This window comes from Primulina tabacum, chromosome 13 (assembly GCF_025594145.1).
Source record: "Primulina tabacum isolate GXHZ01 chromosome 13, ASM2559414v2, whole genome shotgun sequence".
NCBI classification, from domain to species: domain Eukaryota; kingdom Viridiplantae; phylum Streptophyta; class Magnoliopsida; order Lamiales; family Gesneriaceae; genus Primulina; species Primulina tabacum.
The window spans coordinates 38,000,195-38,054,287 of record NC_134562.1 but is presented as its reverse complement, the minus strand read 5'-3'; the positions used below and the strand labels follow the sequence as shown (position 1 = coordinate 38,054,287).

Below are 54,093 nucleotides of genomic sequence, written 5' to 3'. Positions count from 1 at the left end.
ATTATGACCAAATGCTCAAAAGTCACGCCAAACAAATCACATGCATAAAAGCGTGGTTTTATTAAAATGTTATTATAATTAATTATTGTCGAACAATATCAACCACGTTTTCCAAAACCGAAGAACGCGACATGTCCCTCGTAACAACGCACGTGCTTTTTATTGTTAGAAACCAAGCCTTTCACTAATGGTTTGCGGCCAGGAATTTACACCCACTCACTCCAAAAACCTTCCTATATATATATACCGAGTTTCACAATATCACAGTAACGTGTAGTTTCAGCTCTGTATTTTCAATCTCAATCTTTTCCTCCAAAGCTATAGATTCAAGCTTGAGTATATATATATAAACAATTTGAAATACTCCTACTATCTTTCGTTTTCTGAAGAATGGATTGGATTCGAGGTGAGAACGTGGGACATGGTAGCTTTGCTACTGTAAATTTAGCGGTTCCCAGAAGCAAGAGTGGTGGAGTTTTCCCATTAATGGCTGTGAAGTCTTGTGATTTTTCGCAATCTTCTTCTCTTATGAAGGAGAAATTGATTCTGGACGAGCTTAAGGACTGCCCGGAGGTGATTCGTTGCTTTGGTGAAAGCTTTTCATATGAAAATGGCGAAAAGTTGTATAATGTACTGCTGGAGTACGCCCCGGGAGGCACCTTGGCCGACAAAATCAAGAATTATAGTGATCGGAGGCTTCCGGAATCCGAAGTCCGGCGGTGCACGAAGGCTTTGCTTAGAGGGATTCACTATATTCACAAGCTTGGGTACGTTCACTGTGATATTAAGCTTCAAAATATTCTCTTGGGCTCTAACGGTGGGGTGAAGATTGCGGATTTCGGGTTGGCGAAGAAAGCAGAAGGAGGTGTTTCGGCGTGTGAATTAAGGGGCACGCCGCTATACATGTCGCCGGAGATGGTCTATAGCGGCGAACAGGGCCCTCCTGCGGATATCTGGGCCGTTGGATGCGTGGTAGCGGAGATGGCAACGGGATCTCCGGCGTGGCGGTGCTCCGACGTTGCGGGACTTTTATTTAGGATTGGTATTGGCGAGGAGGTACCTGAAATTCCCGGGAATTTGTCGGCGGAGGGGAAAGATTTTGTTAGGAGATGCTTTGTTAAGAATCCAAGCAATAGATGGACGGCTGAGATGCTTCTAAATCATCCCTTCATTGCTGATGATCAAGATTTTGATGATGACGTAACAACCAAAGAGGAACAAAGTGCCTCAATTTCTCCGAGATGCCCATTGGATTTCCCAGATTGGGCTTCGTCAACATGTTCAATTACATCTCTGCCATTGCCGGTATATTCCCCGGAATCCGGTTCTAGTTTCTCCAGCGATTTGTGGTCCATTTCTCCGAGTGTCCATCTGCGAGACTTGGTGAACAATCAAATCCTCCTTGATTGGTCTGTTTCGGATGATTGGCTAACAGTTAGGTGACGGAGCTGGTTAGAGCCATTCAGATAGCAGGAAAATAGAATAGATTTTTATTTCTAATTCTTCACTTTCTTTTGTTAGTTTTCACTTTTCTGATAGGCAAATGACAGGTTTAATTTGTTTTTATCTTTGTACGTATATATCATAAATTTAAAGAATGTCAAAGTTGTTCTACATCTTGATTCTTGATTGTGTATATATATATATCATGTCGGATCGAATCAATATTGAATTTAGAGAAAAATTTGTGCATGGAAACTAATATTGAAAGCCAGATGTATATACTAGATGAAATAAATTAAAGAAATTGATATTTAAACTGATTCAATTCCTATAATTAATCAGACAATATCATCTTTTATTAAATTTTCTGGGGAAAATGAGACTGTTGCAACGTTGCTTGGATGTGTTAGGCAAAAGATTTGTTATTTCTCTGATTTTCTGGTATTTTTAATTTTTTGCAGCAACTTGCTAGCAGCAGGCAGCAATAGCCATCGAATTCTAGATACATATCCTCGACTGCGTACACACCACCTAAAAATAATAGAATCCGCCTTGACTTTTGTGCACGGCAGTTTTTTTATTAAAAAAAAAACACAGCATTTCCCTATCCAAATATAGTCTTTTTTTTATTAAGCGCAAATATAAAACAATTTGGCCCCTCCCAGACTTGATATTATTTTAGAATTTAATTAGAGGTCAGCACTTGCAAGTCGTGGATCGAGCAGCAATGCTTGTATAGGCATTACATCCCAAAATCCCAATTCCAAACTAATAAAATGCATGTGCATACGTATTTTATTCGTTGTTTTCCAAGCTATAACTAGACTTTTATCTTATAAGTTCAATTGAAATACACACTTCTTTCGATCGAGATTGTTGCATGTAAACAATGAACGATAATAATTAATAGCAAACTACCGTAGGTTAGGCTTTCATGTATCATCACGATACCTCACACCTAGCAAATTTTGGTAAAACAATTTTCTGAAACATCGTGTAGTTGTTAGGATTCAAGGAAGATATCGTTCTCTTACTAATTTCTCTGCTCCTTGCGGGTGGTCGGTTCACAGTTAAAACTATTTTCCCTTCCATTTATCACATCATATCTCGCATTTACTGCAGCTCTCCAACTGGTGCTTCATTGAGCCACAAGAAATGAATGAAATCATATAATTTTGCACTTACACTAACCTGCCCAGAAGATGAAGTAGCAAATCTGTAGGATTGTGCAACGAGAAAACATAAAATTGGAAGAAATACAATTGTTTTTAACTGGTGGAATGGAAAAGATAAAAAGGTATCGGTAACTGTAAATTACTGGATGTACCTTGTAAGGTGTTGGATTCAACCTTCTCATGTGGTCGGGTCGCATCTGATTTAGTTGTTTAATACATCGTTCTCTTATCAATTTTATGGGTGGTAACTCTGCTCTATCTTTTCCTACAAATATCTAAAAGCAAAACGAACATTATTAACATGATGACTAATAAGAATGGCCTCTAAAAAAATTGCATAATTCTAACAAGGCAACGACCGAGACACACAAAAATAGATTAGATGCAGGGTATCTGTATTACATGAGATTTTGTACCATTGACACAAAACATGAAGGTTCACATACGAAATAGCATAGCTTGCAGAAAGTGATGTTCGTCCGATAATTAAGATGAAGTGTCACGCCAAATATGATCCTAGAGCACGGAAGTTCAATCTTTGGGGGAATACGGAACATGAAAGCATTTGTTATCTTTAAGGTACATATTGGACAAAAATAGGCCATGCATTTAATAGAGGTTTAGGAAAATATCATGGAACCACGCCAGAAACCAAATACCACACCTGATTTACCGGGCCAAAACCATTTCATAAGCTCCTCAACACGCTGTGGCATCACATATGCTCTTTTGGATTCATTGAACGGAGAGGCGAGATCATTTATTACACAAGTAAGCAGTGCAAATGCAATGAATACTAGTAATTATGCAATTGTTTCATCGTAATAATTAAATGCTGCTAAAAAATCTAACTTCCATTAGCACGATAATTTTTTTGGCTGACTGAATACTTCATATGGATGTTGCCCAAGATTCTTACTTCCAACTTAGTTCTACAAGAATGTGTAAACAATCTCAAAGAAAAGAAAGTTTCCATGGAAATCTACGAAGTACTGAGGTAGTAGAGAAATTTAATAAGTACCTTGGGAGGAGGTTCATTTTCCCCAGTCATAACATCCACAAGAGGGTACCCTTCCTTCCCATAGAATCTGTAACACCTTTTTTTGCACGGAATGGAGACCTGAAGCAAAAGTTTTATGAATGAATTTCTATTCTAGGATATAGTTTGATGTGATATCATGAGGATCAAACCTTCGAGACATCTTCCGAAAGTATTATACGTGGCTGGTTGTTTATTTCGACCAGTTTGAAAACGACACCTAAGGCAGGCTGAGCATAACATGTAACCAAATGTGTTCCAATTCCGAATGCATCAGCTCTTCATGACCCTGGTGAAAACATAAAAAGGAAAAAAAAATGCAAACCAAAGGGATAATAAAGTCTAAATTTTTTTTCATAAATAACAAAAGGTTGATGATGCAAAATATATAATCATTTGCATTGACAAGAATTTCCATCAATAAACAAGAAATAAAAGCCTCCAAAACGTGAACAAACTTTACCCACTGACCTCATCCTCGTTCATATATTAAGGTTACATTTTCTTTCCCATCTTTCCCAAAGGACAAACTTTATAGATTAGAAATGCACGAGGCAGAGAATTCAAAAAGAATATTCCCCAGAAAAATTTACAAATTCATTTTTGAGATCATTAGAATGTATAAGCAGCTTACAGATTGGAAAACGAGGGAAAATATTTTATTATATCTGTCGTTTAGTGACTCATAATAGTTGAGCACCAAATATAACATCGCTCACTCAATTCCTTTCCAAAACTTGATCACAAAGTCTCTTTAGAAGCGGAAATCAATATAGAAGGGAAACCCAGGAGATTTGCTTTTGTAGCCAAATCATTTAGGCAAATACATGAAAGATGTTGGCAGCTCCTAAAGATTACTGCTAGAGTAAATGCAGTTGAAAGAAACATCACATCACAGCTAAACAGGTTAAATTCTCTATGTGGTGTATCAATGACTTGGGCCAACGGTGAATAAAACAATCACCTAACAATAATTTTATAGAATTGCAAATTAGTATGGCCATGCTGACATGATGACATTAGTATATAGCAATAACATGTGTGTAAGTAAACATAGAAGAGAAAAACGTTTTCTTTATTTGATTAATATGCCCATTCTCAGTACAATGTACACCAATATAAAGTGGAGAAAATATAACTGAAAAAGAAAGATAACAAAATATAATAATCATGGAAATATTATCATATCTCAATCAATCCCTAAAATACGAGATTTTAGCCGTGATTTCCTCGTGACTTATCAACATTTTCCCTCAAGATGTTGAGAACATGTCTATCATGTTCAACTTCCTGATTTGAATCTTGAACGATTAACTTGGCAAAACTTTCGTACTAATGTACTAAACCAGCTTCAGTACACTGAAACGATCATGTTTTCACAAATCGTCATTCTAAAGAACATATTATATTATTATTAAATAGGTTTTTCAAAAGAGCAAAAGGCCTCTATTTATTTTTTATTAAAGAAAAACAAACAATTCAATTTTTTCTTTAAAAATAAAATAAGAAGGATATTTTGGTAAATTTATATCATATTTACTTTTCGAAATTGGGAGATATTTTGCAAAATAATAAATTATTTCCGCCAACCGGAGGCCCGCTCTTTCTTGGACCAACCTGCCCCGGAAACCCGGCTTAAATATTCCTAACCCTAACTTTTGAACAAAACATTTTCACTAGATTTCGCCAACGGCTAGATGTGGACGAAAAATGGCTAAAACGAAGCATCAAAAAGTAAAGCCCAAGCCTCATAAACAAGCGAAACAATCCCATGTAACAACCTGAATCATCAATTTTCATTTTCTCATGTTCAAAATACTCACGGTTATTGGCATTTGGGTGGTTTTGTTTTTGATTTTGTGCAAGTTGTGAACAGAATAAGAAGGGAGGAAAGCAAGCTGATACTTCTGGATTCCGAGCTCAGCTTGATGCTTTGGGATTGAAAATCATTCAAATCACCGCGGATGGTAATTGCTTTTTCAGGTTTGTTCTAAACTTTTATGGAATTGTACTGCTCGTGAGTAATTGATTTGATCAGGCTAGTGTTGTTCGCGGCAGGGCATTAGCTGATCAATTGGAAAACAACGAGGATGAGCATGAAAAGTATAGGAGTATGGTGGCTCGATTTATCGAGGTACGTATAACTTCTGCTGGATACAGCTTGGAATCAAAATTGGTGTTTTGAATCTTAGTTAGGGAGATATATACGATTACCATTTTAATCGTATCATCATGTTGGTAATTTGGGATGTTAAGGTTTTGAACTGAGTAGGTAATTCTTCGTATTTATTGGTGAAACTTGGAAGGTCTTTGGTTGTATGTACCAGAACCTGTTATCATCTCCTTTTATTTGAAACAAATTTGTTACGAATCTAGAAAGACTGAAAAAATACATAAATTTCATGGTATCATGTTTAATTATTTTATATTTGACAGATTTCTTTTGTCAGAAGTAGCATTAAGACCAATAAATTTAGTTCTGTTGCTAAAATCCAGGATTTGGATGACACTGCAATACGTTACAATTTGGTTGCGATTAACTGTGAGTGTTTTGTTAGACAATGTTGTGGTGTGGTGTGGTCTGGTGTTTAATATTTTCTTTGAAAGTTGAAGGATACTGCTTTCAAGTTTGAGTGATAGATGAGCTACATTTAGCAGAACAATCGTGAAAAGTTTGAGCCCTTTGTTGAAGATGAAGTCCCATTTGATGAATACTGTCGGGCTATTCGAGAGGATGGCGCTTGGGCCGGAAATGTGGAATTGCAAGCAGCTTCTCTTGTGATGCGCATTAACATATGCATTCACAGAGTACGATATGTTTACTTTGTAAATATAAAGAATTCTTTAACAGTTTCAACTGATTAATTGATGATAAACTTTCCTGAAAGTGCTCAATTTTTTAATAGCAGCAATGTGTTTGTGATGCCAAGTTATGCTGTATATCGATTAGACTTTGTAGATTTGTCAGGAATTCACATTTCATTGTGCAGCACATGTCACCTCGCTGGTACATACAGAATTTTGATATGCATGCCGTTCGGATGATTCATCTGTAAGTACTCTCCATTTCAGGTTATCTTCTTGATTATCTTCAATATAACACCCTTCAATGAACAATTTTTCTTTGTTTTTAATAACTGCTCAATTATATGGTTTAGCTACGTGATAAATGTGGATTTCTTTTTAATTGTTATCTCCCTTCATTTGGCTCATTAAATGTTTTGACTGACTTGTTTGATCGGTGTAATCAAAATGCAGTTTCTTAGAACAGAGATAAACCCATTATCCTTATCAACCATAAAAACACGACTTGAAAAATCTGAGAATAAACAAATGAAGATACTTTGGTTTTGGTCATGTGACTTTAGGGTGTTGACGTTCCATAGTTCTGACACATTTACGTGAACATTTTTTAGTTGTGGATAAACTTGAATATGAGTAAGTCGTGTTCGTTAATTTTCACTCAATGCCGCAATTAACTAAGCATCCACATGCCTTGTTTTTCTTTCTGCAATTTCGACCATCTGTCTTCTTCAGCAAACTTTGCAATCAAGTTTCCAAGCCTTATTATACCGTGCTTTTGTTTTTCTCTCTCATAGAGGGATAAGAAAAAGATAGTAACTGAACATGCATTGCTTTTTGAGGATGATCTTATTTCTTCCCCTCAACTTAATCATCATTTCGCAGTTCATATCATGATGGAGAGCATTACAATAGTTTGCGCTCAGAGGATGATGATTGCTCTGGGCCAGCTAAGCCAATTGTTATCAAGGTTTCTCACATTTTAGTATTGAAAGCGCTTACATAATTTTTAGCAAATTTATATCTGTAGTGTATACTTCTGTATCTAGAATTCTAATAACTCCTACCTATATAAAAAGGGTGATGCTGATCTTTCAGCAAAATCCAAGCAACCAAAAGTAGCTGCCACGAAGTCTAAACATGATGGTGTGGGGAAAGTTATGCGTGTGGAATCCATTGCCTTGGTAAAGTATGGAAGTGGATGCGGAGATACAAGCAAACTAGAACAGGTAATTCCTGGGAATATATGAATCACCCTTGTCATTACATGACAACTGGAAGTGAAGCCAATAAGAACTTCCCCATATTTTTTCTAGAATGGGCATATGACACACATGATTGGTGATCTTGTAACAAGTTTCTTTTGATTCATTCTAGGCCCTGAAAGAAGCGCGTGGTGATGTTGATGCTGCTATAGAAAATCTTACAGCAGAACAAGAATCTGTAGATCAGCAAATTTCTCATGATGAACTCAGCCATTCAGTGAAAAATTCATGTGGTAATATCCGGGCAATCTTTTCCATGCCTCTGCTGATATCCAGTTTCTTGATTTTTGTTGTGCACCTTGAATATTGTATCCCATCTGAAGGGATAACTGAGGATTATATGTTTGTTTATTCACATTAGGGTTTTTGTGAAGACTTTGGATTTCAAAAGTGCTTCCAATCTATGGCTACCATATCTTTTGGAGCAGTTGGGTTTTAGTTTCTTCTTTTTCTTTAAGCAACATTTTGCATGAGTGCTTGACTCCCCCTTCCCATGAAGTTAACAATATATCTTGTCTGCAAATGCTGTCTTGAAATCTGACTCCTGGTGTCAGTATTCAAAGAAAGCAAAAAATTTCACTGGGATAGATTTAATAATTTGTTCCTGATTAATATCTGAGCACGTCAAATTTCAGATTGTCTTTTTTTGTGCTCATCTAAGTGGATAATGCTGTCTCTCTTCCTGTTTCTGTATTTGAAGTCTTTTCCTTTATAATCTGTATCTGTAGATTGTTATGCTGATAATGATCTGTAGGTGTCTTTAACCTGACATGATCATTGTTTTTACTGATTTTTCATTTGTTCCAATGTAGTTTCAGTTTTATGGATCCAAACACACCAATAGTTTTCTTCGGATCGTAGGTTTCTTTTATGGAATTTTGTTAATCGTTCTGCTTTCATGGCATTACATTGACTTGGTTTCATGTGGTACTATAGTTTCTCCTTATGGAAATCAAGATAAGGATTCTGAGCAGCACAAGTTAAAAGTTCAAGAAAGTACATGCCATCCGAATCTAACTGACAAGTTAAATGAAAAGATTCACAAGAAGAACCCTCAACCAGATGAAAAGGTTGTATGATCGACAAAACAATTGAAATTTAAACTACTTTTAGTATCTTATCATTTGTCAACTTATCTAAGTTGTAGTTTATCCATCTCTTTCATTGCAGCAGAAAATATCAAGAAACAAAGCATGCCCGTGTGGTTCAAAAAAGAAATACAAGTCTTGTTGTGGTTCAGTTGCAGGGAATTCTTTTGGCAGATTTCCAGTGTATGCTTCTTAAACAAAATCCTCATATACAATCTATCCATAACTAATTATGACATGGTGACACTCGTGAAGGTGATGTGCAAGTTAATTGATGAATTTCATAAACCCATCTCTAGGAAGCATCTGCTTTGATAAGCCTATATAACATTTTGCATGATTTTTTCTTGTAATAATCACACACAATTACAATAGTTGTGATATCTGAATCCTGGTGTTGTGATGCACGTTAATAACCACAAATCTTGTATAAAGCTTTTCTGTCAAATAAGAATCAATATAATGTACAACAGGAGGGGGAACAACCACAGCAAGACATGTCTCCAGCTAGTTTAGTTAACAAAGTAGTGCTTGCTTCTAAAACAAAAACCAATTTGTGAAGTTGACATTTCAAAGTCATTATTTCTATTTTCTGTGGAAAATCTTTACTCGAGTAAATTCTGCTGTCAATTGTGGCTTCTGGATGTGGAAAGGCTGTTCTGACATTCTGTTGTATGTGAAGGCACAGTGAACTAATCCTAATCCTTTGTTGCACTTGCATGCACGTCAAATTTTCGTAAAAAGGATTTCGCCTTCATTAAATTCAGCTAAACATGGTTGATCTTATTGTTGGTTGTAATCGAGTTAGTGAAGAGTTTTGCTCATAAATTTTGTTTTGATGTGATTTGGATATCATTTGATTTCATTGGTTTTTTGGCGTTCTCCTTTCATGTCCATGCAATGGCTTCCATTTTACGTTGGTTATTTCGGATTCAGCCTATTTTGCATGAACATACGTGCATTATAAGTATCGCATACATCTGTGCCTATTTATATCTATTAATTCACGTTATGCTATTACATTGACAGTGACCAAATAGTCGAATACAGGAATAGTGGGAAAGACAGAAAGCAAGGCAGGAGAAGCGGATCAAACGATGAAGGACAACCTGACCTGGGTGCACTCTGCATCTGATCATTCTGGTATGACTTCCAGTGGAGGGACAAAGATGACTTTTTAAAGATAAAATCTGCAGCATTCTGTATTTACACGTAACGATTTTGATCATGCACATTTCTGCCTTCGCACGAAAAGCCGTTATAGCGGAAGTTATTTTATGAAATAAAAAGAGATAAAAGTTAGATAAATCAAGAAAATACACAATAATATAATGATGGTTTATATATATATATGGCATGTTTGATAGGTTGGAGTTGAATTTGGTGGATCATGTAATGAAGTGGCTTATCAAAGTTTTCAACGTGAATCTGAAGTCCAAGTTGGATACAGGAAGTAAACAAGAAATTGACTATTGAGGGATTAATTATTCGGTTAGATATTTTTATAGTCTATGCTGTTTTCTTTTCCCTTTGTATCCCATAATTTGGTCGGTGGTTGAATTCTATATAGGAAATTCATTATTGGCAATAAGTGTGTAACATAGAATTCACCACGATTTTGGACTGCGTATAATATTTCATAAGTGCGTGATTATACTTTTCTCATTAAAGGATGAGTTTTCCCCCTACAGAATTTATTAAGATATATACTACTAATACAAATGCATTGGCATCTATCTTATGTTGCCTTCTTTGAGACTGAGTACAAAAAAAATTCCAATTTAAAATACCACCCATTTCCCAAAATATGCAATAAGGAAGCATCATTTTTGTAGTTATGTGAACTGTATGAAACTTTCTTTCTAGAATAAGTTTGTCAAGAATAAAAGATGGTGCCCCCAAAAAATCTTGCTCTGTAATCCATATAAATAGAAATTACTACTTCTCAAATCCGCCTACCATATAGTTTACACCCAACACGGAATTTCTTTCTCTTTTTTTTTTTTGAGAATTATAATTTCATGTATGGTATTATAAAAAAACGAAAAACTTCTATTTCTTTAGTTGAATGTGATTTTTTTTCACTTTCTATCTCATTTCTAGCCATGTCTGATAGGGATGACAATGAGTTAGGTTTGAGTAGGATTATATCCTCCGTCCCCATCTAATTTATTATATGCATCCACATCGGATATTCAACTCCCTTCACATCCTCGTACTCATCGTATGCTTGAATGTTCATACCCTATGCAAATATCTTATTATCACATATAATTACATTTTTTCACATTTGAATTATTTCAAATAAATTATGGATATTTACTAAATTCATGAGAATAATAACGGAAAAAGATAATTATAAGCAAGATTAATAACACCCGAATATGTCGGAGATTAATCAGTGGGAATTAATGTCGTCCTCCTGAATTAGTCGAACAAAAGCCCAGATACCTACCTGACTCGGGAAAAAAAATAAGCAAATGGGAATTAAGAATTGCGCTCCTGAGTAGGAAAATGTTATCTTAAATAAAATCATCACGTCGAACCTTTTTTCTTCATTTTTCTTGGCATATGACACAAAAATGTAACAGTGGCATGAGTAGGATATCTTAAATAAAATCATCACGTCGAACCTACTGTAGGATAATCTCATCTCAGATTAAAATTTCAATTTTGACTCGTTAAATGTATAGGCAACTTCATCACATTTCCAATTTTATTTTTCATACAATTTTACAAACCAACATTGAAAAATATAATTTTAATCTTAAAAATTTATTTCAATCTATCCCATCCCACCTAGATAAAAACATTAATTAGTTCCACCAGAAAGAGCCAAGATCGGGTCAGGGTAAAATCGAACACATGATTTTAATTATTATTTTTTCGAATGACGGGAAAAAAAAATAAGAAGAAAGAAAGAAAAGCAATCCGCCTCTAGTCGATCCAGCCTGCTCACCACCACCATTCTACAATCATCATTATCATCTTGCTCTGCATTTGACATCACATGCAAAAAAATGAATCCAAATATGATATTGCGGTTGAATTTTTCAGTCTAATTGTATAGCATTCACCAATTCTTGAGTCTATTTAACGGTGGAAACAACTAACAGAAGTGTTCTATATTCAAAGGGAAAAAAGGAATATTTTTATAAAAACAAAACTACACCAAGGAAAGAGTTGAGAGGAAAAAAGAACTAGGATGGTCTAGTTTCTTAATTGCTGCAAAGCTACGAGATGCATGCTAATTACCAGAAAGATAGGAAGAAGAAGAAGAAGCAGAAGAAGAAGAAGAAGAAGAAGAGGAAGAGGAGAGGCAAGGATGTATAATTTGGTTTTGATTTAGTTTGCAGATCTTTAACAAAATTCAGCAGGCGGGCCATCTTCGGGCTCGGGTTCAGGCTTCTTGTTCAAATCAATCTCGTCTTGTAACCAATACGGCTTCAGCGATTGATGATTGATTGCATGTACCCCCGCACCGCCGCCCTGGAGCGCGTCAACTCTAGCACCGACCTCCGCCGCCATCTTCCTTATAGAGGCGGCGGATAGATCCTTCACCCCGCCGGCAGATATTTCATCTGGGAAATTGAGCTTCGCGGTCGGTCCACGGAGGTAGAACACAGCTGTGTCGTAGGCTCGCGCCGCCGCCACGGGTGACGAGTAAGAGCCGAGCCAAATCCTGGATCGCTTGTTTGGCTCACGAATCTCCGCCACCCACTTTCCCCACTTGCGCATCCTTATGCCTTTGTATGGCTTGTCACTCCTCCTCCGGCCCAGCGATCTGGGTGCGCCACCTCCTTCAGAAACGCCGGCGCCGCCGTCCATAACAATTCCGGATAAATCGAAGGTGAATCGTTGTACAGGTCCCTCATAAATAGGTGGGTTGGACAATAAGCAGGGGTATTTGATTTGATATGGCTAAGGGATTAATGTCGTTGTCATGCGGTACATAGGCAGCGCTGATAGTTGTTGTAAATTTTATCAACTCAAAAATATGCACCGACACACCCACATAACAGAATCTCTCTCTCGCGTGAGGGAAATTTACATTTTTTTTAAAATTTATTATTAGAATAGTTTCTCTTTCAATTCAGTTAATATTGAATTTATAAATAACAAGAGTTTTGATTTTACTATATTTTTATATAAAAATTACTTGACATCGAAATATTTCTAGGATACATATAGTTAATATATTAAAATAACACAAAAGTTCATCTACGATCGTTGTAACTATAAATTTTGTGAGACGTGTTTCCGATCCGATCCTACTCAATCCATAAAAATATTATTTTTATGTTAAAAATATCATCTTTCATTATAGATATGAATCAAATCGACTCATGTCACGGAAAAGTTACTCTTAAAACAATTCACGCTGTTAAAAACTGCTATTCTTAATTAAGTTGTTATTATTATTATTATTATTTAACAATGGAATTGAAGGATATCCGGGTCATGTGATAAATTTAATAAACTGTCGGTTTAATGCACAAATGGTAGTGTATTGGATAATAAATTAATAAAGATAATGAAAGAGATTATTACTGTCTATATTTAATTAATTATCATTATTATTATATATTGAATTTGTAATGGGGGAGGTTAGGTCGGTGTTCGGCGGGTTGAAAGATCCTTCCGTGGCTTCATTTCCTACCCCGTGTGTGTTTATATATATACACACACACACACACACTTGACTGTATTAATTTTTTGAAAATATAATATATATTTTTATGAAGAAAATATTAAATTTCAAAAAAAGCGAGAGAGTTTCCCAGTAACTACTCAACTTTGACTCCGATAAATGAAAATTCATCCCTTTAATGATGATACGTAGTTTATTTGATTTCGAAGTTTCAAATTTGGAACGAGTATACTCTTCTCGAACCCAAAACCAAACATGAAAATATTCATGGAAAATAAATTTTAATCTCGGACTGATAAAGAGAACAAGTTCCACTTCATCTCAAAATCCATACAGTGATCTGGCCTTGGCATGCTACATATTGATGTACATGGTAATAAGAACAAAGTTGCTTTCTAGTTGACAATAAAATTGTTCGAACGTGTCGAATTTAAGTTGCACTAATCGTCCTGTCCTGACGCGACTTTTTATCGAATATTAATTCTTTCAAGTGACCCAATGGTAGGTAACCACTGTCTGAAAATTTCATTTTAAAACATAGAAAATTTGTGTGATCGTGATCGTTTATTTTCGAGTTTAATGAATAAAAAAAATTCGATGAAAGTTATTACTCATGAGAATTTCCAGTCTACTTATTAATTAATTTAAAAGCACCAATTGTCTCCCACTAAAGCTTGGTCAAAATCATCATCGACATTATTGATCTTATAATAAAGTTTAAAATAAAAGCATGTTTGTTATTATACATAATGCATGGATCTGTAATCCACGATATTATTGTCTTCCAAGCTTAAATTTTATACTCAATAATTTATATTTAAAATTTTCTTATTCTATTAAACCTTTTTCTTGTGGATTTAGAACACTTTTAAATAACTAAAATTTAAATTTCATAAAAAAAAAAAAAAAAAAAAAACAGTTTCAAAATAATTTTATCTGATAAATACGACAACACATATGATGACAGGGATTCAATTATTTAGTCCGGCTTCGCAACGTCCTATGTTTTGACATCAAGTTTCCCAAGTCAAAAGGCTGATGAAACAACCGGACAGCGTCATTTTTTTCAATAAAAAAATAAGTGCTAATTTGAAATATGGGTTTACAAGGTTGTACATCTGATCTAAATGATGTTAATAAAAACCGATGCTTGGATGTTTGATTTTTTTTCTTATCAACATTTTTTCAGTTATTTTTAAGGTTTTTTCTAATATGATTTATCTAAATAACTTGATTTGATTTGTAAGTTATTATGTTCATTCGAAGTTTATCTAGAATGTACCGAAAACAGTGATCACGGGTTTCATTGTAATAAAAAAATAAAAATCGATTCTTGTATTTAAAAAATCCCTAAAAATATTTACATAATATACATCTACAGATTTCACGATGTCATAAAAATAACCAGAGAAGATATGCAATCTCAAGGAGATTTTACATTTTTAAAAATAGATAAATTGAACATTTGATAATGATTGTTTTTTTAGGTTGAAGAGAGTAGTGATAAAATGAGATCTCGAATTCAAGATTTTTTTCTCAAATTCGGGAATTTTAGTGTCATATATATGAATTATAGGTCATCTACAATATTGAATGTTACTTTGATAATTTAACGCCAATTTTTCCACTGTTATCTATTTCTTTTTTTATATATAGATATAGATGTATATGTGTCATTATATACTTTAAATATGTTTTTGAAAAAGGCATAAGCAAAGGGTAGAAATCGCCGCCCACGTAAGAAGTCCAGATGGTGGAAAAAAAGTCAGAAGTGGGTGGAGAAAACTATGAGCAAACAATAAATATCACCAATTGACCCCTCTTGTTCTTTCTCTATGCGTTTGCAATTTCGATGCATTGTAACATAGACTTCTTTTTCAAGACAGCAAACACACGGAGAAATTCACGGAGTTGGTCAAAACAGTTGTACTGAATCTATAAGAAAATATGGCATCATCAATCACTGTAAAAGAAACCATGCAATATCATAAATTATACTTTTTAAAGTAATATATTCTCATCGAACATCATTTATTCATTCTGTAATTTATACTAAAATTATCGTCTAGTAATCTAACGAAATTCAATTTAAACAATAACAAAGAAACAGTAAAGTTGTTATTGTAATTTTTAAAACTATCGATGTATATTTGTCTCTTTGATATGAATATATAAAGAATTACACATACCATTCAGATATTCTTGGACTTAAAAGAGCGTCCTGTGTTACATAGCCTTTAAGAAACATTAGTTCTAAGAAATACTAATATGCAAACATGCATGTACTGAGTCGAACCAAAGAGCATTGTAGTTGAAATTATTTGATCTAACTATTTTTTACACGGATTCTCTAGACCCTTGAAAACCGCCAAGCTCTTTGCTGCCAGGTATTGTTCCGCTTCACCTTGATTTTTTACTTCGCATTCCCATTCGCGACTTTGCAAATCTAGATTTTCGGTTAAGAGAAATCGGTCACTGTCACACAAACAACAGATAAGGAACCGGAGAAGTAATTCTGATAAATAATCAAGAAATAACAAGTGGCGGATGAACAGATGAGGAACAAGTTTAAAGGATACTCCAGCCGCATCCCTTCACCAGATGTTGAGGAATAAAGAACAGTGCCTTGTAAACGATTTAAAGCCTCTGTTGAGCAGGCAGTGTCCTGAGTTTAGGAGCATTCATTCAGTTTCTTTCCTCGAAATAGGGTACAAAAGAAAATTAGGTAGACTCGATGACTATCTGCATTATAATTTACCAGAGTTCATCTTATTGAAATGTACCTGAAAGTCTACAAATGACACTGGAGCTCCATACGTGCTCTGCATCTTCAATTTTAAGAATCCGTGACATCTATATCAGACCAAATAAAGATATATTTTTTTTTATAAAATGCTATTATCATCAAATCGACAACTCTTTAAAAGATATTCTACAAACCTCGAAAACACATGCGTCAGCTCTTCCTCTGAGCAGCTTGGACCCAAATTAGCCACAAAGTTGGTTGGACACGGAGTATTGCTCTGCAAATAATTTGGAAAAATTATAATAAAGTTGCACAAGCAACCCTGAAAATTCTATACTTTATACTATCTGGCATGTAATTATTGCATAGGAGAGATTAGTTCGTTTTCAAGGAACTTGAAAAAAAAAACTTTGGAAGCAACACTCACGGATTTTGCAGCCGCATTCACCGATCCACCATCAACACTTCCAAAACTGGAACATGACAAAGAATAAAGTTAGTAGAGCCACTCTGTTATCAGCATGCTAGACTATCAAAGAACTCTCAACTCAAGGAAATAGGGCACAATGCAAGTACTTCTGCTTTGCCCTAGACCTTTCAGCCAGAAGTAATCATTAAGGTAGGTACAACACGCAAATTGAAGCAATCACTTCCAAGTAAAATTGTGCATAAGTAGTGCAGATGACCTTTGTGTGGAAGGATAACCAATCGTGTTGTAAGCAGAATTACCGATTCCAGGCATGTGAATGCTGTCTACACCTGCTAGTGCCCAAGCGTGCAAACATGTGTAGAGTGAGATCTTAGAACAGTGTCCTCCATGTGACTAACTAACTACGCCTTAAAAGAGAACAGGTAAGGACCTTTCAACCAGTAATATTTTCTTTTTCTTTTTTTTTTTTAAAAAAGTACAATTTTAAAAAATACAGGAAATAATCCTTACAAGCACCTGCAATTCACATTATACACCTTCAACAGGAGACTGTTAATATGTACTACACAAACCTACGACACATTCTTACCAGGATCATAGCTCCTCTCAAAAGTAGAAGATCCTTTTAGTCTCTTTTCTGAACTTTGTCCCTCGTCATCTGATTTTTCAGGGTCGTGATTTCACAATATCAGCTACTAGCCAACAATCATGGGGACCAAGGAAAAAAGCACAAAAGGAGACCGCACTCAACTAGAAATCTACCTGATCTGTAGCGCTTTGACCTAGAATTAGATTTTGCGAGGTCAATATACAGAGTAGAACCTTTTTCAAGATAAAAAACAATCCCCCTGAAAAAACGATTTCAAGGAAAAATCCAATAGATCATGGTCCTTAAGTAGAACATTAAATATATAATTATTCAGCTAACTACAAACAATTAATTTTAATGAAGTGGTTCTCTTTTCAAGTTGAGTGAAGTCTGAAGTGGCTCTTTAACTTCTTATTTGAGAATTGGCCCATCATCTTTCCTTTACACACCTCATTTCACTTAACAAATGAATCGTGGTGTTGGAAATAGAAGGAAGACTACAGGAGCCAAGCAAAGGATCTTATACAATATGAAGTTCTTGAATGTAGAGAAAATTTCAATGACGGTCGGCGGCTCGCGTACCAAGCGTAGGCTCGTCATACTCAAACTAAAATTCATGGCCAAACAGATGACTTTTTAACTTAGCGCTGTCCATTTGGCTCACCAAAGATTTGTCAACTTAAGCTTTTAACAAAATCTTTCAACGGGATCAAAGATCTTTTCACTATTCAATTACAGCATGTAAGAGTCAACATAAAAATTATCCTTGTATATAAAGTTTACACCACGAATCTTGACAAAACAAGTTAAAGAGTTCATTACGTGCATATCATAAGTTTAAAATTGACAGAATTTGCAACTGCTGTGACTGAAAATTCACGAGAAGTCTTACACTCAGTGCCTGCAACGCCATAACTGCTGACTGCTGGTCCACAAATGTTGCAAAAGCAAATGGCTGGAAACACATAAATCAGGTAGCATTAGGCATTTTCAGAAAAAGAGAAGAAATTACTGTTTGATATAACACAAGTCGAGGTTCAAAAAATCAAAATGCTGAAACAATTCCAGCTAATTCAAATTAACGAGAAATAAATCAGTTTGAAAGAAAATAATTCCTAGAAAAATAGTAATCAACAGATAAGTAAATAAAAAGCTCTAATATTACAGCTAGGGAACCCAACAGACACCTGACACCATACAAAATCAAAATTAGCCAAGCAACGTTTCTACGGACTTCTCGCATGCCTAAATAAAATAAGATATAAGCCAGATAAAACAAGATCCCAAAAAGGAAGTCCAAAAGATAAAACTGGTGAAAGACTCTAATTCAAGCAATAAGCTACCAATCTCAGGTACCCGACACAGTTAATATATACATAATAAAAACAAAAAAATATCGCAAAGTTATTAAATGAATCACAAACTGGCTCGCTCTTCCCAAATTTTAACGACCATAATTTAAGCTCATTCGGCTCCTAATCCCCTTGCTTTATTCGTTTAGCATACGTAGGTAGTGGAATCCACAAAACTTCTCCAACCAGCAAGCCACTAAAACAAAATCCTAGATGCCATTTAAAAAGTTGGACACAGTAGGTGGAATCGATACATTAATTTTTTTAATAAAATAAAAATATTCAAGTTAAGCATAAAAAAAGCGAATGCTGAACTACTTCTACGAAGCATAAATCCATACAGGTCATGCATACCTGACTATTATGTTAGGTGAGTGGGGCCAATGTATTTATTACTAAACGGATCAAATTTGAAAACTCTATTGGTGGCAAGCAGAAAAGGAAAAACTTTTCTTTTGTTCGTACGGAGAATTGCACCTATAAATAAGTGCGTCCTCCGTATTGTTTAATCATCCCATTCATAAGCTTTTAAGCTTTAGAAAACAAAGACTTGTGAGTATCTCTTGTGTGAGTTAGAGAAAATATTTTTTCTCGGTTATACTCGGGTTGGGAGTGTGAGATATTTAGTGTATTGTTGTATACACTTGTTGTAATATTTTTCCTGTTATAAAAGATCTGCAGTAGCTCCGTGGATGTAGCCTATTTTGGGTGAACCACATAAATCGTTGTGTTCTTGTTGATTGATTATTTTATTCCGCAATTTGGGTACTGTATTATCTTCGTGGTCGGCATCGCTTCGGGGTAATTTCCCAACAACTGGTATCAGAACCTTGTTGTGAAAATTCTTAAAAATTCTGAGTATACTCTGTGGTTGCAGCTTTGTCTGATCTTCCACATCAGAAAAGATTTTTTTAGATTTTTTTGCTAAGGCTAGAGAAGTGATGGCCGGAGATGATGGATCGGGACATGGTATCAACAAGTTCGATGGAACAGATTTTTCGTTCTGGCGGTTACAGATAAGAGATTATTTGTACAGTAAGAAGCTGCATCAACCTCTATCAGGAAAGAAACCGGAAAAGATGGGGGATGAAGACTGGGAGCTCCTTGACCGACAGGTTTTAGGTGTCATACGATTGACCCTAACAAAGAACGTGGCGCATAACGTGGCGGAGGCCAAAACCACGGAGGAGATGATGTCCATTTTGTCGGACATGTACGAAAAGCCATCGACAAATAATAAAGTACATCTCATGAAAAAGTTATTCAACTTGAAGATGGGAGAAGGTGCTTCGGTGGCAAAACACATAAATGAATTCAACACGATTGTCTCCCAGCTGACATCAGTGGACATCAAATTTGATGATGAGATTCGGGCACTTATTCTTCTGGCGTCTTTACCAGACAATTGGGAACCGATGCGGGCAGCGGTTAGCAACTCTGTTGGAAAAGGGAAACTACAACTCAATGATGTTAGAGATCAAATCCTTGCTGAAGAAGTTCGCAGGAAAGACTCGGGTGAAGCAACATCATCGAGATCTGCTCTAAATCTTGATAACAGAGGAAGAGGCAGGAGTGGTGAAAGGAGTTCCAACCGATGGCGCGGGTAGATCCAAATCAAGAAATGGAAAAGACAAAAACATCTTTGAAAAGAATATGAAGTGTTGGAGCTGTGGTGAGACTGGTCACCTGAAAAAGAACTGCAGATCAACGAAGAATAATGCAAATGCTGTCACTGAGGAAGTACATGATGCTCTTCTATTATCAATGGAAAGCCCTGTTGATTCTTGGGTTATGGACTCGGGAGCTTCGTTTCATACCACTGGTGATCGCGATGTATTTGATAATTACATCGCTGGAGATTACAGAAAAGTTTTCCTGGCTGATGGAAAACCCTTGGAAATTGTTGGTATGGGTGATGTACGAATGAAGATGTCAAATGGATCTGTCTGGAAAATCAACAAAGTCAGACATGTACCAAAATTGACACGCAATCTGATCTCGGTGGGACAGCTCGATGATGAAGGCCACAATGTGACTTTCGGTGATGGTTCCTGGAAAGTGAACAAAGGAGCCATGATTGTTGCTCGAGGAAAGAAAACTGGAACATTGTATATGACTTCCAGTTGCAGAGACACACTAGCAGCTGTGGATGCTGGAGCCAATTCAAGTCTATGGCATTATAGACTTGGACATATGAGTGAGAAGGGAATGAAAATGTTGGTGTCAAAAGAAAAGCTACCAGAATTAAAGACTGTTGAACACCAACTATGTGAAAGTTGTATCCTTGGAAAGCAAAAGAAAGTGAGCTTTTCAAAAGGCGGTAGAGAACCAAAAGCAACAAAGTTGGAGCTGGTTCATACTGATGTATGGGGATCATCTCCTGTGACATCCCTTGGAGGCTCGAGATACTATGTCACATTCATTGACGATTCGAGTAGAAAAGTTTGGGTTTATTTTCTGAAAAATAAATCTGATGTTTACGAGACCTTTAAAAGGTGGAAAGCCATGGTGGAAAATGAGACCAACTTGAAGGTGAAGTGCTTACGGTCTGACAATGGTGGAGAATATGAAGATGATGAGTTTAAAAAATATTGTGCACAGAACGGGATCAAGATGGGGAAAATCATTCCTGGTACACCTCAACAGAATGGTGTAGCTGAAAGGATGAACAGGACCCTGAATGAACGAGCACGGAGCATGAGATTGCATTCTGGATTGCCAAAATCATTCTGGGTTGATGCTGTTAACACTGCAGCATATCTGATCAACAGAGGACCTTCGATACCGCTTGACTGCAGAATACCCAAAGAGGTATGGAGCGGCAAAGAAGTAAACCTTTCTTTCTTGAAAGTGTTTGGATGTCTATCATATGTTCATATTGATTCAGCAAGCAGAACAAAACTTGATCCGAAATCAAAGAAGTGCTTCTTTATTGGTTATGGAGATAATGAGTTTGGTTATCGTTTCTGGGATGACCAAAATCGGAAGATCATTCGGAGCAGGGATGTAATATTTAATGAGCAACTTCTGTACAAAGACAAGTCAAACATTGGAGCTGGAGATGAATGTCCTGAAATCAAGAAGACTGATGAAGTGCCATTGACATATATTCCTGTGAATGAATTGAAAACCAGTAACCAGGAAGATGAAGAAGAAACTGCACAAGACGATGACCCACAAACTCCGGTGATTGAACTCAGGAGATCTTTGAGAACCATCAAACCACCTAAGAGATACTCCCCTGCACTTCACTATATTTTGCTGACAGACAAAGGTGAACCGGAGACCTATGAAGAGGCAATGCAAAATGATGATTCAACCAAGTGGGAGTTGGCCATGGAGGATGAGATGGATTCACTGTCATCCAATCAGACGTGGGAGTTGACAGAACTTCCACAAGGCAAAAAGGCGTTACATAACAAGTGGGTGTACCGGTTAAAAGAAGAGCATGATGGTAGCAAGCGGTACAAGGCAAGACTTGTTGTAAAAGGCTTCCAACAACGGGAAGGAATTGATTACACCGAAATTTTCTCTCCAGTGGTTAAATTAACCACTATCAGGACAGTACTTGGACTAGTGGCGAAGGAAGACTTACATTTGGAGCAGTTGGATGTAAAGACTGCGTTTCTTCACGGTGACCTAGATGAAGAAATTTATATGAAGCAGCCACAGGGCTTTGAAGTACGGGGAAAAGAGAGAATGGTGTGCAAACTTCAGAAGAGCTTGTACGGTCTCAAACAAGCTCCAAGACAGTGGTACAAGAAGTTTGATGGATTCATGAGTGAAAATGGTTTCCTAAGGTGTCAAGCTGATCACTGCTGTTATGTGAAAAAGTTTGACGGTTCTTATATCATACTACTTCTATATGTAGATGATATGCTGAATAACTCTCTCTGATTGAACATCTGTCTGAGGGTTAAAAGCTGTGCTACACAACAACTTCGTACCCATAGCTGAATGCAGACTCTTCCAAAATGAGGAAGTGAATCTCGGATCTCTGTCAGAAACAATAGAGACTGGGATACCGTGCAATCGGACTATCTCACGGATATATAACTCGGCATACTGAATCATCGAGAAAGTTGTCTTAATAGGCAAGAAATGCGCTGACTTGGTAAGACGATCAACAATCACCCATATAGCATTCGAACCTCTAGCCGACTTCGGTAAACCAACCACGAAATCCATGTTAATGTTCTCCCACTTCCACTCGGGAATGGGAAGTGGCTTGAGTAAGCCGGCTTATCTCTGATGTTCGGCTTTCACAAGTTGACAAGTCAAACACTCGGATACAAATCTCCGGATCTCTCTCTTCATACCGGGCCACCAATATAACATCTGCAGATCCTTGTACATCTTCGTACTCCCATGATGAATAGAGTACGGGGACATATAGGCCTCAACTAATATGTCTGTTACGAATCTAGAAAGACTGAAAATATACATAAATTTCATGGTATCATGTTTAATTATTTTATATTTGACAGATTTCTTTTGTCAGAAGTAGCATTAAGACCAATAAATTTAGTTCTGTTGCTAAAATCCAGGATTTGGATGACACTGCAATACGTTACAATTTGGTTGCGATTAACTGTGAGTGTTTTGTTAGACAATGTTGTGGTGTGGTGTGGTCTGGTGTTTAATATTTTCTTTGAAAGTTGAAGGATACTGCTTTCAAGTTTGAGTGATAGATGAGCTACATTTAGCAGAACAATCGTGAAAAGTTTGAGCCCTTTGTTGAAGATGAAGTCCCATTTGATGAATACTGTCGGGCTATTCGAGAGGATGGCGCTTGGGCCGGAAATGTGGAATTGCAAGCAGCTTCTCTTGTGATGCGCATTAACATATGCATTCACAGAGTACGATATGTTTACTTTGTAAATATAAAGAATTCTTTAACAGTTTCAACTGATTAATTGATGATAAACTTTCCTGAAAGTGCTCAATTTTTTAATAGCAGCAATGTGTTTGTGATGCCAAGTTATGCTGTATATCGATTAGACTTTGTAGATTTGTCAGGAATTCACATTTCATTGTGCAGCACATGTCACCTCGCTGGTACATACAGAATTTTGATATGCATGCCGTTCGGATGATTCATCTGTAAGTACTCTCCATTTCAGGTTATCTTCTTGATTATCTTCAATATAATACCCTTCAATGAACAATTTTCTGCTCAATTATATGGTTTAGCTACGTGATAAATGTGGATTTCTTTTTAATTGTTATCTCCCTTCATTTGGCTCATTAAATGTTTTGACTGACTTGTTTGATCGGTGTAATCAAAATGCAGTTTCTTAGAACAGAGATAAACCCGTTATCCTTATCAACCATAAAAACACGACCTGAAAAATCTGAGAATAAACAAATGAAGATACTTTGGTTTTGGTCATGTGACTTTAGGGTGTTGACGTTCCATAGTTCTGACACATTTACGTGAACATTTTTTAGTTGTGGATAAACTTGAATATGAGTAAGTCGTGTTCGTTAATTTTCACTCAATGCCGCAATTAACTAAGCATCCACATGCCTTGTTTTTCTTTCTGCAATTTCGACCATCTGTCTTCTTCAGCAAACTTTGCAATCAAGTTTCCAAGCCTTATTATACCGTGCTTTTGTTTTTCTCTCTCATAGAGGGATAAGAAAAAGATAGTAACTGAACATGCATTGCTTTTTGAGGATGATCTTATTTCTTCCCCTCAACTTAATCATCATTTCGCAGTTCATATCATGATGGAGAGCATTACAATAGTTTGCGCTCAGAGGATGATGATTGCTCTGGGCCAGCTAAGCCAATTGTTATCAAGGTTTCTCACATTTTAGTATTGAAAGCGCTTACATAATTTTTAGCAAATTTATATCTGTAGTGTATACTTCTGTATCTAGAATTCTAATAACTCCTACCTATATAAAAAGGGTGATGCTGATCTTTCAGCAAAATCCAAGCAACCAAAAGTAGCTGCCACGAAGTCTAAACATGATGGTGTGGGGAAAGTTATGCGTGTGGAATCCATTGCCTTGGTAAAGTATGGAAGTGGATGCGGAGATACAAGCAAACTAGAACAGGTAATTCCTGGGAATATATGAATCACCCTTGTCATTACATGACAACTGGAAGTGAAGCCAATAAGAACTTCCCCATATTTTTTCTAGAATGGGCATATGACACACATGATTGGTGATCTTGTAACAAGTTTCTTTTGATTCATTCTAGGCCCTGAAAGAAGCGCGTGGTGATGTTGATGCTGCTATAGAAAATCTTACAGCAGAACAAGAATCTGTAGATCAGCAAATTTCTCATGATGAACTCAGCCATTCAGTGAAAAATTCATGTGGTAATATCCGGGCAATCTTTTCCATGCCTCTGCTGATATCCAGTTTCTTGATTTTTGTTGTGCACCTTGAATATTGTATCCCATCTGAAGGGATAACTGAGGATTATATGTTTGTTTATTCACATTAGGGTTTTTGTGAAGACTTTGGATTTCAAAAGTGCTTCCAATCTATGGCTACCATATCTTTTGGAGCAGTTGGGTTTTAGTTTCTTCTTTTTCTTTAAGCAACATTTTGCATGAGTGCTTGACTCCCCCTTCCCATGAAGTTAACAATATATCTTGTCTGCAAATGCTGTCTTGAAATCTGACTCCTGGTGTCAGTATTCAAAGAAAGCCATGGTGGAAAATGAGACCAACTTGAAGGTGAAGTGCTTACGGTCTGACAATGGTGGAGAATATGAAGATGATGAGTTTAAAAAATATTGTGCACAGAACGAGATCAAGATGAAGAAAACCATTCCTGGTACACCTCAACAGAATGGTGTAGCTGAAAGGATGAACAGGACCCTGAATGAACGAGCACGGAGCATGAGATTGCATTCTGGATTGCCAAAATCATTCTGGGTTGATGCTGTTAACACTGCAGCATATCTGATCAACAGAGGACCTTCGATACCGCTTGACTGCAGAATACCCAAAGAGGTATGGAGCGGCAAAGAAGTAAACCTTTCTTTCTTGAAAGTGTTTGGATGTCTATCATATGTTCATATTGATTCAGCAAGCAGAACAAAACTTGATCCGAAATCAAAGAAGTGCTTCTTTATTGGTTATGGAGATAATGAGTTTGGTTATCGTTTCTGGGATGACCAAAATCGGAAGATCATTCGGAGCAGGGATGTAATATTTAATGAGCAACTTCTGTACAAAGACAAGTCAGACATTGGAGCTGGAGATGAATGTCCTGAAATCAAGAAGACTGATGAAGTGCCATTGACATATATTCCTGTGAATGAATTGAAAACCAGTAACCAGGAAGATGAAGAAGAAACTGCACAAGACGATGACCCACAAACTCCGGTGATTGAACTCAGGAGATCTTTGAGAACCATCAAACCACCTAAGAGATACTCCCCTGCACTTCACTATATTTTGCTGACAGACAAAGGTGAACCGGAGACCTATGAAGAGGCAATGCAAAATGATGATTCAACCAAGTGGGAGTTGGCCATGGAGGATGAGATGGATTCACTGTCATCCAATCAGACGTGGGAGTTGACAGAACTTCCACAAGGCAAAAAGGCGTTACATAACAAGTGGGTGTACCGGTTAAAAGAAGAGCATGATGGTAGCAAGCGGTACAAGGCAAGACTTGTTGTAAAAGGCTTCCAACAACGGGAAGGAATTGATTACACCGAAATTTTCTCTCCAGTGGTTAAATTAACCACTATCAGGACAGTACTTGGACTAGTGGCGAAGGAAGACTTACATTTGGAGCAGTTGGATGTAAAGACTACGTTTCTTCACGGTGACCTAGATGAAGAAATTTATATGAAGCAGCCACAGGGCTTTGAAGCACGGGGAAAAGAGAGAATGGTGTGCAAACTTCAGAAGAGCTTGTACGGTCTCAAACAAGCTCCAAGACAGTGGTACAAGAAGTTTGATGGATTCATGAGTGAAAATGGTTTCCTAAGGTGTCAAGCTGATCACTGCTGTTATGTGAAAAAGTTTGATGGTTCTTATATCATATTACTTTTATATGTAGATGATATGCTGATAGCTGGAGCTTGTCTGGAAGAAATTCATAAACTGAAAAAAGATTTATCAAAGGAATTTGCCATGAAAGATTTGGGTGCTGCAAAGCAAATCCTTGGAATGAGGATCTTAAGAGACCGGGTGAATGGATTCTTGAAGTTGTCTCAAGAAGAGTACGTGAAAAAGATGGTTAGCAGATTTAACATGGATGAAGCTAAACATGTGAGTACTCCTTGGGCTAGTCATTTCAAACTAACCAAAGCACAATCACCATCGACGGAGCAGGAGCAGGCTTATATGAATAAGGTTCCTTATGCTTCTGCTGTCGGAAGCCTCATGTATGCAATGGTATGTACAAGACCAGACATAGCACATGCAGTGGGAGTCGTGAGTAGGTTTATGAGTAATCCAGGAAAGCAACACTGGGAAGCAGTTAAGTGGATTCTCAGGTATTTGAAAGGTACTGCTAGTTGTTCTTTATGCTTCAGGAGGTCAAAATTGGGCTTACAGGGTTTTGTCGATGCCGATATGGGTGGTGACCTGGATGGCAGGAAAAGTACTACTGGATATGTGTTCACATTAGGTGGTACAGTTGTAAGCTGGGTGTCTAAGCTGCAAAAGATTGTTGCACTTTCGACTACTGAGGCTGAGTATGTTGCAGTTACAGAAGCGAGCAAGGAGATGATATGGTTGAGATCCTTTCTGGAAGAATTGGGTCAGAAGCTTGAAAATAGCACGTTACACTGTGATAGTCAGAGTGCTATTCATTTAGCAAAAAATCCTGTTTATCATGCTAGGACAAAGCATATACAGGTTAGGTACCATTTCATCAGATCAGTGCTGGAAGATGGAGTCTTGATGCTGGAGAAGATTACTGGAAGTAAAAATCCAGCTGATATGCTTACAAAGACGGTAACCATTGACAAACTGAAGTTGTGTTCAACTTCAGTCGGACTGCAAGTATGAAAAAGAAGATATGAGCTGCTGCACTCGTGATCTGAAGACATGATTGAAATCAAGTCTTCAAGTGGGAGAAATGTTAGGTGAGTGGGGCCAATGTATTTATTACTAAACGTGTCAAATTTGAAAACTCTATTGGTGGCCAGCAGAAAAGGAAAAAATTTTCTTTTGTTCATACGGAGAATTGCACCTATAAATAAGTGCGTCCTCCGTATTGTTTAATCATCTCATTCATAAGCTTTTAAGCTTTAGAAAACAAAGAGTTGTGAGTATCTCTTGTGTGAGTTAGAGAAAATATTTTTTCTCGGTTATACTCGGGTTGGGAGTGTGAGATATTTAGTGTATTGTTGTATACACTTGTTGTAATATTTCTCCTGTTATAAAAGATCTGCAGTAGCTCCGTGGACGTAGCCTATTTTGGGTGAACCACGTAAATCGTTGTGTTCTTGTTGATTGATTATTTTATTCCGCAATTTGGGTACTATATTATCTTCGTGGTCAGCATTGCTTCGGGGTAATTTCCCAACATATTAGATGAGGTAGGCGAGCGAAGGTTGGAGGACTGGTATACAGGGAATTCACGAAAAAGATTGTAAATTTCTCTAGGTTTTACATCTTCTGGAAAACCTGCGACGAAGAGTGTTCGCAGCTGATCGTTAGAGGACTGCGGATAGAGCGGGGAGGCGTAGGTGACAAATTGAGGTTGTACGTGAATTGGATGAGAAACAGCAGATGGAGGTTGATGATAGATCCCCGGAGGCGGAGGCGGAGGCGGGGTTGGCTGGTAATATGGGTGGTGGATTGGTGCCGCGTAGTAAGACGTCAGGTCGTCCATGGAAGTTCGAGTTCATCAAAGATCACCGGTCCCTAGCTTCAACCAACTTTTTAAATGGATCGATCTCCACTGGCCGGCCGGTCTGGGCCCTTTTCAAATCTATTAAATGCAGCGTTGAACATAAAAGCCCATTTATAAGGCCTAAAGCCCATAAATTAGGGAATTAGGAAAATGCTCACTATAAACTTGTGATTTAAGATCACTAAGCTTTTTTATCACACTCGGGAACACACACACACACACACACACACACACACACATGAGTAACAAATGAGATCACACATATCATTGTAGATATGCAACAGCTAAGTTTACTTCATTTGATGCTTAGCGTCCAGCACAAAGTTCTGTCGGAGTAGCCATACCCATTCATCGCCATCTTCGTCAGCTGAAGATTATTCATCATCTTCTTGATTAATTAATTTTCAGAACTAAATAATTTTAATGATGGCTTGTTACTGCCTTGAGGATCTTGCTGAGATTTACATATTTAATTGTTTTAATTAATTAATTAATATGATGAACCCTTTTTCCTGGGCGAATTATGTAAAAATAATAGTTCTTGGGATTCTAGCAAGCAATTTCTTTTATTTTTTGATAAGGATGTAATTTATATTCGTTTGCAATCATTTATCAGTACTTAATTATATTCAAGTCAATAAATAATTCATGTTGTTCAATATTCTTCTCCTATTTGTATCACTCACTTTTGGTCTTAGGGTGAACAATTGCAAATGTTGCTCAAGTCAGGAAGATTTTAGGCAAGTAATTAACTAAGTTGAGAATAACCCAAATAAAATTTTTTTACGAAATTGAGCAGATTTAGAGATGAAATTTAAATTAATATTCATTTTTAGTATAATTTTCGCTAGATATGAATTATATTCCGACCAGTACTTTAACTAGATAATGTAAGGAAATCGGATTTCAAACCTTCGTTGTGGATTGGTAACGTTAGGCCCCGAGTAAGTATTCTTGGTCTCGTAAATTGGCCCGATCCATGTTGCATTGAAAAAAAAAAAAAACCCTCGTTAATATCGGATCATTGATGGTTTGAAAGTATAATAACACCAACTTTTAAATTTAAGTACACTTGAAAAAAAAAAAAAAACTATTTTTTATTTGAAATTCATTGTCAAGTAAATTGGTCCAAACAAATCAATTAGGTTATATTTCGAAAATTTGAATTCCCTAGTTTCAAAATCCAAATATAACCTAATGTTAATTGCATTTATTCACACTCTATAGGGAGAAAAAGAAAAAAAAAAAAATTGTCAGCTAATTGATAAATGAACCGGAGAGATCCTGTTATTTTATATTTCATAGAAAGTAAATCCATTATTTTGTTGTAAGAATTAATTAATCTTATTTAACTTTTAATTACTACATATTATAATTTTCACTGCATTTAATAATCTCTATCATCGATCGATCTGAATCGGATCCAAGATAGAGTAAGTGAGGCGAGTCAAATGAATAATTTCTAAATTTTATGGGATAAAAATTTTATTATACTTCATCTGAAATTATAAATTAGATTCATTCATACGATCTTATTAAATTTCTCAATCGTCTCACTTGTCAAATTTACAAATACTCCCCCGATTATTTTTAATAGATTGGTCACCTTTAAAAAAAAAAGAAAAGAAAAAAAAAAGAGACAGCATTTGTTGACTAAAGGTAAAGGCGACGATTTCGAAAAATAGAACACACAAATAAATGAAAAGAAAAGTTGAAAAGCAAAAGTTGAAGTAGTGATAATTGGAGAGACATCCAAATCATAGGGGCATTTTGTCAACTTCGAACATTTTAAAGAAATAATGGGACTTTTCCCTAACAAATGAGACCCAAATAATTTTTAAAATGAAGAAAACACTTTTTTTGTCAGATAAAAATCCATATTATAAAGCAATATAATAAAAAAAAAAGTTATTATTCTGATCAGTCCAATTTAGGAGAGGGACGTAAGTTCAATCAGAGATTATTTGTTGTTCATTATTTTCAAAAACTTTTACAAAAATATATTACTTGGAAACTGGAATCGAGTCGAGCCGAGTCGAACTCCTGAATGTTTGAGCTTGGTTCATTTATAATCGACCCGAGCTCGAACTTTATTTAACGAATATATGCATGGCTCACGAGTTTATTCAAGCTTTTATCGAGCCTAAACAAGCTTAATAAATATGAATTATACATTTAAATTTTCATTAAATTAATTAAAAAATAAATTATATATGTACAGAAAAATATATTATTCTTATTAAAATTTGTAAATTTATTATAATAAATAAATTTAATAGATTTTTTTATATAATTCATAAATAATATGCAAAATCAATAAATCAAATATCAAAACTTTTATTTTTTCATCTAAAAAATTACTCATGAACTTACCAACGAAATGTTCACGAGCTAACGAGCCAAATACTGTAAAGCTTGAGTTTGGTTTGTTTATCTTAACAAACCTCATTAAACGAGCTCAAACGAGCTTTTATCGAATCGAGCTTCGAATATCTCACGAACGATTTGATTCGTTTACATCCCTTGTCTCAGACAACCTTAACAGAAAAAAGTGCGCACAAAGTGTGACGACTATTGAAGTTGGAAACGCATAATGAAGATTGCTTGGGGAATTGTGCTATTTTGTTGGGCCGAGCGTCCAATGATCAGCAGTGTAAGCCCTATGGGCTCGGGTGAATTATTAAGTCCTGTTCTTTTTTATAAAATTTGTTGGAAAATAAAATATAATGTCTAAATAGTTTGGAGATGGAACTTAGCCAAAATATTTATTTTTAGAGTCTGAACAACAACATATCATAAAATTTTCAAACAAAATTGAGTGACTCATATCAGTATTAGTAAATCTTATCTAATCATTTATATATGCTATCATATTCTAATAAAAGAATATATTTTTTTACAAAAAATTATCAAACAAAAAAAATTAACATGAGACATATCACATACTGCTAAACAATAATATATATAATAAGGCAAAAATTTGTGTAAGACGGTCTCACGGGTCGTATTTTGTGAAACAGATTTCTTATTTGGGTCATCCATGAAAAAATATTACTTTTTAGAGTAGGTCTCTTGTGAGACGGTCTCACGAATCTTTATCTATGAGACTGATCAACCATATCAATATTCACAATAAAAAATAATACTCTTAGCATAAAAAGTAATATTTTTTCATAGATGACCCAAATAAGATATTTGTCTCACAAAATACAACTCGTGAGACCGTCACACACAAGTTTTGCCTACTTTTTATTGTGAATATCGATAGGGTTGACCCGTTTCACAGATAAAGATTCGTGAGATCGTCTTACAAGATAATTATTCATATAACATATCATCTATGCATGTTGTCGTTGGCAGAGCCAGCATAGGCCCGGTGTGGGCTGATGCCTACACTGGGCCAATTTTTTTTATATGTTTATATATATTTGTGTCTCCCGACACCCTAGATATATTTATTTCTAAATTTTTAATTTGTGTGTGCTATTATTATATGCTTAGCTGATCCAGTTTTCCTTTAATAATTTGTAGACCCAAATTTTAGACTCAATTTTTTACATGTTATTAGTATACAAGTATACACTCTATAGCCTTCTAAATGTGTTTTCTCTTCTCGAGTCACGAACGTCACATACTTTGATTAAGAATCATTCCAATTTTTTTTAATTACTGCTTCATCTTTCACAATCTCTAAAAAAATCCAAAATATTACCAAATTTTAGGTTCGTTTTTTTGTTCGATGTTTGTCGATCATTCAATTGTTTTATAATTTTATGCTTTTTTCAATCGATAATGAATTCATGCTTATTTTTCGAACGTATATTTTATATCATTTTTTGTTTTGATTTCGGATTTTGTACACGCTGTTGTTCTTCGTTTTTCTGACGTTTCTCATCAATTATCAATGCTACTGGCTGTGCGTAACTTGTGTTCAAACTTTATGACACATTATTTTTAGCTGTCGATTAATCATTTTTTTTTCTTTATTAATTATAATATATTGTTGCCTACACTGAACCAAGATCCTAGCTCCGTCCCTGAATTGTTATGCAACTCAAGACTACAAAATAAGATTCATAAGCACAAAAACTCGATGCCATTTCAAACCAAACTTCATCTTAATTTTCTTGCCCCCAACCCAACCAAATTACCGGATCTTCAATATATATCCACACGAGCATTGTCCCTTGTAATTCTACCGAATAAAATTTTCATAAATAATATATTCGTCTCAAATCTACTGGCTTGTTTATTTTTTCACACAGATTTAAAAAAATCTTTCGAAAAAGTCAAGTTTATAAGCAAATTTCATATTTTATCTTTAATTCATTCATTCAAAAAAAAATATAACTTGCATGTTTTTCCAGACTTGTCTCATACTAAATATAGATATTGAATTACATAATTGAGACAAGTAAAAAATAAATTATATTTAATTATAAGGGATTGAGAAAACATATATAATGCATGCATTCACTACTCTACAATGCGCAGCATCTAACTTTGGACGTTCCAACTCCCAACGTCTTCGGCTTTTAATTTTCTTGGTCAACCGTCCAACGCACAAGCTGTGGGGAGGGGGTTCCCACCACTACATGCATGCTTCGTCATTATTACTCTAAGCCAGTACACTTTTGCCTAATCTTTTCTTGCAATTTTTTGTTCATTTTTCAATCATAATAATTATTATTTAAAACTAAGATTTCTCTAAGTTTAATAATTTATAAGAAACAGAATCAAAGATAAAAAAAAATTCGAATGCTACGATAAGTCAAAATGAAGTTGTTAGCTGTGATTCGTAGACTTTTTACATGGCAGTCTCTAATATTGGTACCACCAGCAATTATGCTTCATTAAATAACTGTCAGATATCTATAATTAGTTCAAGCATTATTGATATACAGACATATTTTTTAAATATATGGGAAAACCAGATGCAAAGTTATGTTTGAGTATATGCTATAACTTATTAATTCAATTATAAATATTATGTGTATAAAAGCGTATCAGTGATATATATATATATATATATATATATATCGAGATTCGATTCACAAAGGAGGATTAGTTAAAAATCAAACGGACAAAAAGCAAAAGCACACGACAAATTAATTAAAGAAAGATAAATAACCCCATCTCCTCCTTTTCAATTTTTTTTTTTAAAAAAATTACCAATCAACAAGGATGGAAATTATTTGTCGAGTCCCACCAGTGGCAGGCACAGTTTTTTTAAAAAAATTATTATATATTAATAATTTTCTGAATGACTCCATTTAAAAAATTTCAAAGTTTAAAATCAAAGTTCGAATAAATTAATAATCTTGGTTCCATGTTTGTGTCCCACATTGCATATAAACTATATCAAATCCACTAAAAAAAAAAAAAAAAAAAAACTATATCAAATCCACCATTGACTATACTTTTTTTCTTTTAAAGGAAATAAAACACTAAAATATAATACCAGTTGATAATTCCCGAAATTCGCAACCATCGTACAAAGAAATAAAAGAACTCAACTGATCATAACCTCGGCAAAACAGATACCATTTTGACAAATAATTAATCCATAAACCCCAAATAAATGTCGATTGTTAAACCACACATATATTTAGGCAACCCTTGGTTAATTAGAGTACAATTGGTACGATGCATGCATGATTTTAAATATTTAATTATATATAGGACAAATTATGTTTTTGATCCTGTAATTTGTACTTTTTCTAATTTTAGCTATGTTATGAGACAATTTATGTTTTTAGTCCAGTAATTTATAATATTTTTCAATTTCAGTTCTTTTCCCCCAAAATTGAAATATTCTTCCGGAAAATGCATAGCTGACGGCTGGAATGCTGAGCTGTAATTTGAATTGAGGTTTTTTTATTTTTGGTGGCCTTTTCAAAGTCCACGTAAGTAAATAATATAATAGAAAAAATAAAACTAAATCCACGTCACTTTGAAAAATAAATCCACAAACATATTTCAAATTTTTTTAACAAAAAGAGTACAACAATTATTTAAACATAAAAAATCAAACCCTGTCATTCTCCAAATCACGATACATTTCTCATCCATTAACCAAATTCCCCCAAACTTCTAAATCTAGTGTTCTCGCAGAAGTTGGAAGATCACGCCGGTCATGAATTAATTTGAAATAGGAAGATGTCTTCAGCATATGAAACTGGTTCCATGTTCTGTAAGAGTGCGAAACGAGTTGCGAACTTCTTGGACAAATGATAACCCTGGTAGGAGGTTTCATGGCTGCATAGATTGGAAGGTGGTGGTGGTTTTGTTTCCTTTCACGTGTTTCTAAATTTTGACAGAAAGGTACTATAAATGTTCATTTCAATTTTGGTCTCTTTTTCTTTTACAGAAGGGTGGCTGTGACTTTTTTGCTTGGGAGGATCCACCAATGTGTTATAGAGCTATGGACATAATTCCAAGATTAAAACGGAAGATAAATGTGTTAGAAGAAGAAAATCGAAAAATGGCGAGGGAGAACACAACTTTGAAGTTGATTCTTGTGCTACCGTGGTTGATTTGGTTTGTTTTGTGGGTGTTTTGATGGGTGATTTTGTTCACGCAGAAGATGAAGATTTTGAAGATTTTTATGTTTTGAAGATGCAAAGCTTCTACAATGTTTAGAAAATCTGCTTCTACCGTCACTTTGCTAACTTTCATGTGCTAATATGAAGCTTTTTAGATTTTATAGCAGTGTTGTAATCTATTTTGTTATTGTCAAGGTGAACATGTGATTAACATATTAAACTATGAATCAATGTATTATTGTTCTATGTATCAGTGCAAACATTTTCCTCATTGACAACCATTCAAAACCATGGTTTGATAATGTATCACCAATGAAATGGCTTTCTTTTAGATTGAGCCACTTTTCCAATTTCGTTTTTGCCTTCTCATCAGTTTTGTTACTCTTCCAAAAGGAATCATATAAAAAATAATCCATGAAAATAAAAAACTTTCATATGAATTAATCATAACTGAAACTTGTTCATTCAATGCCAATGTTTCATTTTAATATCCATGAAATATACAAAACATGAAATGTACAAAATATTTGCCAAAAAGCAAACACTAACCAAAAGAACCTCCAAATAAATGACACACAAAATGAGTTCAAATATCCAAAAACCATATAATATTCTTCATGGGCCTGCAATATAAAAAGTAACCAAAAAGTTAACACTTCATTCGCTTTCACTTATGAGGAGCCTTTCCTTTCTTCTTTTTTGTTGCCACGCCACTATCATTTTCAGATACCGAATTATTTAGGCTGGACACTGTCATGAATTTCTGCTCTCCTTCAAATGTGGTTGACTTTGAAAGCATGTGTGAACGATTGGTGCATGGTTTGACACTTTGTCTGTAGGTTCCTCCAACAAATGGTGCAGGTGCCCTTATATTGGCCATATTCGTGGGAATTTGACATTGTTTAAACTGCTCATACACAGATGGAGGAGCCAGAGACCTCGATGGATAAATTGATGTAGTTTTTTGAGCAATTGATTGAGACTTATTGTTGTATTTTCCCTGTGAAAAGTAGGTTTTTTAAATAAAATACAAATTGACTATTTTTTATTAAATACAATATTTGAAATACTAAACACAAAATAAAACATTAGCTTACACTATTATTGCCATGATAGATATTTGATTTCTTTGCCACATTTTCTCTGACAGTATTGTCATCAAACGTCACATTGCTCCTCATCTGAAACCACGTTAATGAGAAAAATTATTATAGAAAAATAATAAATGACACACATACCAGTAACTTGGATGATGGTTGACTTATAAGTTCTTCAGTTAGTTGGCTTAAAGGATGTTCTTGTGATTGTTTGATTTGTTCGGATTCCACTGGCCTTACTGGTTCAGTTCGAGTACAACCTTTTTTATTGTGACCCTCAATACCACAAATGCTACATGTCACTGTTCGTTGCTGCCTCCTCATTTCATGATCATTTCTTACTGTCTTTGCTTTGCTTTTTCGTTTTTTCTTCATTGTTTCAGTAGCTTCGTCTCTTTCCATTCTTCTTGCTCGTTTGGGCCTTCCAACAGGTCTCCCAAAATTTGGTGGAAGTGGTGGAATAATTTCTGTTGTTTGCCATTCGCTCCTACCATTTAGTGGCATCACTGTACGAGCATATACTTGTTTGGATGTGGCTAAACTATAACATTATGCACGTAATCTAAATAATTCAATCGTTGAGATAAAATAGCAGATAAAGCATGGTTGCATGAAATTCCACTCAAATCCCATTTCCTACAACCACATGTCTATTCTTTTAAGTCTACACTGTACTTACTCCCATCATAGCATGAAACTTGGTAATGAAAGTTATCTGCTTTAATTGGCATGCAATCCCCAGTCTTTGCCAAATTATTCTCGATTAGTTTTTTAATTTGAGGGCAAAACAATCCTTCCCACTTTTCTTCAGCCCTATCCCTGTTAACTTGCATTTTTGTCATGAAGTATTCAACAAGCCATTCAAGCATTGACAATATGACCTTATCCCTCGCATCCAAAATATTGTTGTTAAAGGATTCACAACAATTATTCAATAAAAAGTCACATACAGAGTTGGTTGCGAAGTGTGACCTACTCCAATACATTGGTGGCTTGTCATTAAACCAATCAGCAGCGCTTGAATCAATATCTCTTATTTCTCCCATTTTTCTGCTGAAATCATTCACCGTTGTAGATGTGGCACATTTCCATAATGCATTTTTAAATGCTTCACCTCTAAAACCAGTCGTTTTAAAATTCTCATGCAAGTGCCTAAGACAAAACCTATGGTTAGCCCCTGGGAATACTTCACTAAATGCTTGGATCAACCCTTTTTGCTTGTCAGACATGAATGTCCATTCATAATCCTTTTCAATATTCAAATCTAATTTCAACAAACTCAAAAACCAGCCCCATGTCTCACATGACTCATTGTTCATAATGGCAAGAGCAATTGGGAAATTACTATTATTTGGATCAATTCCTACAGCTGATAGCAGCACCCCGCCATGCGGTCCTTTCAAATGACACACATCGACCCCAATAAAACGCCTACATCCTGACAAAAATACAACTTTCAATGCATACAAACACATATAAAGCCTGTCAAACCTATTTTCGTCAGTCTCATTATTAGTGCCAATCACAACAGTGGACCCAGGGTTCGATCTCTTCACCTCATTTGCAAAATCCCAAATCAGTGCATACTGCTCACAGGCTTGTCCTTCAACAAGATGAGTTGCTTTTGCTTTTGCTCTATAAATTTGAGACTTTGATACGATGCATCTAATGTCTTCCATAACATCAGTTCTAAAGCCTTTCATATTTCTTTTCGGGTCTGATCTGATTTTGCTCATGTACTTTGTAGACAACCAAGTTGATTTCAGATTTTTCACATACAAATTCAACACACATGTGTGTTTAGCCACGTACTTCCTGATTTAAAAAGTGCATTCCCCACTAATCTTCAATGCATGAAACTTCCACTCACACTCCTCAGCTGCACACTTAGCATATACTCTGATCTTGTCATTTTTTGTAATGTTAATGCTTCTTCTATTTTTTATAGCATGTGAGATTATTGCATCTCTCAATTCTTTCTTGTTGCTAAACATCATTCCCAACTCAAAATTTGGATCATACTGTTGTAAAAAATTAAAAGAAGAAACTCATTTGCATCATTTTCTGTATCTGATCCATCTCCACTTTTACTAAATTCTTCTTCAATGTCAATTAAATTCTCCTCAGTTGAATCCTCGTCCATATATATTTTCAGAGCAACTTCTGAGCCATTATTTTTCCTGCACCACTCACTGTCAAAATCCACATTAGCAGTGAATAAATTATCATCACATTCGTCATCCGTCTCAATAAAAAAATCGTTGTACTCATCATTATCATCATCTATGATCTCATCACTTCCATCTTCATTACCTAAACTAATGTTATCCTCCACTGCATTTTCATTTTCTTCACTTGAGTCCTCGTGCCTTCCAGCTTTATTAGGTGAATATAGACAAAAATTTAGTATATATATTATTGTACCCTACTTAGCAAACATGAAGAATATAAATACACAAAAATTAAAAAAATTGTTTCACTATCGAAGGACAAACTTAGCATTTAAAATGCACAGACCCACAAAGATTATAATTATTAAAGAAGATGCAACACATATGGACCACAAAAAAAGTGCATATTCAAAATAGAACAAGAAATCAAACCATATTCTGGTGGAGGAAATTTCGCTCCATTTGAGTGGTGAATCTTCATTTCAAAGAAATGACTTCTGGATTCACAAAGGTCGAAGACTGAAATTCTCTGTAATTTCTTCGAGCAAGAGGACTTCTGAGTTGCATCGATTTCTTTGGATTCAGAAATGCATCGCGATTTGGAGACAAAAATTGAAAATTGTTTTGGGTTTAATCTTTTATGTTGTCGTGGCTTTTTGTGGAGAATATGCTTGTTTTTTTAAAAAAAGATTTTTAATTTTTTGGAATATATTTGTGGATTTATTTTTAAAAGTGAGGTAGATTTAGTTTTATTTTTTCTATTATATTATTTACTTATGTGGACTTTGAAAAAGGCACCAAAAATCAAAACCCCCAATTCAAATTACAGCTCACCATTTCGGCCGCCAGCTATGCATTTTCTTGTGGAAGATTTCAATTTTGGGGAAAAACGACTGAAATTGGAAAATATTATAAATTACTGGACTAAGAACGTAAATTGTCTCATAAGATTAAAATTAGAAAAAGTGCAATTTGTCCTTATATATATCGTAACTAAGATTAAGAAGACTCTAAGATCATGGTACTATTGGTTTCAGCAATGGAGAGAGAATGATTGTGCTGGCCTTCGTAGGTGACGACTAGCATCGTTGGATCGTCCAAAGCCCTCTCCACATGTTTACGCGCCGGACAACCTCGAACACTGCTGCACTTGTAGTATCCTCTGCAATTATTTTCTATTTTTATGTTGGAAATCATCATAAAAATTTTAATATAATTGAACTCATGTGAGATATATTAATTAGCGCGTTTTTTAAGAAAAAATATATTGGACGAGAGCATATATATCAAATTCATGTTTAACATACACAAAAATCTAAAATAGTAATAATCTTATTTTTTTACCAAGCTTAAAAAAGAAGATTATTGTCATGTTTTGGTTTGGGATTCGGGGGAATTAAGGCAACATTTGACAAAGGAGATGCCTTAATTAAGAAGCTAGGTTTAGTGGCAGCTACCTAGATTTGGCGAATGAAACCCCGTCTCACGGTAAAGGAACAATGACACTTAATTAACTCGTGCTGTGTGAAATGTACTCAATTAGTCAAACAGAACTTGGATTTTTTGTTGTGTGTTCCCTCGAGTTGCCGAAAAAAAAAAAAAAAAACCATTTGTTTTTCCAGTTATAATATATATATATATATATATATATATATAATGAAATAACTCAATCTTAACAGTGATCCCATGCGTCCAAAATTAGGGTACCGAAGAGCTATTGAAAATTTATGATTTATTAAAGGAAAGATTACAAAAAATTAATGTTGAAAAAAATGATAATTTAAAAATTAGAAAATACTAAATATTTGAGTATTAATGAGGATCAAAAGATTTATCTGAAAATTTAGAGATTTAATACTCGTTTGATCAAAATTGATTTATAATTTTTGACTAATTTTTATAAAATTATATAAAAAGTACTACTGAAATGCTGATGCCTTGGTACCTTGGATGTGGAGAACCTTTGATGGGTTTCTGACCGTATTTTCTCCAGGAATAATCATCCGATGGAATATCAGACATCTTCATGCTGATCGCCGGAATCCTGATCACCCTCTTTAGTTTCAATTTCCTGCCATTAAAACGGAAATCAAAGCTTAATCTTATGTTGAATCGTGGAACAGGTGCTGAATAGTTTAGGTCTTGAAAGCAAATGCTCACTTTCTTTTTGAACAGTGGCAGCGGCCGGAGGAGCCACTGCACTTTCCGGAGACGGCATTTTCCGACGAAATGCATTTTCTTTTAAAAGAAGAACAAGATGACAGAGGAGGCTTCCCGGCAGAATTCGAAACCTGAGAAAGACTGCTAATCATATGAAGAACCGAGGAAGATGATGTATGCTGCTGCTTAGTTTCAGAAAGACCGCCCGCGGCCAATGACGATAAAAACGAATTCCCTCGAGAAAGCATCGGCGAGTGAGAGAAACTAATCGTCTTAGACCCCGATTCTTTTCCATTTTCCACGACATTTTTCTTCAGAACATGATGATATTCTGGAGGTGAGACTTGTTGAATTGGTGTAGGACAGTAGACTTTGGCATAACTTTGAGCTTCTGCTCGAGGGTTTTCCGTAACCATGTGTGGAATCAGCACAGAATTAGGAGACGAGTCCGGATCATAAGCAGCAGTAGAAGAAGAAGTTAGCGGCGCTCTTCTGAACCGAGCATGACCGGTTCGCGTCCGGCCAAGAATAGAAATAACTCTTTTAAACTTGCTCACCGCGACATCCGCCACCGCCGCGTAATCCATCTCCATTTCATTTGGGTTTCGATCTTGCTCTGACGTGAACAGGTTCAAGAGCTTTTCAACACTTTGTAGCCCAGAAGCAGCTTCTTTCTCAGCGTATTCTTCAGACTGTGAAATAAAACCGCTGTTCCTGTAATTCATCATGAGCTCCACAGCCATGACTGTCGCCACCGATTAAAATCTGTCTTTCTTTTTCCAGTCTCTACGTTTGCATCCTACAGTATTAATGTAGAGAACAAAAGAAAAAAAATGGAACGAAGAACTATTAAATGGGAATAGAATTTGTTTTGAAAACGTAACCGGAGATTAGGGAGTTAAAAAGAAATAGAGAGGTGGTGGATGGTAAAGTAAACAGTAGGTCACTGACCTGTCACTTTATCTGCAACGTCAAATTTAGGTGCGAATAAAGATCACATCTGCACCCTTGGATCATATTATTATATCGAATCTTGTGCGACGACAGTACTGGCTGACAAACACAAATCCAATACTTTTTATTATTATTATTATTAAAGTAAATCACATTAACTTTAAATTTATCCAATTTTTGTTTCGAAATTATTTCTTACATCTGTAGTTAAAGTTATGTAAGAAATGAGACTAGGTAAGTTGGTCACATGAACTTATGTTTTATGATCAAGAAAAGGAAAAGGAAGAAACGATTCGTCCAAGACCTTGACCTCTTTTGTATGGGGTCCAGTTGAAACATTACGAATCAGTCGTACTTATTATTTCAATTCAACTGAGATATGATTCAATTTATAAAATCCAATCAAATTTATTTAAGTTTATTAATTCAATCTTATTTACATTATTTTATAAATTGTTGTGGGATATATATATCAAATTAAAATTATTTTTATAACAATTGATATCTGATTTAAAATAAAACGTTGAGAAAGAGAGCGACAAGGTCAAACATGTGATCCCGGATGCCGTCTCTATCTTATAGAAAGACGTGTGGCAATGGACGATTGGTTGTTTGTGTTCTGTGTATGTTGACTTTGAATAAATTGTTTGGAGACCTAGTCTCAAATCGGATCCCTATTCCCTCCGGTGTTGTCCTTTTCCTCTTGGTTTCACATCTATTTTACTACTTTGATTTGATGATTTTCCTTTTTTTTTTTCTTAAATCAATTTTCAATGACTTCATTATCATTAATACTTTATTCACATTTTAATCCACTGTGGATTCTTAACTTCAAGAGATATTCTTGATGGAAGTGATCTAGGAGAATATTTTGGAAAATTTATTATTTAAAAATCTCGATTAAACTTTTTCTCACTACAAAAAATTTCAGAATCAACAACATACATACGACAACGGTTTTAACTAAAATCGTCGTTAAAAAACTTTAACGACGATTTTAGTTAAAACCGTTGTTAACGGTTTTAGAAAACCGTTGTCGATTAGGGTGTGTTTAGAATAAAACACAGCGTTATTTAGCGACGATTTTATGTTAGCGACAGTGTCATCTAAACCGTCGCTATTTTGAAATTACCGACGGTTTAATTTTAACCGTCGCTAAAGTTAGCAACAGTATCATGTACAACCGTCGCTAATTTGAACTTAGCGATGGTTTAGATTACACCGTCGCTAACCTTAGTGACGGTTTAGCTAAAACCGTTGCTGATATTTGCGACGGTTGAAAGACAACCGTCGCAAATTTCAAAAATTCGAAACATTCACTCCATTTTCTTCCACTGCTCTCTATAAATACCTATAAATTCGCTCCATTTTCTTCCATTTCACTTCACAACACTTAAAATTTTTCTCACTTACACGATTTTACAACTTCACAACACTTAAAATTTTTATCTCTTACACGATTTTACTACTTCACAACACTTAAAATTTTTATCTCTTACACAATTTTTTTACCACTTCAAAACATTTAAAATTTTTATCTCTTACACGATTTTATCGCTTCACGACACTTCAATTTTTTTATCTCTTATACGATTGTACCAATTCACAACACAGATTTATTAAATTCTTAAATTTTTTTTTAATTTTAAGCGAACCATTTAACAACACTGGCCTTAACAACAGTTTTAAAAGGGCTACGACAACGGTTTTTAACCGTAACCGTTGTCGTAAGGCGTTTTTCTTGTAGTGTCTTCTCTTCTCATCTCATCTCATCATTGAGGATGAGAGATTTTTTTGCTTTTTATATGAATTTGAAGTCGTGTCTCTATATCAGATACAGAAGTTACACCATTGCACTCAATAAGTTGATAAGTGCACGATGATATATCGTAGTTGATCTGCACGAGCACACACTCGTCTATTTTTATTTGGTTAGCAAGATCATGCAGTGTTTATAAGTCGGCTTCTCACAGCCAGTGTTCTTCTCAATGCAATATACATTCATGATCAAAACCCTGATGTACTAAGCTATTAAGCTAGAATCATGCTAGATGCAAGGCTTCACCGAACTGCCAAAAACTGGTTAAAATTTGAGCTTGGCAGACACTTGATTGAGCACTTTAAAAAATGGCCCTATACGGACACGAGTACTTTTAAGTAATATTCAAGCTAAGGGGATATCCTTGAACATGATAGTACGTAGTAGTATAGGAGTGGTAGTGGTCAGATTTAAAAATAAACTATTACATTAATAGTAGTACTTTGGTTTCGTAAAAAAAAAAAAAAGTAGTACTTTGGTAAAAATATATAACGATGTCGATAATAGTAACAATAATGACAGGAATAGTGCAAAACAGTACTGTGAATGAAAATAACGATAATGGTTATAACAACATCAACAACAACTACAATAATATTCTTAGTTTAAATATTAGGCTTCATTTCGACATATATTTTTAAAACATTTAATATTTTATAAATGAAAAACTTGAAATATATGTTTAGATAAAAAAATTTGTTAAACGTTTTTTTTTTTTTAAAAAAAAAGTGTCTCCAATTATTGTTTTTAAACAACAATTGAGAAGTGCTTTTTTTTATTATTTTATGTTTTTAGAAGGAAAAAAGGGAGTTAAACGTGAATTAAATTTTTTTTATAGAATAGTTGTCCAATCATTGATCTTTTCAACTCAAAAACATTTTTATGGAATAGTTTTCTAAATATATATTTATTCTTAAAATAACTTTAAAAATAATTTATAATTTTTTTTGTAAAATATGTTTTATAAGTATTTATCCAAACGAAGTTTAGATAATAGCATGAGTGGTATATTTTTGTTGATAATAATTGTAATAATTGTAAAATCAATTTTCTTAAATATATTTCGGGGAAAAAAAATCGTTGGAAAAAAAAGTGAAATTTAATCCTTGTCGATTCAATATGTTTTTCTACGACTGGGCTCGATAAGACCTGGATGGGAAATGACCCGAGGGCAAGCCCACTAACAGTGACAGTAAATGTCTTCTAAAATATCCAATCCAAATTCTCCAGCAAGGTCCGTATAGGCCCGTTAATCCATCGTTGACCGATAAATGGCTTCGGATCTGGTGCGAATCGCTGAATCTGCCATGGCGAATGACAGCACAAAATCCAATATGATCGTATCCCTCTAGGGGAATTCCCAGAAGCTGACACTCATCTCCAATCATAGTCAAGATTGTTAAATGGATTCTTCATAACACGTTTTACTCTCATTCACTCTTCAGTGAATTTGAAAATATTAACCGCAGTTTCGCAATCTTCATTCGAGGTTAGAGATCCGTGAACCATGTATTAAGAGTTATCGAAATTTTACTGACTTTACGAATCTGAATTCTTTCTGTTGTATGTGAGAATTGAGATGTTATGCAGCTAGAGCCTAGATTTACTCGTGTAATGTCATTCACTCTCACTTGAGCATCTACTATGTAAGTATGCAAATGAAATATCGATTGTGACTCGATTGCTTGTTTGCTATTTTAAATGCATTTAATGGATGTTCTTTTTGCAATTTAGTGATATATTATTGACAAAGTTGTCCGGGGAAGGGAGGGGAATGCGAACACTTTCACGAGCAATGTTCATCGAGTGAGCTAAAATCATCAGTTTTATTACTTGCGTTTCATCTAAGGTAGTGAAAATTAACAAATTTTTAATATCATGGACAATGTTACTGGCATAGAAAGTTGAAGTAAATGTTTAGTTGAACGAAGTAAATGCACTTGTAATTGTAGTGGTTTTTGATAGATTGCATTTATGCATATTGTTTACAGCTTTCAGTGTCTCTAACATCAAAATAACAACCTGCCATAAATTATGAACCTGTTGAAGGGGGGATGCAAATATATATACATTTTTCAACTAAAAGTATTTTTTGTCAGTGGTGAAGGAATAGGGGATGCAAAATATTGCCTTTGTTTAATGATGTATACTTCTACAATTGGTTTTCTTATCTATGTTTGTTGTTGATCTTGATGGCATACTTCTGCATTACTTGTGAGCGAGCCCCTTGCATTGGAAAAAGTTTTTTTTTATACCTGAATTAGAACAATGATCTTCTGCCCTGAAGTTCATTTGTTTCTTGTTTATATCTTGAATATCAGAATGGACTCTGCTAATAATGATTTTGGCATTAAATCTGAACCTTCCATTGTCTCTGAGAAAGAAAGTCCAGCACGCAACTCGTCTTCTACATCGTCTACATCTGCCATTACTTCATGGGCCAAGAGTCTTAAACTTCCACAAATGACACCAGAGACAATAAATGCTGGGAAGTCAACGTTTTCACGCCTTACCAGCGGCCTAGGCTTGCAGATGCCTTCTAAACCATCTTCATCAAATGAGACTGTAAATAGTAACTCTGTGGATACGCAATCAGGTGTTATTGAATCATTTACTAAAGGAATAGTTGATTCATCTTTAAACGCTGTGAAGGCTGTGCAAGTAAAGGCAAGACACATTGTCTCACAAAATAAGCGAAGATACCAGGTACCAAACTTTTAATATATCTGATGTGTTGGATATCCACTCAAGTCGGATATAACCTCCATGAATTTTTATTTTTTTTGTTATTAGGTTTTTTTGCTGTATGAACCATCACCAGCTCAGCTTTCTTTTCCGATGTTCTTTGTGTAGCTGTGCTCGTTCTCAGTTTTAATTTGCATGAGATATTGCTAGTTTCGATGCTTGTTGAAATTTAAGTATTCTAAGCATGCATTTGTCCTCAGAAATGTGTATGTACTTGCAATTATCAACTCGAATGTTAAAATTTGTTAAAGCTAAAGATTAAAATTGCCATTTTTCCATTGCTGTTACTCGTTAAAAATGATGTGTTATGATAGCTATAAAATATGACCTCCCATTTAAAGGTAGCATAAGGTAGCAGGGTTCCATTTCTGCGCACAAAAATATATAACGAGCAGAATACAGACTCGGTAACTTCAAATTCTTTATTTGACGAGATGGTGTACATTTGAATTTGTTGCTTTTTCATGTGGTGACTCTGATCTGTCAGACTGTAATTAACTTTTAGTTGCCCCAAGATTCAATATTTGTAAAAGCCATTATCAGTATAAATAATGGAAAATTTAAGTTATCTATATGGACAAAGGTTTATCATAATTTATTTTATCTCAACCAAATATATTTCCACTTCTGCCAATGTCCTTATTCCTGAGATTTATTTAATCTTCAAAATTCTCTCCCCTTTCTCTGTGAGTTTATACATTTAATGTGATGAAGGTTTAGTGTCATGCATCTCCATTTTACTTGTCTTCAGGAGGGGGGATTTGACTTAGATATGACCTATATAACTGAGAATTCAATTGCAATGGGGTTCCCTGCCGGTGACTTGAGTTCTGGTTTATTTGGTTATTTTGAGGTGAGGCTCATTTAGCTCTTGTATTATATCTTTTGAATTTTGATTCAATCAGTTTCACCAGAGTATTTTGTGGAATATGTGTAGGGTTTCTATCGAAATCACATGGAAGAAGTTATCAAGTTTTTTGAGACTCATCACAAGGTACTTTGGCTGTTATATTTGATATTTACGGCAAAAGAAAATGATATCTTGGAAGGATAGGCATATCAACCGCCTGGAAATCAAGGGGTGGGTTATAATAGTGATAGGACTGCCTTGGGGAATGGTTTGAAAATATTCTTAAATTATTAACTAACAGATTTTTTTGCTTTCCTTTCAAAGGGGTGATGAGACAGGTCAAGCATTACTGTTGTCAATTAAACCGAGTTAATATAATAGATATAAGTTAGACAGTAACATCGTCATGGAACTATAGAATAGGCATCACAGAAGACCAAGCAATCTTAATACTTGATTTTCTCCTCTTAATTTGTTTGAATGGTCGCATGTAGGATACGATATTTTTTAACTTTTATCATTGAGCAAGCATCCAGTCGCAGACTCACACTAGCAGCAATCATTAGCAAGCTTGATCGTTAGTACTGGGATATCGGTTTGCAACTAAGACGTTGATAGCCTGATACAAGTATTTACTTGAGTAGACATTTTATCCAATCTTTCTTCCATCACCAAGAAATTGTGATCATATCCTATTTTAGGCTTGGGTGCCAAGTCCTGTAACTTGTGTTTTATGCTTTTATATGAGCTTCGACACCTATTTTTATGGCCTCTGCCAATTTTTTCTGAGGAAAACTATGGCATTTTGACATAATTTCAATGTTTGAATTGTTTATATCTAAGTAGTTCATTTATGCAGGGAAAGTACAAAGTGTACAATCTTTGTTCTGAGAGATTGTATGATGCTTCGCTTTTTGAGGGAAAGGTACATGTCTATGGTACACAAAGCAAATTTTGCAACTTGAATTGCTATTGTTTTCAAGCCTATTAGTTCAGTTCTGAAAAGAAACCCCAGAATCTTTGAATTTCAGCTTCTATCAGCTCTAAAATCAAGAGTTTACTTTTTCACTGGAAAATATGTATGCTGAGCCTCACAGAACTAGCTGTAATGAGTGGTTAATCTGGCCTCAGTTTAATCCACCGCTCAGTTCTGCTCTGTTCAGAAAATAAAAAAATATGACTGAAACTCCACTGAATGTAAAACGTTATTTTCCTTTCAGGTTGCATCTTTCCCATTTGATGACCACAATTGCCCACCTATTCAGCTTATAAAATTGTTTTGTGAAAGTGCTTACTCTTGGCTGAAGGAGGACATTTTAAATGTGGTTGTAGTTCACTGTAAAGCTGGGAAAGCAAGGACGGGATTGATGATATGTAGCCTTCTTCTATTTTTAAAGGTTAAATTTGTCCTACGACATCATAAAATGCAGGAATTTATTCCATAGAACAGATTTTTTTATTAATTTGTTTTACCTTCCATTACAACTGCAGTTTTTCCCTACTGCCAAGGAGTGTATTGATTACTATAATCAGAAAAGATGTGTGGATGGGAAGGGTCTTATTCTTCCAAGCCAGATTGTTAGTCAAATATTTTCCATGCGATATCGATTCTTGTAAAGTCCCACACACATATAGTGGCTAAATGTTTTTTGTACTGTATTTAGAGGTACGTGAAATATTTTGAGCAAGTTTTGTCACACTTCAATGGTGAAACTCCTCCAGGACGTAGGTACTTTCTGGTTATTCATTTCCAAGATGAATCTTGTTATCTTTTTCAAGATACTAAAAGCCCGTTATGTAGGTGCATGCTGAGAGGATTTCGACTTCACAATTGTCCATATTGGGTTAGGCCTTCCATTACAATATCTAATCATACTGGTAGGTCCTTAAGTTCTTTATACTTTCCTTTTAGACTTCTGGTCACTTTTATACGACCACTAATATATAAACACTCAATGAAAAGAACTGAAAAAATTCAACCCTCGATCACACTTTACAAATGAAAAAAGCATGCACTTTATATTGAAATTTGCTGATTTCCAGAATTGGGGATGTCCTCTAATGCCAAAACCTATATTTGTTTATTCTCCTTATGATTTCTCGACTTTCTGATTTCAGCATTGAAGCCTCGCTATTTTTAAGTTGCAGATATTTGTTTTCATATTTGCTAGTCCTGTGATAAGTTCCAACAATTTTTCTGCAGGTGTGTTGTTCTCAACAAAAAGGCATCCCAAAACCAAGGATCTTATGGTAAATTTATCTAACCTCTACTCCAAGTAGTTATAATATAGACAAGGTATAAACTTTTTTTTGAAAATAAATTGACGTGTTCTTTTTTGAAGGATGGTTGTTTAGGATATCCACCCTAGGATGGGTTCAAATAAACTTAACTTCGTCGAATTTTTGTAGCCAGAAGATTTTTGGATTCGTTCACAAAAAAAGGGTATCGTGATATTTGCCCTGCCAGGAGAACCTGGACTGACAGAATTGCTGGGGGACTTCAAAATTCATTTCAATGATCGACAAGGAGATTTCTACTGGTCAGTGAATTGCCTTCCATGTTCTGTTATATCTCAGAATTACGAAGAAAATTCTCAATTTTCTTCAATGAAAGAGAAAATATCTAATTTCTACTCAGCAGTGCTCATCTAAGCATGAGATTTGTCGACAAGGAATATCGCATGCCTTGTCACGCACAAATCAGTCAAGCAGCATTGACTATACTCATCACCTTTGCCTACTTGTTATTTTGTGTTGGTGCAATAGAACCAATTTTACCACGAACCTATAAATAGAGTAGTCAACTTATTCTTTTGAACTTACATTTTTATCCCTTTAAGTGGCATTAGCAATATAACTTATATTTTCATGAAATGTACTTTCTTCTCAGCTGGTTGAACACCGCAATGATGGAAAATAGAGTAATTTTAGATGGTTCTGACCTCGATGGCTTTGACAAGGTAAGTTCCTTTTGTTATCACACACTTTTACTCGATATCCAAAATCAACGCCATCTCATATTAAGAAATCTAGTGGTTTAGCTCTGACTAATGTGTTACCCCGATACTTAAGTCGAGGCAATCCCCTATAACAGAGGAAGGTTCTATATCTTTTGCTGATTTAGCTTACTTTCTGCAGAGAAAATTGCCCTCCCCAGGATTTCAATTTGAAATTGTGATGATAGATTATGACGGGACAGTCCCATCGAAGGTTAAAACTGATCGTGACACCAATTCTGCCAATGCAACATTGAGAGACGCTCCTTCAAGCAGTGAACATAAAGCTGATCCAGATCAAAGCAAGGCCTCCGGAAAACAAAAAGAAGGAGACGATGTGTTTTCTGATAGTGATACAGAGGAACCTGCCAATTCAAGAAGCAAGATTGGACCAGGAACTGCCTCACATCCCAAGTCTGGCACATCCCCTAGTGAACAAATGTCGAGCATATCACATCAGACTGAAGAGCTTTCGCTAGGTAGGAACTCTCCTAGTTCCCATTTTGACACATCCAACGAAATGAAACTTGAAGGTATTCAAAGAGCTTCCTCCAACCCAAACATGGAGTCCACTGACTTAAAGGCTATTGCAGCAGATGCTTCAGTTTTCAGTTTTGGAGATGATGAAGATGATGAAAGTGATTGATATGTCTTAGTGAGGACTGCTGGTACTGGACCATTTGGATTCGTCCACAAGGGAATGTAGAACGTAATCTTCGGTTATGATCCATTTGTCTGCTATAGCTTCCATGTCAGTAAAATTGTGGTTTATATGTAGTTTGTGACTTTCTCGATGAGGCAAAAGGAGGATTTAAAAACATGATGCATTATTTATGGACACCATCTATCCGTAAATTAGTCCATGCTACAGAGCTCTAGATTATATAAATATTGATTCACCACGTGCACATATGCGTATGCATACATGAACGGAATACTTAATATTGGTGACAATTAAGAAGAGGAAATCTGATTTGCAATTCTAGGAAGGCGAAAACGAAACAAAAGCATAGCAAGTACCAAGTGTCAGGCAAGAAAATGGCATTATACTCGTCATTTTTTAATGCGTGCATTCAGTATTACTCGTACTCAGGATTAAAGCCCTTCAGTCAACCATTGAGCCAACTGGTTGGCCACCAAGAATGGACATGGTAGGTTACAATCAGAATTCAGATGACGCAGTGCCAGAGGAAAAGAATCTCAGTTCGAACAAATACGAGAGGCAAATGTACATCTGACACTAACACATCAAAAGTACAAACTCAAAATTGAGACAAAAACGTGTCTAAACAGACAACTCAAGATTGAACCAGAGTTGACATTACTGACTCTCATTCAATTCATTCACAAGATATCATTCAAACCACCACCACCATTTGATAACCTCCGAAAAGCACAAGCAACAAATATCCTTGCAGCAAAAAGACTAAACCTTGACTTATTCGAGGATCGACCTCTGATGCTCGCTGACGGACCATCAACATTTACAATTCCACTAGACATTGCTCCACTAATCATAGGGAGAAACTCAACACCTTCATCTTGTGCTCCTCCATCACTTGTACTCGCATCTATTACCTCATGTTCAATCTCAACAGCATCTAAATTCACAGCTAAAGATACCCTCCTCGCCCTTAGCCAATCCGCAACCTCACTTGTTACTCCCTTGCACTTCTTAACTTTGATCTTCACCAAATTGGGACACCCCAACGCAAAAGCCTCAATCCCTGAATTTGTAACACGACAACCCTTTATACAAAGCTTCTTCAACGCCATACATTTTGCTGCAATACAAGAAATCTCAGGATCGCCAATTGTTTCACTCCCACAAAGAGCTAATCTTTCCAATTTTTGACAATTTGACGCCATAGTCATCAAGCTCACAGAAGTTGGGTTCACCCCAATAAGAACAAGTTCCACAAGATTTACGCTATGCTTAGCAATTGAAATCAACCCTTCATCGCCTATTCTGTTTGTCCTCCACCCATCAATATGGAGTTTCCTCAAACGCATGCAAGCCTCCGCAATGGCTGAAATCCCATAATTCGAGCAATCGGGAACCTTCACCAAGTGCAAGATCTCTAAGTCGGGGCACTTAGTAATAGCCATCAGCCCCACATCACTCACCTGCAGTCTCTCCAAATGAATCTCAGTTAAACAATTTTTTCTCCCAGTAATATTCTCCAATAACCTGTCCCAATCACCCAAACACCTCAAAATTTTTAAAGTTTTCAAATTTTTCGAGCCAATAATCAAGGGCCCAAAACACTGCCCATTATAAAGCTCCTTAAGAATAATTGATTTCAGCGATGAAGCAGCAATCCCTGGCCCAATGGGCTCCGCCGTAGACCCATCATTTATTCCCCGTAAACGCTTTACAGAAAGTTCCTCCAACGAAGAACAGTAATCCAACAAAGCATTCATCCCTTTTGCCCCAAACACACACGATCCACATGAGAATTTACGCAAAGATTTGCAGTTTTGAGCTAAGGCCAACATACCCTGATCGCAGATTTCGCGGCAGCCGCGTAGCTTGAGGCGGGTGAGGTTTTGCCATCGCAGGGAGATCGAGGTCAACGCATCGTCGTTTACGCTGACAGATTTGCGGTCGCATCGGAGGGCGAGTTTAGTGACGGAGTCGAACCGGTTGAATAACGCGGGGAGGTGGATGGCAACCTCGTTGGAAGCGTTAAGGGCAAGACGGTGGCGGTTCTGGCCTTCGACGGCTAACCAGCGACGGCAGACAAGGGAACACTGCTTCTTATCACCGGCGCCCAGAGACTGGAAGATTAAACCTAAGCATTCGTCGGGGATCTCGGCGGTGTAATCCTGTTGTTGATTAACCAAAAAGCCCCCCAACGGCTGGGGATCAGAGGTGGTTGGCCGAAGCTCGTGAGGGGCAAGGTTGGGATGACAATAATGGGTCGAACCCACCGAAGAATTGCCTGTGGCAGAAGTGGTCTGCCCCATTGCAGGTTGTTTCGGAAAGGAAAGACACGCGCCGCCGATGGAAGATGCCGAAGTGTTGGTTGGATATGAGATCCAGATTTGGGGAAGGTTTTTTATACGACGAGTGGCTGACCCGTCAAAAGGGCATTCATTGGCCGCGCGTAGAGGCTGCGCGTCAACGCCACGACCGAATAATTGAAGTGATTAACGGGTTCACACAACCAAAGACCCAATCCTTCTACCCATTTTGATAAGATGGGAAAATATCATTCTACTTTTTAAAAATAATATTGTAATTTAAATTAATGATTTGATTTATTTATGATAAATAATTAATTAATGGATAAATAATATGACAAAATAAAGATAAGGTTAGAAAAAATAAATTATAAAAAGATTAATTATATATAACCTCAAACTGTATCTTAGATTAACTACAACTTTGAATTTTTTAACTCAAGTTGGGCGTGAAAATTTTTAAAAACACAATTTTTATAAACTTTTTTTTCGCTATCCTAAGCTTAATAAACAATTTTTTTATGGATCAACTAATTATCTTTGCACATTATCCTACAATTTTTATTTACTATCTATATTTAAAATCTTAATTTATATAATATTATAAATACTTATATTAAATAATTGTTAATTATATAAATTAATTGTGTTAGTATTTTTAATTAATTAATTAATATTAAATAAAATTTAATAACTAATATAAAATTGTTGTATGTATAAAAAATATAGATACTTTCAATGTGACCGATTTATAATAGTTAATATTTTAATTAATATATAATTATTATTGTTTGCAAAATTAAGACGTAAAGCATTATAATTATATAACAAAATAAAAAAACAACATAATTAAACGTATTCGTAACAATTGACAAAGACCAACATATATTAAAAATAAATAAACGTATATGTGACAAATAACAAAATAAATTTTAAAAACATAAACCTATACAACTGACAATTTTTCAAACTTATTTGTTACTCATCACGTCTATAAGTGACAATTATTTCGAAATATTTTTAAGAAACTCATGACATTCGTTCATACAAATTTAAGAGTAGGTCTCGTGTGAGACGGTCTCACGAATCTTTATTTGTGATATGGATCAACCCTACTGATATTCACAATAAAAATTAATATTCTTAGAATAAAAAATAATATTTTTCATATATGACTCAAATAAGATATTTGTCTCACAAAATACGAACCGTGAGACCGTCTCACACAAGTTTTTGCCAAAATTTAAACATTTGCAACAGCGAATTAATCAAAGATAAAATGCTTACTTTATCAGAAGCGGCGGCGTTATTTGATATCACCGCCATTTCTCCATTTTATTGGTCTTCCCTCGTCTGATTTGAGAGA

At 35.4% G+C, this 54,093-nt stretch overlaps 10 protein-coding genes across 37 annotated transcripts; 4 read left to right on the top strand and 6 right to left on the bottom strand.

Moving 5' to 3' along the window:
- Positions 1 to 241: 241 nt before the first annotated feature.
- Positions 242 to 1,614, top strand: LOC142523450 (mitogen-activated protein kinase kinase kinase 20-like). Its single transcript, XM_075627258.1, has one exon. It carries the CDS (start codon positions 391 to 393, stop codon positions 1,441 to 1,443), a length of 1,053 nt encoding a protein of 350 aa, XP_075483373.1. The 5' UTR covers positions 242 to 390; the 3' UTR covers positions 1,444 to 1,614.
- Positions 1,615 to 2,460: 846 nt separating this feature from the next.
- Positions 2,461 to 3,359, bottom strand: LOC142521633 (nicotinate phosphoribosyltransferase 2-like). Its single transcript, XM_075624745.1, has 3 exons — positions 3,283 to 3,359; positions 2,771 to 2,883; positions 2,461 to 2,634 (listed from the first exon to the last, which is right to left on the bottom strand). Exons 1-3 carry the CDS (start codon positions 3,332 to 3,334, stop codon positions 2,557 to 2,559), a joined length of 243 nt encoding a protein of 80 aa, XP_075480860.1. The 5' UTR covers positions 3,335 to 3,359; the 3' UTR covers positions 2,461 to 2,556.
- A 1,969-nt stretch (positions 3,360 to 5,328) lies between these two features.
- Positions 5,329 to 10,462, top strand: LOC142522437 (OVARIAN TUMOR DOMAIN-containing deubiquitinating enzyme 7-like). 17 transcript variants are annotated; one of them, XM_075625831.1, is made up of 12 exons: positions 5,329 to 5,430; positions 5,534 to 5,640; positions 5,716 to 5,791; positions 6,313 to 6,465; positions 6,648 to 6,709; positions 7,345 to 7,429; positions 7,539 to 7,688; positions 7,837 to 7,957; positions 8,661 to 8,794; positions 8,895 to 8,995; positions 9,863 to 9,955; positions 10,180 to 10,462. In XM_075625831.1, the coding sequence occupies exons 1-11, from the start codon at positions 5,368 to 5,370 to the stop codon at positions 9,945 to 9,947; spliced, it is 1,137 nt and encodes a 378-aa protein (XP_075481946.1). In that variant the 5' UTR covers positions 5,329 to 5,367; the 3' UTR covers positions 9,948 to 9,955; positions 10,180 to 10,462. The 17 variants fall into 17 exon arrangements, 16 of the variants coding, with proteins under 16 accessions (XP_075481946.1, XP_075481938.1, XP_075481945.1 ...); XM_075625823.1 differs by having other exon boundaries at positions 9,842 to 9,955; positions 10,180 to 10,460; XM_075625830.1 differs by lacking the exon at positions 10,180 to 10,462 and having other exon boundaries at positions 9,863 to 10,151.
- A 1,171-nt stretch (positions 10,463 to 11,633) lies between these two features.
- LOC142522438 (ethylene-responsive transcription factor ERF011-like) lies at positions 11,634 to 12,774 on the bottom strand. The gene has a single exon (XM_075625841.1). The coding sequence runs from the start codon at positions 12,638 to 12,640 to the stop codon at positions 12,173 to 12,175; it is 468 nt and encodes a 155-aa protein (XP_075481956.1). The 5' UTR covers positions 12,641 to 12,774; the 3' UTR covers positions 11,634 to 12,172.
- Positions 12,775 to 15,598: 2,824 nt separating this feature from the next.
- LOC142522312 (uncharacterized) lies at positions 15,599 to 18,616 on the bottom strand. Of its 7 annotated transcripts, none has more exons than XR_012814443.1 (9): positions 18,121 to 18,615; positions 17,402 to 17,486; positions 17,229 to 17,297; positions 16,896 to 16,971; positions 16,637 to 16,682; positions 16,404 to 16,486; positions 16,247 to 16,316; positions 16,043 to 16,160; positions 15,599 to 15,909 (listed from the first exon to the last, which is right to left on the bottom strand). XR_012814443.1 is itself a non-coding variant. In XM_075625608.1 (9 exons), exons 1-9 carry the CDS (start codon positions 18,193 to 18,195, stop codon positions 15,864 to 15,866), a joined length of 636 nt encoding a protein of 211 aa, XP_075481723.1. In that variant the 5' UTR covers positions 18,196 to 18,599; the 3' UTR covers positions 15,600 to 15,863. The 7 variants fall into 7 exon arrangements, 5 of the variants coding, with proteins under 5 accessions (XP_075481726.1, XP_075481725.1, XP_075481721.1 ...); XR_012814442.1 differs by having other exon boundaries at positions 16,043 to 16,155; positions 18,121 to 18,607; XM_075625608.1 differs by having other exon boundaries at positions 15,600 to 15,909; positions 16,043 to 16,128; positions 18,121 to 18,599.
- Positions 18,617 to 23,031: 4,415 nt separating this feature from the next.
- On the top strand, positions 23,032 to 25,243 carry LOC142522313 (OVARIAN TUMOR DOMAIN-containing deubiquitinating enzyme 7-like). Of its 2 annotated transcripts, none has more exons than XM_075625613.1 (5): positions 23,032 to 23,439; positions 23,600 to 23,683; positions 24,303 to 24,387; positions 24,497 to 24,646; positions 24,795 to 25,243. In XM_075625613.1, the coding sequence occupies exons 2-5, from the start codon at positions 23,625 to 23,627 to the stop codon at positions 25,041 to 25,043; spliced, it is 543 nt and encodes a 180-aa protein (XP_075481728.1). In that variant the 5' UTR covers positions 23,032 to 23,439; positions 23,600 to 23,624; the 3' UTR covers positions 25,044 to 25,243. The 2 variants fall into 2 exon arrangements, with proteins under 2 accessions (XP_075481728.1, XP_075481727.1); XM_075625612.1 differs by having other exon boundaries at positions 23,033 to 23,439; positions 23,622 to 23,683.
- Positions 25,244 to 33,916: 8,673 nt separating this feature from the next.
- Positions 33,917 to 41,306, bottom strand: LOC142522944 (putative WRKY transcription factor 15). Of its 3 annotated transcripts, XM_075626549.1 has the most exons (4): positions 40,397 to 41,305; positions 40,182 to 40,307; positions 39,224 to 39,398; positions 33,917 to 34,104 (listed from the first exon to the last, which is right to left on the bottom strand). In XM_075626549.1, the coding sequence occupies exons 1-3, from the start codon at positions 41,137 to 41,139 to the stop codon at positions 39,236 to 39,238; spliced, it is 1,032 nt and encodes a 343-aa protein (XP_075482664.1). In that variant the 5' UTR covers positions 41,140 to 41,305; the 3' UTR covers positions 33,917 to 34,104; positions 39,224 to 39,235. The 3 variants fall into 3 exon arrangements, with proteins under 3 accessions (XP_075482664.1, XP_075482662.1, XP_075482665.1); XM_075626547.1 differs by lacking the exon at positions 33,917 to 34,104 and having other exon boundaries at positions 39,136 to 39,398; XM_075626550.1 differs by lacking the exon at positions 33,917 to 34,104 and having other exon boundaries at positions 39,280 to 39,411; positions 40,397 to 41,306.
- LOC142522943 (uncharacterized) lies at positions 35,515 to 39,030 on the bottom strand. Its single transcript, XM_075626546.1, has 2 exons — positions 36,066 to 39,030; positions 35,515 to 35,968 (listed from the first exon to the last, which is right to left on the bottom strand). Exon 1 carries the CDS (start codon positions 37,799 to 37,801, stop codon positions 36,716 to 36,718), a length of 1,086 nt encoding a protein of 361 aa, XP_075482661.1. The 5' UTR covers positions 37,802 to 39,030; the 3' UTR covers positions 35,515 to 35,968; positions 36,066 to 36,715.
- Positions 41,307 to 44,395: 3,089 nt separating the features above from the next.
- LOC142522769 (phosphatidylinositol 3,4,5-trisphosphate 3-phosphatase and protein-tyrosine-phosphatase PTEN2A-like) lies at positions 44,396 to 50,600 on the top strand. 3 transcript variants are annotated; one of them, XM_075626303.1, is made up of 15 exons: positions 44,416 to 44,658; positions 44,760 to 44,815; positions 44,904 to 45,018; positions 45,491 to 45,875; positions 46,666 to 46,767; positions 46,852 to 46,908; positions 47,624 to 47,689; positions 47,985 to 48,161; positions 48,256 to 48,342; positions 48,429 to 48,493; positions 48,566 to 48,642; positions 48,968 to 49,014; positions 49,174 to 49,304; positions 49,655 to 49,724; positions 49,903 to 50,600. In XM_075626303.1, exons 4-15 carry the CDS (start codon positions 45,492 to 45,494, stop codon positions 50,404 to 50,406), a joined length of 1,767 nt encoding a protein of 588 aa, XP_075482418.1. In that variant the 5' UTR covers positions 44,416 to 44,658; positions 44,760 to 44,815; positions 44,904 to 45,018; position 45,491; the 3' UTR covers positions 50,407 to 50,600. The 3 variants fall into 3 exon arrangements, with proteins under 3 accessions (XP_075482416.1, XP_075482418.1, XP_075482417.1); XM_075626302.1 differs by lacking the exon at positions 44,904 to 45,018; XM_075626301.1 differs by lacking the exons at positions 44,760 to 44,815; positions 44,904 to 45,018 and having other exon boundaries at positions 44,396 to 44,658.
- Positions 50,601 to 50,947: 347 nt separating this feature from the next.
- LOC142522770 (F-box protein At1g47056-like) lies at positions 50,948 to 52,936 on the bottom strand. Its single transcript, XM_075626304.1, has one exon. The coding sequence runs from the start codon at positions 52,728 to 52,730 to the stop codon at positions 51,105 to 51,107; it is 1,626 nt and encodes a 541-aa protein (XP_075482419.1). The 5' UTR covers positions 52,731 to 52,936; the 3' UTR covers positions 50,948 to 51,104.
- Positions 52,937 to 54,093: the final 1,157 nt, after the last annotated feature.

Excerpts from the sequence above, each read along its gene's own strand:
- LOC142523450 (XM_075627258.1), top strand. The coding sequence starts at position 391 with ATGGATTGGATTCGAGGTGAGAACGTGGGACATGGTAGCTTTGCTACT.
- LOC142521633 (XM_075624745.1), bottom strand. The coding sequence starts at position 3,334 with ATGCCACAGCGTGTTGAGGAGCTTATGAAATGGTTTTGGCCCGGTAAA. Across the intron at positions 2,884-3,282 it reads GTTTTGGCCCGGTAAATCAG|GAAAAGATAGAGCAGAGTTA; the intron begins GTGTGGTATTTG and ends AGATATTTGTAG. Across the intron at positions 2,635-2,770 it reads TGAATCCAACACCTTACAAG|GTTAGTGTAAGTGCAAAATT; the intron begins GTACATCCAGTA and ends TCTTCTGGGCAG.
- LOC142522437 (XM_075625823.1), top strand. The coding sequence starts at position 5,368 with ATGGCTAAAACGAAGCATCAAAAAGTAAAGCCCAAGCCTCATAAACAA. Across the intron at positions 5,641-5,715 it reads GATGGTAATTGCTTTTTCAG|GGCATTAGCTGATCAATTGG; the intron begins GTTTGTTCTAAA and ends TGTTCGCGGCAG. Across the intron at positions 8,996-9,841 it reads TCTTTTGGCAGATTTCCAGT|TGACCAAATAGTCGAATACA; the intron begins GTATGCTTCTTA and ends TTACATTGACAG.
- LOC142522438 (XM_075625841.1), bottom strand. The coding sequence starts at position 12,640 with ATGGACGGCGGCGCCGGCGTTTCTGAAGGAGGTGGCGCACCCAGATCG.
- LOC142522312 (XM_075625606.1), bottom strand. The coding sequence starts at position 18,195 with ATGTGTTTCCAGCCATTTGCTTTTGCAACATTTGTGGACCAGCAGTCA. Across the intron at positions 17,298-17,401 it reads GTCAAAGCGCTACAGATCAG|ATGACGAGGGACAAAGTTCA; the intron begins GTAGATTTCTAG and ends CTGAAAAATCAG. Across the intron at positions 16,972-17,228 it reads TGAGAGGAGCTATGATCCTG|CAGGTGTAGACAGCATTCAC; the intron begins GTAAGAATGTGT and ends CTTGGGCACTAG.
- LOC142522313 (XM_075625612.1), top strand. The coding sequence starts at position 23,413 with ATGCGCATTAACATATGCATTCACAGA. Across the intron at positions 23,440-23,621 it reads TTAACATATGCATTCACAGA|CACATGTCACCTCGCTGGTA; the intron begins GTACGATATGTT and ends TTCATTGTGCAG. Across the intron at positions 23,684-24,302 it reads GCCGTTCGGATGATTCATCT|TTCATATCATGATGGAGAGC; the intron begins GTAAGTACTCTC and ends ATCATTTCGCAG.
- LOC142522943 (XM_075626546.1), bottom strand. The coding sequence starts at position 37,801 with ATGAGCAAAATCAGATCAGACCCGAAAAGAAATATGAAAGGCTTTAGA.
- LOC142522944 (XM_075626549.1), bottom strand. The coding sequence starts at position 41,139 with ATGGCTGTGGAGCTCATGATGAATTACAGGAACAGCGGTTTTATTTCA. Across the intron at positions 40,308-40,396 it reads TGCCACTGTTCAAAAAGAAA|GAAATTGAAACTAAAGAGGG; the intron begins GTGAGCATTTGC and ends TTTTAATGGCAG. Across the intron at positions 39,399-40,181 it reads AAAGGTTCTCCACATCCAAG|AGGATACTACAAGTGCAGCA; the intron begins GTACCAAGGCAT and ends AAATAATTGCAG.
- LOC142522769 (XM_075626301.1), top strand. The coding sequence starts at position 45,492 with ATGGACTCTGCTAATAATGATTTTGGCATTAAATCTGAACCTTCCATT. Across the intron at positions 46,909-47,623 it reads TTTTTGAGACTCATCACAAG|GGAAAGTACAAAGTGTACAA; the intron begins GTACTTTGGCTG and ends TCATTTATGCAG. Across the intron at positions 48,162-48,255 it reads GCCTTCTTCTATTTTTAAAG|TTTTTCCCTACTGCCAAGGA; the intron begins GTTAAATTTGTC and ends TTACAACTGCAG.
- LOC142522770 (XM_075626304.1), bottom strand. The coding sequence starts at position 52,730 with ATGGGGCAGACCACTTCTGCCACAGGCAATTCTTCGGTGGGTTCGACC.